At 46.5% G+C, this 71,711-nt stretch overlaps 3 protein-coding genes and 1 long non-coding RNA gene across 4 annotated transcripts in view; 1 reads left to right on the plus strand and 3 right to left on the minus strand.

The window, feature by feature from the left end:
* Window positions 1–1,179, plus strand: part of LOC144587295 (uncharacterized) — a 42,448-nt gene extending 41,269 nt beyond the window's left edge. Inside the window, exon 6 of the mRNA XM_078387369.1 lies at window positions 1–1,179. This exon is cut by the window's left edge and continues 683 nt beyond it. The gene's annotated coding sequence lies outside the window, so the exon portion shown is untranslated.
* Window positions 1,180–4,682: 3,503 nt separating this feature from the next.
* On the minus strand, window positions 4,683–53,347 carry LOC140703802 (uncharacterized). Its single transcript, XM_078386951.1, is given in 6 exon segments — window positions 4,683–25,171; window positions 25,174–27,431; window positions 34,540–34,640; window positions 43,501–43,589; window positions 51,933–52,053; window positions 53,268–53,347. Coding segments are annotated over 2 exon segments (2,295 nt in total). The 5' UTR covers window positions 27,350–27,431; window positions 34,540–34,640; window positions 43,501–43,589; window positions 51,933–52,053; window positions 53,268–53,347; the 3' UTR covers window positions 4,683–25,052.
* A 472-nt stretch (window positions 53,348–53,819) lies between these two features.
* Window positions 53,820–59,636, minus strand: LOC144587320 (uncharacterized). The gene is made up of 3 exons (XR_013542475.1): window positions 58,070–59,636; window positions 57,825–57,896; window positions 53,820–55,601 (listed from the first exon to the last, which is right to left on the minus strand). It is a non-coding gene; the product is annotated as an uncharacterized LOC144587320 (long non-coding RNA).
* An 8,323-nt stretch (window positions 59,637–67,959) lies between these two features.
* LOC144587075 (uncharacterized) overlaps window positions 67,960–71,711 on the minus strand; it is a 33,243-nt gene continuing 29,491 nt past the window's right edge. Inside the window, 2 exon segments of the mRNA XM_078386423.1 lie at window positions 67,960–69,448; window positions 69,451–69,996. Coding sequence (XP_078242549.1) covers window positions 68,564–69,448; window positions 69,451–69,996 — 1,431 coding nt within the window. The 3' untranslated portion in view covers window positions 67,960–68,563.

A 71,711-nucleotide genomic window follows, 5' to 3' on the forward strand; every position in this document is an offset into this window, starting at 1 on the left:
AAGAAAATATGGAAGGATCCACAAGGGAGAAATGCTTTACATGAATGGAATGTGGAATGATGGTCTACATTCCCATCAAAGGACACTGGGGAGAAAACACATCAATGGATGGAATGTGGGAAGACCTTCAGCTGCTTTGAAATCCAGGGCTTTCTGGTTATGAAATAACAAACATGCTTATTTATTTATATCCATGTGCAGTAAGGCAGGTTATGAGAGTGGGGAGATTCCTTTTGGCCTCCCCGGCGTAACCCACATGGAATAGCCCAGTCGTAGGAGCTGGAGGCTAGGTCACCTCACTGTTTTTGATGGGGGAAAACGAGGTTGGGAAGGGAAGCGGGGATGGGTGGTAGGTAGAGGAGGAAGAGAGAGGGAGGGAATGGGGCAAAGTTGGGGGAGATGATAGAGAAAATCCTGTTTTATAAGGTTCCAGTATGAGTACTTAATATTCTCTTAATATTTTTCACATAAAAAGAATAGAGTATTAATAGTATAATAGTTGTTTACAGCAAAATGTTTCATCATTCAATATAAAGTAGGACCCTCGCATCACCTGGATTGTTATCCACCGTTTTCCTTATCTGCTGCCTGGTATTATTAAAAAGATTTTTTAAAAATCCCTGAAATACCTCTTTCTATGATGCCATGATCAGAACTGGCCACTAAAGGGGATTCCCTCCAAATATAAACCAAGCACTTTATAGAAGTTGTTGATACAAAATATGATTTGTTCTGCCTTTCTCCTTAAAAAGACCCAGGGTAGCTTACATCTTTTTAAGAATGTATTTAAAGCTAAGAACTGTGAGTATCCAAATACCAAAAAAAAAAAAAAAAAAAAAGGATAAAAGGAATACAAGGGTAAAATAATATAACCAACACAAAACACATTGAAACCTGGAGAGGATGAACATTTATTAGCGTTTCAAGAAACCTGATACGAAGAGGGATGATGCCACCATATGACTCCTGGAATAGAATAGAATCGAATCCAATAAATGTGGAAGGATCATACAAGGGGATCCTCGAAGGTCCCATCTCTCCCTGCAGATGACGAGACAAAGCGAGGGGTAGCCAGGCACAGAGATCTGTAGGGGCCCCAGAACAGGCGTCTGAAACCCGAACAGTCCTGGATCCCCCTGATTTCCACACAGGATCCTCCCGAAACCCCCGCTCCCACCCTCTCTCTGCCCGCAGATCATCAGAGAGAAAGCGGGGGAGGGGGTGACGGGTTCTCCCAGCGCCTGGCTCTTGGCCATGGGGGGCGAAAACGGGGGCCTTTCTCCAGCTGAGGGAGGGAGAGGAAGGGGGCTGAGGAGAGGAGGGCACAGCAGTGGGGGGCTGGGAATGTGAGGGGAAGAGGAACTGAGAATCCCCCACATGGGGTCTCCCTCTTCTGCCCCCCCGCCTCCTTGGGATGAATTCTTCCCCCCTCTTTTTTTTGCAGGAAGATAAAAGCCCTCCTTTTGTTTTTTGTTTTTTTGTGTTTTTTTTTTGCAATTTCACACCCCTTCATTCCTTCATAGCTTCGCTGGGGGGAGGAAGGGAAACCATAGCACTAGATGCCACTAGCACTGGAAGGATGTTGCCTCTCCCCTCTCTTTCCCTCCCTCATCCCATCTCTATGGTCGGTGGAGTAACTCCCCCCCTCCGATTTTGTGGGTATTCCACCCTCAGGATCTGGAAGGATGTGGGGGGAGAACGGGGGAGGGGAGTGGAAAGATACAGGGTTGATGAAATGGGGGGAATTTCCAAACCAAGGAAACGCTGTGTGTGTGTGTGTTTTTGGGGCGGGGATGTTTTCTGTGCCCTCAGGTTTGCAAATCCCCCACGCATGTAGCGCTGAGATCCCTCCCCAACCCCCTTGTTGCCCTCCTGTGGATGTTCGGGGTGGATTACCCTTGGCTCTCCTGCGAGGAGACCCCCCCACTCAACTGGGTGTCAGAAGGGAAGGGGGTCCCTGGGCGCCAGGAGGGGCTGCCAAGGGGGTGGGGTGTCAGACATGGGGGCTTCAGGGGGCATCAAAGACTGGAGGGGGTCAGCTGTGGGGGAGGAGGAGGGGTCTGAACCAGGCCACTTCCGTGGGATGCAGGAGCTCTTCTGACACACATACCCCAGAGAGAGAGGTGATGATGATAATTATGATCTTGACTCCCTGGCCTGGGAAAGAGATGATGGAAGGACCTGCAGCGTCCCTGGAGGGGGGGAGAAGAGGGGCTGGTGGGAGGAGGGGTACTAGGCGTGTGTGGGGGGGAGGGAGAGAAGGTCATATCCAGACTGTAAATACACGAGTGGCCATTTTGTAAAGGGAGTCGGCCCCTTCTCATCTCACCCGAAGAAGGAGGTTCCCCTTAGAAGGGACCTCCCTGATCCCAACGGCCCCCCACGCGTTGCTCCCAGGCAGGGTGAGGGGAGGGGGAGGTGCCTATTTTGCTTCCTCCCCCATCCTCCTCCTCTTCCTCCTAGATCTTGATGGTCTCCAGCATTGTCACTGGCCAACCGGCTCAGTGGTGGTGGATTATGAGACCTATGGGGTAAATGTGGAGGAGGGGGCAGATGGGAAGTCTCTGGGAAGGGTCTCGATCCCAAGCAAGACACCCAGGGCCTTTGTCTGTGTGGGTTCGGTGGGAATTCCTCCTTCTTTCCCCACATCCGGGGGGGGGAGTGGCAGAGGGGGAGAGGACGGAGTGTCTCCTGTGCTCTTTCACTCCCCCCAATTACGTTTTCCTCGGTACAACACACCCACCTCACCCTCCTTTTGTCCAAGGCTTTAAGGCCCCCTGACCTGGGGGGTGGTTAGGGGGACTGCAAAAGAGGGACACGGGGGTCCCAGAAATGGGGCTTTGGGGAAAAGAGGGGAGGTCAGCTGGGAGCAATGGAACTCCCCCCCCAATGCCTGGCCTGCCATCCTGAGCCTCTTCTGTATCCCCCTCCCTCCGTAGTGTTTGACAGGGACTCTTAAGAAGCACTTGGTTCAGTGGCTCTGGATCGAGAAGAGGGAGAGGCAGACCAGATCCCACTCCTGACGAGATCCCAGGATGGGGATCCACTACAGGTGAGTGGGTAGATTGGAGGGATTTCCTCCCTCTTTGTGCATGTTGGGGGGGGGGGCTTCCTGGTGGCATTGCGGGAAAAACCTTTGTTTTATTCACAGAGGAAAGCAAGGCAGAAAGAGAAAGAGGCCCAGGAAGGCCACAGGTTTGGGGCAGAGATGGAAAGGAGATCTCTCCCCCCCCAGGAGAGGATCCTCTAGCCAGCTCTCCTGACTGCAAGGAAGAGGCTTCCCAATGGGTGGGGCTCACTCCTGGATGTGCTATTCAGAGCCGTCTGGTTTACAAAAGGCCCCTCCCTCCCAGCTGTTTTCCTTCAACCACTGCTCCATTCTCTGCCCCGCCATATGTAAGAAGGCAGCCCTCCAGAAGGAAAGCCTTTACTCTTCCTTCTTCCCGGGATCTCTCCAGAGGGATCCTTTGGGTTCTTCTCTTCCCTCCCAGTGAGGAGGAGGGGAGACAGAGTCGATCTCTCCTGGTTATTCCTAGGACCAAAAGAGAAGAAATCAGAGGTATTTGTGGGATTCTACTATGTACCACTTGTGATTTTGAAACATGATCAATGCACAATGAAATGTGTTCCACTCCATAGGGCAGGGCTGGCAGTTCTCCAGAGTGACCCACGGACGATGGTCTTTTGTCTCACTGAACAGTTTGAGTGTCCTGCCTTTAAAGAAGAAGAAGAAGAAGACGAAGAAGAAATCTGCACAGTTCTGGAACAGAAAGGGGAAGCTGGTCTACTCTGCATCGTAATTCCTTCCTTCCTTTCTCTTCGTTTAGAGACTTTGGCCTGAAAGGCAACCACAAGGGTTGATTTTCAGGTGGCCTTGACTCCTGCTTCTCTCTTGCAAGGGTCTCTTGCTTTCTGCAGCCGGATGAGCTTCATTTGGTTGCGCTCAAGAGCAAAGGCGCTGCGCCATCCACATGTTCCTTTCTTCCTGTGTGCCCTCCTTGTCTGGCCCAAATGTCTCTCTATTGGTAGAAACCCCTCTTGAAGGCAGCTCCCTCCCTGCACAACTCAGCCCTTTCTGGTTTAATTCCTCAGGAGTAAAAGTTTCCGTGTAAACATAAACGCCCAACTGTACACAGCACCTTTGCTCTCATCTAGGACAAAGAATTCGGAAGCAAGCCATCATCTGTAATTCATTACTTTTGGGTAACAACTAATGTAACTAGTAGTTATGAAGTTACTTCTGGGGGGGAGTGACACATTAAACTTTGTTTGTTTGTTCAGTCGTTTAGTTGTGTCTCTTCGTGACCCCATGGACCAGAGCACACCAGGCCCTCCTATCCTCCACCGCCTCCCGGAGTTGTGTCAAATTCATGTTGGTTGCTTTGGTGACACTGTCCAACCATCTCATCCTCGGTCCTCCCCTTCTCCTCTTGCCTTCACACTTTCCCAACATCAAAGTCTTTTCCAAGGAGTCTTCTCATGAGATGGCCAAAGTACTGGAGCCTCAGCTTCAGGATCTGTCCTTCCAATGAGCACTCAGGGTTGATTTCCTTTAGAATTGATAGGTGTCGCGACTCCCACCTCCTCCTACGTCACCACAAGAGATGACAGGTCACGATCCTTCACACACACACACACTTCGCTGCCACCAACCACACATAAACCTGACACTTCAGACTTAGTATGGATTTAAAAATTAAAATGATGATTTATTGAATACAAACCTAAGATGGAAATCACTGAGTAAACGAATCACTTGTCACACTATATTTCTCAGACCTTAACCCTGCAGTTCTTTGTTATTTAACACTCAATTACTCAATTACCTAACCTATATCTAACCCTCTCACTCTCCAACTCTCTAATTCCCCAACAACAACAACCCTTTTCCCTCTTTGCACACCCCCCTTATATACACAAACTCCACCCCTTTAAGACCCACCTCCTGCCCTGCCATAGGCCAGGAAACTCCAGCCTTAGTCAAGACAGGCAGGTGACGTCATGGCATACGTCACATACCTTCCCCCTTTAATAAGTTGTTTTGTAGGGGAAAGCTAAGGTGCTTTTTCCCCAAAACAACTGCAACCAACATCAAGCATTTCATTTATCAACACAGTTTAATATAACTACAGTATTCAAATATACTTACACTTCTGCCATACAGGTAAATAAAACCATGCAATGCATAACATTTATCATAACACAACACATAACTGTTCAAACATTTTACATTGCTATATACTATATACAGAGTCCATAAGTTCTTTAGATGTCGTCTTCCGGTCTTCTGGATAAGGCGTCAGCCACACAATTTATAGTCCCTCTGACCACCTTAACCTCAAAATCATAGTCCTGCAAAAGAAGCGCCCACCTCATCAGTTTACTGTTCTGTGATTTCATAGTCCGCAACCACGATAGAGGTGAGTGATCAGTGCACAAGGTAAAATGTCGACCCCAGATGTAAGCCTTCAACTTCCGGATCGCGAAGATGATCACCAAACATTCTTTCTCGATGGTAGAAAGATTCTTCTCCCTGGGAAGCAACTTCTTGCTCAGGTACGCCACTGGATGTTGGTCTCCGCTGTCATCCTGTTGGCACAGTACCGCTCCCACACCGGCATTAGACGCATCTGTGTAGATGATGAGCTCTCTGTTGAAGTCAAGAGCATGCAGCACTGGATGGTTGGTTAGAGCATCTTTCAGCCGTCCAAACGCCATCTCACACTCTTCCGACCAGGAAACGCTGTTGCTGCTCTGCTTCTTTGTCAGGTCTGATAAAGGTGCAGCAATCTCACTGAAACCGGGTATAAACTTTCTGTAATACCCTGCCAGACCTAAAAAGGACCTCACTTTCTTTTTAGTGGTAGGTCTGGGCCAATTCAGGATTGCTTCTACCTTGGCCTCTAAAGGTTTGATTAGGCCTCCTCCCACTATGTGACCTAGGTACTTCATCTCTGAGTTACCTAGCTGACACTTACTAGCTTTAACAGTTAAGCCAGCATCTTTCAATCTTTGTAGCACTAATTCTAGATGATGTAGGTGATCTTGCCAGGTGTTGCTAAAGACCCCTATGTCATCGATATAAGCTACTGTGAAGTCACTAAGCCCTTTCAGAGTATGGTCCATGAGCCTTTGAAATGTTGCTGGTGAATTTCACAATCCAAAACTAAGGACTCGAAATTCAAACAGGCCAAATGGACTACAAAATGCAGTCTTCTCTTGGTCCTTAGGATCAATTCTCACCTGCCAAAAACCTTTAGTTAGGTCTAAACTAGATTACCAAGATGGCGACCCGATAGCAGGACGCTGTGTTTTTCCTCCTGCTGGGTCGGCGTTTTTCTTTTTCTTTTTCTCTCTGGTTTCTTTCTCTCCGCTTTTTTGTTTGTTTGTTTGTTTATTTTAGGTTCCATGCCTCCCCTCTCTTGCAGCTGCTTTTTATTTTATCTCTGCTGCAACAATAACAAACGTTACAATTGTTGCTGTTCCACTATCACTGGGAGTAAGAAGAACAACAACAACGCCACCGCGGCTGCAGCCGTTATGGAAACAGGCAGGCAGTCTGGAGTGCAGTGAGTTGCCTGGAAAGAAAAGGATTGTTTTCCAGCACAATAATTGAAGGAATTCATTTTCTTTAATTACATACATTGCAGTGGGAGGTTGCTGGTGCGAGTCGGAAGATCAGGGCCGAGGCAGCCAACCTGTTTGTAGTGAGGTGGAGCTTGGCGTTGTGGGAGCTTCCTTTTCTGCTGCAGGGTTGGAAGAGCTGAAGGGTCCTCTTTGTCTTGGTGGCCTGGCGCTGGGATCTCGGAGACGAGCCCAGTGTGGAGAGGTGCAGAGGACCCCACCTGCCTGGATGGTGAAGCCCTGGAGAGACTGTGGATGCCTGCTGGAGGAGGTGTGGTGAGCTTGGAGTCGGGGACTGAGAGGCTGGCTGAGGACAAGTGAAGCTGGTGCCAGCTTGTGGTGGTGACTCTTTTGCGAACTTTTCTGGGGGGCTGTCTGGAACTGGGAGTCATCAATACCTATGGCCAAGGGAGGTGCCTTTCCAACAGAGGACCCTGGAATGCTTAAGGGGGAATTCTCTGACTGTCCCCCCACTGCCATGTTTCCAGCAGCTCTCCATCAGCTCCCCCTCCTTCAGATTTTATTGCTTGTTTTGCCTCTACTTTTGACTGCTCGGCTTGGGGCCTTCGCCCCCATAAACTCAAAACTATCTCCAACAGCCTCCCTGAGGGAAAGAAGATCTGCGGCCAGTGTGTGGTGGGACAGGTTCAATTGTGTTTGGGAGAAACTTGGGCTTATTTTGTCTATAGCATGTATATATGTATGTATATGTGTATGTATGTGTGTATATATATATATATGTGTGTGTGTGTATATATGTGTACATATATGTATATGTGTATGTGTGTGTATATATGTATATATATGTATATATATATATTTTCCCTTTTTATTATCTCACTGATTATTTAGTTGTATAGTTGATTAATTTTAAATATTGTTAATTATTTGATTTTATGTTAATGTTCACTTAAGTATTACTTGTTTATTTTTTTTACTGTATTTAGTTTATTTCTATTTGACATGGAGAGGAGGGCCTGCCCCCCCAGCGAGGGCTCCAACATCAAAGTGTGATTACGGGGAGAGGGAGATACGGCGCTGGCACAGTGCCTACTCGTGTTAGAAGAACAGTGAACAGATGTTTGAAGGCTGTTCACTGTTCTGACACTGTGACCAACTGCCAGTATCGAGGTAGGCAGTCTAGCTGGCCCTCTACTCTGAGCCTGGTCCTGTTGAATGCCAGGTCTGTATCCAATAAATCCCAGCTTATTCAAGACCTTATTCTGGACGAGGATGCAGACCTGGCGTGCATAACTGAGACCTGGATGGGTGGGGAAGGAGGGGTTCCTCTGACCCTTTCCTGCCCTCCAGGTTATGCAGTCCAGCACCAGGGCAGACTGGAGGGGCGGGGGGGAGGAGTTGCCATTGTTTATAGAAAATCATTAGAGGTTACTAGGCGCTCCTCGGTCCTGAAGCCAGGTCTGGAGGCCCTTCATGTGCGGATTGGGGCTAGGGATGGTATTGGGATCTTGCTGGGTTACCGCGCTCCCCGTGACCCAGCCACCTCCCTACCGGAGCTGGCAGACTTCGTCTCCGCGGCACTGTTGGAGTCCCCGAGACTTCTGGTCCTGGGTGACTTCAACATCCATGCGGAGGCGGAGGTATCCGGTCCAGCTCTTGAGTTCCTGGAAACCATGGCTTCCTTGAACTTATCCCAACATGTCAACGGCCCCACGCACATGGGTGGCCATATGCTCGACTTGGTTTTTTCCACCGAGTGTAATGAGCGTGGTCTGATGGTGACTGACCTTGTGTCAGTCCCCTTGTCATGGTCAGACCATTACCTAATAAAATGTAACCTCACAATGGTGCTCTCCCCTCGGAGGGAGCATGGATCTATTTTGATGGTCCACCCTCGAAGGTTACTGGATCCAATTGGTTTTCAGGATACCATGAGAGGGATTCCAGCAGAACTGTCTGGCGCTCCTGTCGAAGCTCTGGTCGATGGTTGGTTCTCTGCCGCTACTAGGGCTGTTGACACGATCGCACCCAAACGCCCTCTCAGAAGCAGAGCTCGGCCAGGACCCTGGTATAGTCAGGATCTACGAGCGATGAAGCGAATAAGGAGACAGCTAGAGTGCGCTTGGAGAAAGAAACCGACGGACTATAGTAAGATAGCTGTCAGGATCGCAACTAACAGTTACCTAGACAAGGTAAAGGCTTCTAGAAGATCTTACCTCGCTGACCGGATAAGCGAAGCTTCCAACCAGCAGGCGGAACTTTTCCGTATAGTTCGCGATCTATCCGGAATTGGTCAGGGTGAAGGGCCTCCCACTAGCATCTCACCTGACCAATTGGCAGCATTTTTTAAATCCAAAGTGGAGGCCATCCGCCTTGACCTTTCTCCTTTTTTAAATACAATGGATCGAGCAGAGATGTCCAGCGCTCCGTCCTGCCCGGTTATTCTCGACTCCTTTCAGCCTGTAACACCAGATTTGGTAGGCAAGGCGCTTGATCGCTGTCGGGCCACCACCTCTTCTCTCGACCCTTGCCCGGCCTGGCTAATCAAAGCAGCCAGGCCGGTAACAACTGAATGGGCCACTGCAATAATTAATGGGTCTCTCCAGGAGGGCAAGGTTCCCCTCGCCCTCAAGGAGACACTCATTAGGCCCATTAGGAAGAAACCAAATTTGGCGGTGGATGAAATTGGCAATTATAGGCCCGTCGCCAATGTTTCCTTCCTCAGCAAAGTGGTTGAGAGGGTGGTGGCAGATCAGCTCCAGGCGCTCTTGGACGAAACCAATGCTCTGGACCCATTTCAGTCGGGCTTCAGGCCGCGCTATGGTACAGAGACGGCACTGGTCGCACTGTTGGATGACCTGTTGAGGGAGGCCGATGGGGGCAACATGTCCTTGTTGGTCCTCCTCGACATCTCAGCTGCCTTTGATACCGTCGACCACGGTATCCTCCTGGGGAGGCTCTCCGAGTTGGGAGTCGGTGGCCTGGCACTTGCCTGGCTCCGCTCCTTCCTGGAGGACCGCCCCCAGAGAGTACAGCTTGGGGAGAGAGTCTCGGCCCCGTGGAATCTCAATTGTGGGGTTCCACAGGGGTCGATCATCTCCCCAATGCTGTTTAATATCTATATGAGGCCGCTGGGCGGGGTCATCAGGGGGTATGGGGCATCGTGTCATCAGTACGCTGATGACACACAGCTCTACATCTCCTTTACACCAACTTCAGTGGATGCCGTCCTGTCCCTTCAGTGCTGCCTGGACACTGTACTGGAATGGATGCAGTCAAATGGACTGAGGCTGAACCCGGACAAGACAGAGGTCTTGAGGGTGGGTGGCCCTTCCGTCAGCGGCATAGGTGACTCCCTCTCCTTTGGAGGGACGACCCTTGCCGCAAAGAGTGAGGTCCGCAGCTTGGGAATACATCTGGACCCGGCGCTTACCATGGAAACCCAGGTGGCGTCCGTGGTCCGCTCCGCCTATTTTCATCTATGGCAGATTGCCCAGCTGCGACCATATCTTGATCGGGGGGCCCTCACTACTCTAGTCCATGCGCTCGTAATCTCGAGATTAGACCATTGTAATGCACTCTACGTGGGGCTGCCTTTGAGGCTGACGCGGAAACTTCAGATGGTCCAGAATGCAGCAGCCAGGCTCCTTAGTGGGGTGAGAAAACACCAGCATATCTCCCCCACCCTGGCTGCTTTGCACTGGTTACCCATCCGTTTCCGCGTTGACTTCAAAGTGCTAATGATCACTTATAAAGCCCTAAACGGTTTGGGACCTCAATATTTGGCAGACCGTCTTCTCCCACCCAGATCTACCCGAATCACCAGACATAGCCAGCAGGGGCGGCTGAGGGGTCTGACGCCGAGAGAGGCCCGGAAGGAAAAAACAAGAAACCGGGCCTTCTCGGCGGTGGCTCCTCGGCTGTGGAACGCCCTTCCAACAGAAATTCGGCTGGCACCCTCACTGGGTGTTTTTAAAAGCCAGTTTAAAACTTGGTTATTTAAGCAGGCCTTCCCTCCAGTCAATTAAGTCTTTCTCTTTTTCTTTTTCTTTGCTATTCCATCTTGGTAATCCTCTTTAAATTAATTGTTTTAAATTGAAACTGTAGTTGTAATTTTTATGATTTTATATATTTTTATACTGTATTGTTTTATTTTGTAAGCCGCCCCGAGTAGACATGGTCTAGAGGGGCGGGGTAAAAATCAAATAAATAAATAAGCAAGAAATGTACCTACACCCCCCAATGGTTTCTAAGAGGTCATCAAGCCTGGGCATAGGATATGCATCAGGTTTGGTTACTGCGTTTAGCTTTCTGTAATCTACGCAGAACCTCACACTGCCGTCCGGCTTGTCTACTAAAATTACAGGGGCTAACCAAGCGCTAGATGAGTGTACAATAATTTGATCGTTCAGCATGTCGTCTAGCTCTTTGCGAATATTGTCAAAGTAATAACCGGTTACTCTATATGGTGTTACAGACTGAGAAGCATTCCCTGTGTCATTCCTGGGTAGCACTCCCTTGTCAACACCAGGTTTGTTTGAGAACACTTCTTGAGGTTTTGTAACCAGCGTTCTACAACTATTCTGCTGTTCTCTGGATAGAGCAGGGCTGATCTGCACTTCTTGTGGATTGAACTTTTGTGGGCCCCTCCCTTCCCTGAAGGGCAACCCATGTTCCTCCTTATCAGCCACTTCTATTGCAAACTGCATATGGTTGGTCTCTCTGTAATAAGGCTTCAGGGCATTGATGTGAACGACCCCCCTGCCTAACCTTTTCATAAGTTTGGATGTATGAGAGGTTCCTAAATCTGTGATTATCTCAGAAGGAAAACCCATCCTACTCATGTAATTTACTAAGGCTTCTGCTACAGTCTGGGTCTCTATATTACGTAATGGGATCGCTTCTGGATATCTCGTTGCATGGTCTACTATAGTTAAAATAAATCTGTTCCCCCGCTTAGTGGCGTTGGGCAATGGACCTATGATATCCATCCCTAGATGTGTAAAAGGAGTTGAAATCACTGGTAATGGGCATAGCTTTGCTCTAGTTTTATCACAGTTAGAGCCCTGTCTCTGACAAATATGGCATCTTTGACAGAAACTCTTAATATGTTTACCCATATCAGGCCAGTAAAAGTTTTGGGCTATTCTTTGTTTGGTCTTGTTTATCCCCATATGAGCTGAGAAAATGTCTGCATGCCCCTTTTCCAGAATCATAGGGCGATATTTCTCAGGCACCACCAGCTGTCTCTTAACTTCAGGCCCCCCTTTTGAAATATTATTCAGTTTTTCCCTATAAAGTAAACCACCCTTAATAATAAAACGTTCAGGGCACTCAGGTGATAATTCTTTATCAGTCACCTTTCCAAAACAGTCTTTTAAGGTGGGGTCTGCTGTTTGTTCCTTGACAAAGAGGCTTTTCTGAGGTATTTCAACTGAGAATGCCTCAGGTTGTGTTACAAATTTCTCTGGCTCTTGAGAGTCTGTCTCATTACTGGCTTCACTTTGTACTGATTGTAAATGTGTTACCACCAGGGCACCCTTGACATGCTTTGTTAAGTCATTACCAATAAGAAAAGTGGTAGGAATCTCAGGAGACACCCCCACTCTCCACAATCCCTTCCAACCTTGATATTCAATTTTCAAATCAGCTACAGGTAATGAAACTAGTTCTGACCCAATCCCTTTCACAGATAGAGTCTGGTCAGCAATCATACAACTTTGTGGTACTATGTCTGAGTGGCAAATAGAAATTTGAGAACAGGTGTCTCTCAAAGCAGTATAGTCATTTTCAAAAACTTTTATCCTGTCCCCAGCAGATTCCAATATAGCACAATTGGTCTCTATGTAATAACAGTGGACAACTTCAGCGAGAGGTAGCTCCTTCAATGTATCCAATTCAGAGCTCCTAACTGCCTCTGCCTGGGTTTCCATGGTAACAGAACTTTCATTAGAAGAAGCTTGAGGTTTACTCTGAACACAAAATACAGCCTTTGCTTCTTTTACATTAACTTTCTGAGGTGGAATTTCTTTATTTTGCCTTGTATTAAAACATTGTGCAGCAATGTGGCCTTTCTTTTTGCAAATGAAGCAGATTCTCTACCCCCATGCGCTTTTCCCATCAAATCTTTCAAGTTTCTCTTTTCCCTCCAAAACTTGTTTGCTGTGCTGGTCCTGTTCTGAGGGCTTTACACTAAAATGGCCGCCTACTTTAGTCTGTCTCTGTCCATGTTTTCCTCACACCTCTCCCCTCATAACAACTAGGACCCCTTATTTGAGAAATAAAATCAGCTATTTGAGCAGTGTTTCTAACGTCAGTTGGTTTCCGTTCTTGAACTAAAAATTTAAGTTCCCCATGGAGTAAGGAATAAAACTGCTCCAGGCCCACAACATTTTTCAATTCCTGAAAAGTTTTTACATTCTCCTGTTCAAGCCACCGATCTAAACACTTTTCTAAGTTAAAACCAAGTTGGGTATAAGATTCATCTGATTTTTTAGTAAGTTTTCTGAACTTCAGCCTAAGATGTTCTGAATTAATGCCAAATCGATTGTAAACCATTTTTTTGAACTCTGAATAATCTTTACTGATCTCAACTGGCATATCAGCATACACATCAGCCATTTTTCCACTCAGGAGAGACCTCAAAATTATCATTTTCTCTGTTTCCCTCACAGAAAAATCAGCACAACTTCGTTCAAAGATTTTAAGGAAGTTTTCAGGACAATCTCCCTGTTTATATGTAGGAAATTTCTTCAAATCTGATTTTAATAACTGGCTTGGTTCAGTTTAGTTAGGAGGAACTAAGAAACCTTGTAATGAGGGTGAAAGAGGATACTGCAAAAAATGATCTGAAACTCAACATCAAAAAAACTAAGATCATGGCCACTGCCCCATCACCTCCTGGGAAATAGAAGGGGAAGATATGGAGGCAGTGACAGATTTTACTTTCTTGGGCTCCATGATCATTGCAGATGAAGACAGCAGCCACGAAATTAAAAGACGCCTGCTGCATCTTAAAAAGCAGAGACATCACCTTGCCGACAAAGGTGTGGATAGTCAAAGCTATGGTTTTTCCAGTAGTGATGTATGGAAGTGACAGCTGGACCATAAAGAAAGCTGACCACCAAAGAACTGATGCCTTTGAATTGTGGTGCTGGAGGAGGCTCTTGAGAGTCCCCTGGACTGCAAGGAGAACAAACTTATCAATTCTAGAGGATATCAATCCTGTGCGCTCCCTGGAAGGAAAGATCCTGAAGCTGTGGCCATCTCATGAGAAGAGAGGATTCCCTGGAAAACACCCTGATGTCCAGAAAGTGTGAGGGCAAGAGGAGATGGGGACGACAGAGGATGAGATGGTTGGACAGTGTCATCGAAGCAACCATAATGAATCTGACACAACTCCGAGAGGCAATGGAAGAGAGGACGGCCTGGCGTGCTCATGGGGTCACGAACAGTCGGACATGACTAAATGACTAAACGGAAACGTTTTGTTGAAATGCCTGAGACTTCACACATGCATGCAGAGGCACGGGTGCTGATCAATGCCTCGGCGGTCTTGGGCCTGTCCCTACATTCCACCAGGCCCACGCGTGGGGCAGGTCACTGTGCAGACCTGGTGTCCCATGCCGGGCCAGCGAGAGGATGATTTGAAGATTGTGAATCTCGAGTCCCTCCCCTTGTCATGATCAGATCCTCTCCTACTGAAATTTGGATTCTGCAGAATGGTACCCCCTCAGCAGAGAGGAAGGCCGTATTATTAGAGCTGTCCTGAAGACTGATGGCTTCCTATTGGTTTCCAAAATGTCCTAGTGGATAGAAGGTCATCACAAGATCACGCTAAGCAGACCCTCTCCCTGGATCTTGCCCTCACTCAATAAGCCCCCATAAACTCAAAAGAAGGCCTGCCTCCCCTCCAACCCCAGCCATCTCCTGCCTGATTTAGGGGCCCTGCTCTGAAAGGCAGCAAAAGCCAGCCTGCACAAAAGGGGACAGGATGGAATCCAGCTCCTGTCCAGGTGGCCTGAGACTGGCCATCTTGCAGGAAGGTCTCCAAACCTGGACAAAGGGAGAGATGAGTTTTCCCTCAGGGCCTGCTTTGGGATTTCAACTGAGAAGGGGAAGGGGCTGGTGAATTTAGTAGCTGCTCATTTTTAAGAACTCCTCATCGGCCACATTCACAGTTTCCACCCCAAGGCAATTGATGTCACGTGGTGGAAGAAAGGAGGGAGTCTGACCCTGAGGAACGCAACCAATATCTTTGCACAGTGGAGCACAACAGCCTGCTCAGGGATCCTGACCCAGCTGTAGAGAAGCCTGGTAAGTGTGACAAACCCAGACCTACTGGAGGATGCCACACTTTCACTAAGCTGCCACCAACCATTCCCTATAAGAAGTCACACAGACCAGGGATGGATTTTTAACAAATAAAGGAATAAGGTTTATTTAAATAACACACAGGGAAAAATAAAATGATCAAGTGAATAAGATACAGTAACGTGGCTTAGTCTCAATCATACATACACCAGTTTGGTTCACACAGAACACCTTTAAATAAAGCACAGACCCTGAACCTATCAGTTCTGGCTACCCATACAGACACCTGAACCTATCAGGTTGGTACTGACTGACACACAGTAGTACCCTGTCTGACACACAGACTCCCACACCAGCTTCTTCTCTCAGCTCTCCTTCAGCTTCTAAACTTCTCCACACAAGCTCCACATATATATACAGTACAGCCCCTCCTCCTGATGTCCCGCCTTCCACTCCCCATAGGATGGAACTTTCCCTCCAAACCCATGACAGACAGGTAACCTGGACAAAGGGAGAGATGTTTTCCCTCAGGGCCTGCTTTGGGATTTCAACTGAGAAGGGGAAGGGGCTGGCGAATTTAGTAGCTGCTCATTTTTAAGAACTCCTCATCGGCCACATTCACGGTTTCCACCCCAAGGCAATTGATGTCACGTGGTGGAAGAAAGGAGGGAGTCTGACCCTGAGGAACGCAACCAATATCTTTGCACAGTGGAGCACGACAGCCTGCTCAGGGATCCTGACCCAGCTGTAGAGAAGCCTGGTAAGAACCTGGAAGGGACGAGGAGGAAGGCTAGTTGAAGGCCAGTATCTTATTTTATTTATTTATTTATTTAATTTATATGCCGCCCACTCTACCCAAAGGTAGGGGTGTCTCTTGTACACCTGGTTGCAGAACCGGATGTGCCACAAGCCATGCAATGGACACACACCTTCCTGAATGGAGAAAATGATTACCTGTCTGAAGTAAATGGAACAGGATCCTGGGCTAGGACGTTCAGGATGGCTCCGTGGATGGGAATACCGGAAAAGCACTGAAGGTGGATGAGAACGAAGGTCATCTTTCTGGCCCTCGCATTTGGTCCAGGCAGTGATCAGCCAGCAGCCCCAGAGGGAAACCCATCAGAAGGGAGGGCGGGCAGGTGGTCGCACTCCCAGTCCAAAATCCTGTTCCTTAGTGTAGTAAAGTGCACTAGAGGAGGCGCCTTGAATCCCTGAGGAATTCAGTAATTCAGCTCATCCAAAAATTCCTCTGACAAGCCTTCTCTAAATGCCTTCTCTAAATGTAGCAGAGCAAAGCACCGAGAGAAGCTGCCTTTCAATCAGTAGATATGAAGGAGTTGAGTCCCTAAATCCCAGTTAATTCAATGGTCATACTCTATACTAAGCAACTGGGTGGTAGCCTGTGGATCATGTTCCACAACAAGTGGTATTGGTCAGTTTACAACCTAACCGCTCTGAATTTATTTCCTTGCAACCATACAAGCGATCACTGCATCTTGTGGTCAAGTTGTGCCTGTTCTTCCCAGTCCATCTGACTGGAAGGGGGTCTCCAACTGTGTGGGCATCTTGAGAAATCTTTCTGCCCAGCTGTGGCCAACAGAAGGCCTTTGCTGGGTGTGGGGCTGAGGGTGGGGGAGGCAGGCTGGTCCCCTGAAGGGCGCCGTGAGCCCCTCAAGGAGATTCTACAGTTCATCAATGTTGTCACCACTGGAAGACAACTGGCCCACCGGGGTCCTGCCAAAAGCCCTCTCTGAGAAGTTGGTCCATCTCTCCCTTTCGCTCTTCAGCTAGCGTGCCTCTCTCCTCCCTGATCTTTCTCCTCCACTTTCTCACCTCTTTCTCTCCCCAATAGGAGGGTTTCTCCCGTCTTACTTCTGTCTCCTTTTTGCCTCTCATGAGGTATCATCAAATTCTCTCACTCTTTCTTCCAGGGATTCTCCATTCATACCCACTCCCCGCCTTGTGGTAATATCTTCTCCTTTTGCCCTTCTACCTCTCCAGCTTCCGCTGTCTCCCTTCATGATGGTTCCCCAAGATATAGTTCTCTTCCCTCCTCCTCTTATTCCTTTCTTTTTCTCCTGCCCCTCTGCTGCTACCCTAATATTCCTTTACCTAGTGGATCCTTACCTCTGATGGACCTTCTGCTTCCCTCACTGGAACTTCCACCTTAGGCACCCCTGGCTCTTTATTTCCAAACTCTCCCATCCCTTCATTGGCCTAAACCTTTGATTCTACACCCGGAACTATCTCTATCCTCCTGGTTTTCTCTGTGACCCTTCTTATCTCTCTAGCTTTCTGTTCTCCCCAAGGAGGTGTCACTACTCTGACAGGTCATATGTTCTGTCTCTGGGGCTCCATGGGCTTTTCCCTCCTCTTCTCAGGAAAGGACAGCACTCCGGTCAGGATGGGTTCAGCCTGACTTTCTCCCTCACATAGACAACCAGTGACAAGGTGTTTGAAGCTCATCTGGGTATCCCATAGGAAGTCTTTTCATTGTTGCAGTGATTCCAGGCAATTCCAAAACTTGTTAATTGTGTACAAGTTCATTTATTTACATTATTTTAGATTCCATACTTAAATACACTAAATGAAAAAAAAGTAAGCCACTCTTACACGCGTGAGAGAAAAAAACTGTTGGTAGAGATCTTTAAATCCAATCATACAGTTACGCAGAAGCTGTAGGCTTACTTAAAATACATCCTTGCACCATGTAAAAAGATGCAGCAACTTAAATTTGGATAATAGGGAAAAATTAAGGCATCTTTGAATCTAAAATCCAAACACATTAAAGCACTGGTGCTCATAATCCAGAAAGACAGAATATTTATTTATTTATTTATTTATTTATTTTATTTATTTTATTTATATCCCGCTCATCTGGTACATCATCAGAACACTTCAAACTTCCTAAGAATACAATGATAAAAATAAAAAAAACTCTTATTATTTTCAATGAAAGAAATGCAATAATATTAAAATTTTAAAAATAAACATATACAAAGTAAAAAAGCACTATTTGGCTATAAGAAACAGAAAATTTTGTTCTCACTCAGCCGTTTGTAAAATCCATTGGTGGCTGTCATTACCACACTGTTATCTTTCTGCTCTTCCAAGGACTTTCACCCAGCATCATGAAACCAAATATCTATGTTTCTCCATTCATTTCTGTTTGTTTGTTTGTTTGTTTGTTTACAAAAATTAAGTAATACAAACTCATTGGCACCCTCTTTAAAATTCAATTACTATTATTTAGGAGGATAAAGCCTTCTAAAACAAATGACACCTTGTGAAGGAGCTGAAGGCAGTGTGCCGTCCTCTGGTGGGAAAGAAGATGTAGAGGAAGGAGGATGTGTGGAAGGGGTGTTAATAGAGTTAGATCAAACGGAGATACTGACTGAAAAAGCTGAGGAGGTGTGTCTTGTAGAAGAAGGAGGGGAGGAGTTAGATTTAATTATATGGGAGGAGATAAAGGAAGGGGGAAGCGCGTGCGATTTGAGAACTTGGACGGATCTGAACCCAGAGAGACCTAGGCACCGAGGGGTGCAAACGGAACCCATTCTTGGAATAAGCCCAGGGACTGATGCGACACCGGGATTCCCTAACTTGATGACAGGAGGTGGACTGCTCCCAGATCCATTAACCACCAGGGCTAAGGGCAGAGGCATTGAACCTCTCAAATGGAAGGTATCGGTTTTCCCCCTGAATTACCCTGGAGGTGGGCGGCGGGTAATTCGTCCTGGCCCGGAGTTTCAGAAGAAGCCTTTGGAGGGCGATTGGGCCCGCCACCCGTGCTGCGGCACGGTGTGCGCGGTGAGGAGCGCGCCCATAAGGCAGATGACGGACCGTGAGAAGTTTGGGCCGGCTCCCTATTAGGGGATCCAGATGTTCCACCTAGTGTTTGTCCTAAGAAATATAATTTGTTGCCGGATCACCTGTTGCAAGATCCTTTTGATTCACGTGAGTTGCGAACTGTTTGTAATAAAAATGATGTTGATAAAAATCACGAGGAGCCTCCTTGTCTTTTTCCTGCCTTCACCACCTGCGCCCCCCCCGCCGGAGAAGGACTTTCTTACACTGGCGCCCAACGTGGGGCGGGGGCCGCGCAGAAGGCGGGAAACGAGGAATGGCTGAAGCTGCGTGAGTCTATGGACCGGCAAGCAAGGTTGATAGAGAATTTAGTGGAGCAGCAAATGTTAATGGCTAGACAAATAAGGAGGCAAGGGCCAGAGGAAGAGGAAGTAGAGAGACCGGCGGCAGCAGTGAGAGGGGGTTTGATAGCAGGACCAGCCCCCATCCGTATGCAGATGACAAATTCTGATGACCCCGAGGCGTATTTGCATACCTTTGAAAGGGTGGCTGTAGCAGCAGGATGGCTGAAAGAACAATGGACACTTATTCTGATCCCATGCCTTACGGGGTTATTACAAGAAGTAGTAGACACTTTGAGTACCCAAGAAGCCGCGCAATATGAACTGGTAAAAAAGGCAATATTGTGTACTTTGAACCTGACAGAAGAGACTTATCGTAAGAGGTTGAGGGAGCTCAAATGGAAGCCGGGCTCCCACCCGCGCACCATAGCCCAACGAATGAGGGCGAATACGCTAAGGTGGTTGAAGCCCAGCGGAGAAGACAGCGAGAGAATAGTAGACCTGGTCGTCCTGGAGCAGTTGGTTCAAACACTAGGAACCGGCGCGAAAAGCTGGCTCCAACGCAACAACCCTAAGACATTGGAAAAAGCGATTTCCCTATTGGAGGATTTCTGCTTGACAGACGAGGCTGCAAAGGAAGGAAACACCCTGTGGGCGGAGAAAACTAAACCGCGTGGCGGGGAGGCTTCGCTTTCGGTTCCAAACTTTATTGCGCGGTCGGCTGCAGAGCAGAGCGGAATGCAGAAATCCAAAGGAAAAATATTCAAGCCATTTGGACCTAAATCCGTGCGCCCGGTAACAGTAGACCAACGGATCTATGCTCCCGGGACAGGATGGAGAGAGGGCAAGGATGGGCGCCCTATTTACACTCCGGGAGCTGGGGTACGCGAGAGCAAAGAAGGACGCCCCATCTGTTTCGCCTGTGGGGTTCCTGGCCACGTAAAAAAAAATTGTCCGGGGGCTGATTGTTCATGGGTGGGACTATCGGACAGACCCCCTCCCCCTAAAACGGAATCTTCAGAAAGGTGGGAGGTGGAAGCGTGGGTGAATGGGGAGCGCAAAAAAGCCTTAATAGACACGGGATGTGCTAAAACGCTGGTACGGGACTTACCCGGAGAGAAAAAACAGGAGGGATTGACTGTTCGCTGCATCCATGGGGATGTAAAGAAATATCAGACTTTATGGGCCACGGTGAAAGTAGGAAAGGACGAAAGAAGGATGAATATTGGAGTGGTACCTGGGTTATCAAGGGAAATGCTATTGGGGAGAGATTGGGTTGGGTCCCGAGATGTGGGGAAGATCAAAGAGGGCTTGCAAGGTGAACTTGAGAAAGCTGAAGATCAGTCCGATTTTTTGCAGGGTACGTCACGGGAACAAATGAGGCTGATGCAGCAGGACGACGCATCACTTCGGGAGCCGTTGTTGGCAGCGCAACCGGTGGGAACCATGTTAAAGGGGCAAACGGGATGGGAGCTGGACCGGGGTCTGTTGTATAGAGTGGAAAAAGAGGGAGAAAAGAAGCTGGTGGTACCCCTGAAGTGGCGCAGAAAAGTATTGGAGTTAGCCCATGACATACCCCTGGCTGGGCATTTGGCAGAGGAGAAAATGGGGGCGCGAATAAAACAAAGGTTTTGGTGGCCAGAGATAGATAAAGAGGTCAGGGAGTATTGTGCCACCTGTCCCCAATGTCAAAAGACCCAAAAACGACCCTCTAAAGGAGCAGAATTGATACCGATGCCCCTTATGGATCACCCCTTTCAACGAATTGGCCTTGATACAGTAGGGCCGCTGGTAAAGTCAGCCGGGGGACATACCCACATATTAGTACTGGTAGATTATGCGACCCGGTACCCAGAGGCTATACCTCTGAGGTCCACAACAGCCAAAGTAATTGTGCGAGAACTAATGCTGATATTTTCACGGCTCGGTTTTCCTAAAGAAGTCATAACTGACCAAGGAACCAATTTTATGAGCACCACTTTAAGGGAGATGTGGCGCCTCCTAGAGGTCAAACCAATCCATACCGCCGTCTATCACCCGCAAACCAATGGCTTACTAGAGCGTTTTAATAAAACACTCAAGGGTATGTTGAGAAAGTTGGTTATGGAAAAACCTAAGAGGTGGCATGTGTTAGTAGCACCACTTATGTTTGCCATTAGGGAGGTGCCACAAGCGTCTACGGGTTTCTCTCCTTTTGAGTTAATGTATGGTTGGAATCCTCGAGGCATTCTGGATTTGGTGAAAGACAAATGGGAAGAAGGGGAGGATGATGCCCATATTACAGTGCAACATGTGATGGAGATGAGAGAACATTTGAGAACCGTCTTGGGCATTGCAAAAGATCAGTTGAGAACTGCCCAAGAAGGACAGAAAAGGAGATATGACCAGAAAGTGAAAGTTAGGGAATTTCAACCAGGCTAAAAGGTCTTGCTCCTAATGCATGCCGAACAAGCTAAGCTGTTTGCTACGTGGCAAGGCCCATATGAGGTAGTGAGGAAAGTGGGCCCTGTAGATTATGAAATATATATGCCAGACAAGACGAAGAAGAATGGGATCTTCCACGTTAACTTATTGAAAGAGTGGAAAGAAAGGGAGGCCCTTTGGGGAGAAGTAGGAGAGGAATTTGGACCGGAGGCACGCATGTGCCTAAATAAAGATTTGTGCTTGGAGGTGGATGAGATGTTAGAGGAGTATCAACAACGAGATTTGAGAAAGTTGGAAAAGGAGTTCGAAGAGGTATTCTCGGGCATACCAGGTGAGACCAATTTGATTCAACACGAGATACATACACCCCCGGGCATGGTGGCCAGAATGGGAGACCGCACATGGCCATATCACCTTAGAGACACCATCAACGCGGAGGTAGAAGAGATGGAGAAACTAGGTGTAATAGAGCCCTCCCGTAGCCCGTGGCGAAGCTACCCTGTTTTAGTGCCCAAGCCAGATGGGCAGGTAAGAGCGTGCATCGATTTTAGACGGCTTAATGAGATGTCTAAATTCGATGCTTATCCGATGCCCAGGGTGGATGATCTATTAGAAAGGTTGGGAGGGTCCGTCTACCTGACCTCACTAGACCTCACTAAAGGTTACTGGCAAATTCCGTTACGTGAAGAAGATAGGGTGAAAACAGCATTTGTCACCCCAAAGGGGCTGTTCCATTTTTAAAAAATGCCCTTTGGGTTGCATGCAGCAGCCGCTACCTTTCAGAGGTTAATGGATCAGGTATTGGAACCGGTGAAAGATTTCTCAGGAGCATATATCGATGACATATTGGTATACAGTAAAACTTGGGAGGAACATATGGACCACCTTAGAAGGGTGTTAACAGAGATAGGGAAAGCGGGGTTGAAGATCAATCCCTCTAAATGCAAAGTAGCTAGGAAAGGAGTTAAATTTCTAGTATTCCGCGTAGAAGGAGGGAAGATTCAACCAGTTTCGGATAAGGTGGACAAAGTGGTGTCTTGGACTGTCCCGCGTGATAAAAAGGAGGTACAACAATTTCTAGGGCTAGCAGGGTATTATAGACAGTTTGTGCCTCATTTTGCAGAAGTGGCATCACCTCTTACTGATCTAACTTGGAAAAGAAAAAAAGGGCATCTAGAATGGGGCCCAATGGAACAGAGAGCTTTCGAAGAGTTAAAAGGGGTGTTGACATCCTTACCTAGCCGCTTTGCCCCTGATTTTTCTATTCCATTTATTTTACAGACAGACGCTTCAGACAGAGGTTTGGGGGCGGTACTGTCCCAAAGGAAGGGAGCGATAGAATATCCTATAATGTATTTAAGTAAGAAATTGAGCGATCGGGAAAGGAAATATGCCACCATTGAGAAGGAGGCTTTGGCGGTTAAGTGGGCCATACATGCTTTACGGTATTATTTATTCAGAGCCCCCTTTCTTCTAGTAACAGATCATGCTCCCTTACAGTGGCTCAACCGCATGAAAGATACTAATCCGAGGCTCACGAGGTGGTATCTAAGCTTACAACCTTATTCTTTCCAGGTGCAATACAAGAAGGGTGCGGCCCATTCTAACGCGGACTATTTTTCTCGACAGGACAGTGGGGAACCTGATGCGGAGAAGAGGACGGCCCACTCGGAAGGGGGGGCGTGTGAAGGAGCTGAAGGCAGTGTGCCGTCCTCTGGTGGGAAAGAAGACGTAGAGGAAGGAGGATGTGTGGAAGGGGTGTTAATAGAGTTAGATCAAATGGAGATACTGACTGAAAAAGCTGAGGAGGTGTGTCTTGTAGAAGAAGGAGGGGAGGAGTTAGATTTAATTATATGGGAGGAGATAAAGGAAGGGGGAAGCGCGTGCGATTTGAGAACTTGGACGGATCTGAACCCAGAGAGACCTAGGCACCGAGGGGTGCAAACGGAACCCATTCTTGGAATAAGCCCAGGGACTGATGCGACACCGGGATTCCCTAACTTGATGACAGGAGGTGGACTGATCCCAGATCCATTAACCACCAGGGCTAAGGGCAGAGGCATTGAACCTCTCGAATGGAAGGTATCGGTTTTCCCCCTGAATTACCCTGGAGGTGGGCGGCGGGTAATTCGTCCTGGCCCGGAGTTTCAGAAGAAGCCTTTGGAGGGCAATTGGGCCCGCCACCCGTGCTGCGGCACGGTGTGCGCGGTGAGGAGCGCGCCCATAAGGCAGATGATGGACCGCGAGAAGTTTGGGCCGGCTCCCTATTAGGGGATCCAGATGTTCCACCTAGTGTTTGTCCTAAGAAATATAATTTGTTGCCGGATCACCTGTTGCAAGATCCTTTTGATTCACGCGAGTTGCGAACTGTTTGTAATAAAAATGATGTTGATAAAAATCACGAGGAGCCTCCTTGTCTTTTTCCCGCCTTCACCACCTGCGCCCCCCCCCCGCCGGAGAAGGACTTTCTTACACACCTTCTCTCTCTTCGCTACTTGCTTTGATCAGTTAGCCTTAGAATATCCATCCTTTTCTCTTTTTACACTAATTTTGTAAAAGCTTCCATAGAACAATATATGCTTATTCTCATTTTTATAAGCAAAAAGTTCCACGTCTATTTTGTGCTATCTATCTGTTAAATAAGGATAGAAGTAAAAAACATCACAAGTGGCACTTCAAAATGCACTCCATTTTTTCTCATTGAATCAGCTTTTGGTTGCTTAATCTTTCCACTGGAAACCAGCACAAAACTGAATGAGCTTCTTATGTCTTATTTAATTATCAGGAGCTCCTAATAAAGTTCTTTCCACATTCCATGCATTTCTATGGTTTCTCCTGAGTGTGAAACCTTTGATGTAATCTAAGGGCATCACAATGACTAAAGCCCTTTCCACATTCAATGTATTTATGTGGTTTCCCCCCCAGTGTGAGTTCTTTCAGGTGACCTAAGGACACTGGGACGTGGTGACGCTGCGAGTTAAACCGCAGAAGCTTCTGTGCTGTAAAGTCTGTAGATCTTCAGCTGTAAGATAGAATCCATGTGACGGACTGAGCGCCCGTCGCTGGTCCCAGCTCCAGCCAACCTAGCGGTTCGAAAGCATGCAAATATGAGCAGATAAATAGGGACCACCTCGTTGGGAAGGTAACAGCGGTCCCTGTCTAAGTCCCACTAGACATGTGGCCATGGAAGATTGTCTTCAGACAAATACTGGCTTTATGGCTGGGAAACAAGGATGAGCACCGCCCTCTAGAGTCGAACACGACTGGACAAAAATTGTCAAGGGGAACCTTTACCGGAGGACACAACTGTTACTAAAGCTCTTTCAACATTCCATACATTTATGTGGTTGTTCCCCAGTGGGAGTTCTTTGAAGTAATTTAAAGTGACCACTCTGACTGAAGCTCTTTCCACATTCCATGCATTTATGTGGTTTCTCCCCAGTAGGAGTCCTTTGATGTAACCTAAGGGCGCTACTGTGACAAAAGGTTTTTCCACATTTCATGCATTTATGTGGTTTCTCCCCCTTGCCTTTGATGTAACCTAAGGGCACTACTGCCACTAAAGCTCTTTCCATATTCCATTCATTTATGTGGCTTCTCCCCAGTGTGAGTCCTTTGATATGACCTAAGGGAACTACTGTCACTAAAGCTCTTTCCACATCTCATGCATTTATATGGTTTCTCTCCAGTGTGAGTCCTTGATGTAACCTAAGGGCACCACTGTAAATAAAGCTCTTTCCACATTCCATGAATTTATATGGTTTCTCCCCAGTGTGAGTCCTTTGATGTAAGCTAAGGTGACCACTCTGACTGAAGCTCTTTCCACATTCCATGCATTTATGTGGTTTCTCCCCAGTGTGAGTCCTTTGATGTATCCTAAGGGCGCTACCGTCACTAAAGCACTTTCCACATTCCATGCATTTATATGGTTTCTCCCCAGTGTGGGTCCTTTGATGTGACCTAAGGGCACTACTGTCACTAAAGCTCTTTCCACATTCCATGCATTTATGTGGTTTCTCCCCAGTGTGAGTCCTTTGATGTATCCTAAGGTGACTACTCCGACTGAAGCTCTTTCCACATTCCATGCATTTATGTGGTTTCTCCCCAGTGTGGGTCCTTTGATGTGACCTAAGGGTGCTACTGTCACTAAAGCTTTTTCCACATTTCATGCATTTATGTGGTTTCTCCCCAGTGTGAGTCCTTTGATGTATCCTAAGGTGACCACTCTGACTGAAGCTCTTTCCACATTCCATGCATTTATGTGTTTTCTCCCCAGTGTGTGTGATTCCATGTGACCTAAGGGCACTACTATAACTAAAGCTCTTTCCACATTCCATGCATTTATATGGTTTCTCCCCAGTGTGGGTCCTTTGATGTGACCTAAGGGCACTACTGTCACTAAAGCTCTTTCCACATTTCATGCATTTATGTGGTTTCTCCCCAGTGTGAGTCCTTTGATGTATCCTAAGGTGACCACTCCGACTGAAGCTCTTTCCACATTCCATGCATTTATGTGGTTTCTCCCCAGTGTGAGTCCTTTGATGTAAGCTAAGGTGACCACTCTGACTGAAGCTCTTTCCACATTCCATGCATTTATGTGATTTCTCCCCAGTGTGAGTCCTTTGATGTATCCCAAGGGCGCTACCGTCAATAAAGCTCTTTCCACATTCCATGCATTTATATGGTTTCTCCCCAGTGTGGGTCCTTTGATGTGACCTAAGGGCACTACTGTCAATAAAGCTCTTTCCACATTTCATGCATTTATGTGTTTTCTCCCCAGTGTGTGTGATTCCATGTGACCTAAGGGCACTACTATAACTAAAGCTCTTTCCACATTCCATGCATTTATATGGTTTCTCCCCAGTGTGGGTCCTTTGATGTGACCTAAGGGCACTACTGTCACTAAAGCTCTTCCCACATTTCATGCATTTATGTGGTTTCTCCCCAGTGTGAATCCTTTGATGTATCCTAAGGTGACCACTCTGACTGAAGCTCTTTCCACATTCCATGCATTTATGTGGTTTCTCCCCAGTGTGAGTCCTTTGATGTGACCTAAGGGAGCTACTGTCACTAAAGCTCTTTCCACATTCCATGCATTTATATGGTTTCTCCCCAGTGTGGGTCCTTTGATGTGACCTAAGGGCACTACTGTCACTAAAGCTCTTTCCACATTCCATGCATTTATGTGGTTTCTCCCCAGTGTGAGTCCTTTGATGTAACGTAAGGGCACCACTGTAAATAAAGCTCTTTCCACATTCCATGCATTTATATGGTTTCTCCCCAGTGTGAGTCCTTTGATGTATCCTAAGTGCGCTACCGTCACTAAAGCTCTTTCCACATTCCATGCATTTATATGGTTTCTCCCCAGTGTGAGTCCTTTGATGTATCCTAAGGGTGCTACTGTCCCTAAAGCTCTTTCCACATTCCATGCATTTATTTGGTTTCTCCCCAGTGTGAGTCCTTTGATGTGACCTAAGGTGATTTCTCCGACTGAAGCTCTTTCCACATTCCATGCATTTATGTGGTTTCTCCCCAGTGTGTGTGATTCCATGTGACCTAAGGTTACCACTCTGACTGAAGCTCTTTCCACATTCCATGCATTTATATGGTTTCTCCCCAGTGTGAATCCTTTGATGTATCCTAAGGACGCTACCATCACTAAAGCTCTTTCCACAATCCATGCATTTATGTGGTTTCTCCCCAGTGTGACTCCTTTGATGTGACCTAAGGTGACAACTCTGACTAAAGGTCTTTCCACATTCCATACATGGATACATTTTCTCCCCTTTATGTGTTCTTTGATGTATACTGAGGTGACCTGCATTTACGTGGTTTCTCTCCTGCATCAGTCCTTTCATGTAAAGTCCATGCCTGCCCATGCCTATTTTCAATTCTCTGTTTTCTTGCTTGCTTGCGAGTTCCTGCCCAGGTTTTTCTGGATGTTGCTTGGCAGTTTTCCTCCTGTTCATCATCAACTTTTAGATCAGAAAAAGAAGAGAAACAATCACTTCCAAAATCTGCAGGAATAAGGAATAATGTGTTCAGGCTGCGCCTGAGTCACAGAGTAGGAAGGAAAGCCGAAAAGGTGAGGGAAGAGAACCAGGGGAGGGGATGATGCCAGACTGGAAGTTATTCCTTTGGGCTTGAGGTTGGATGGGCTCTTCCGTGAGGGACCATATGGAGGGAGGAGTCATGAAGGGAGGATCATTTCCACACCCACGTAAGTACATCGGATTCAAAATAAGTTATATTAACTTTTTTCCTTCTCAAATTCTCCCCAATTATTGTACTTAAGTTTCCAGAAAATTAGAAAGGAATTTCTCAAAGTTGATTAAAGATGAAACAGATAACTGAATTAAAGGATTTTTTTAAAGCAAAAAAGAATAACAATGGCGGAAAGGACAGTGTTTGAAATATTACAAATTCTAAATGCTGCATAGTACAGTAATACCTCGATTTATGAAATCGATGTGTCCTCCAGGACATTACATCATGCAAAAAATACATAAACCGGAATGTAGGTTGCCATAGCGATGGTGGTGGTGCTACAAACCTCCAGGCACAGGGAAACGTCCTTCACAAAGGAAAGAAACGGGGGGGGGGGGAGACATTAAAACCGAGGCATTATTTGGAACTGATTTCTGTTTGTAAACCAGAAATTATGTAAACCAAGGGGTACCTAAAAGGAGATACTACTCTACCTCAAATATCTTGTTCTTGGAAGTGTTACCTATTAAACGCACAGAGCCAGCTATTTATTTATTTACTTATTAAATTTATACCCCACCCATCTAGACCAAAGTCTGCTCTGGCAGCTAATATTAAAAAAGAAATAAAAAGAATATAAAATAAAAAACAACAATAGTAATATAGTTCAAGATGGAGGAAAAAAATTCAAGTGATGACAGGAGGGAAAGCCTGCCTAAAGAGCCAGGTCTTACATTTGCTCTTAAAAACACCCAGCGAGGGAGCCAGAACTCAAAAGGGAGAGTGTTCCAAAGGCAAGGGGCCACTGCTGAGAAGGCTCTGTTTCTTGTTCTTTCCCTCTGGGCCTCCCTCTGCGTTAGGCCCCTCAGTCTCCATTCCTGGCTAGAATGAGTGATTCAGGTAGATATAGCTGGGAGGAGACATTCTGCTAGATATCGAGGTCCTGAACCATTTAGGGCTTTATGTCATCATTAACGCTTTGAAAACGATGCGGAAATGAACAGGCAGCCAATGCAAGGCAACCAGAGTGGGGGAAATATGCTGACAATTTCTCGTTCCACTAAGAAATCTGGCCGCCGCATTATGCACCATTTGAAGCTTCCACATCAATCTCAAAGGTAGCCCCATGTAGATCGCATTGCAGTAGTCTAATCTCGAGATTACAAGCACATGGACCAGAGTAGTTAGGGCCCCAACATCAAGATAAGGAAGTAGCTGGGCAATCTGCCACAGATGGAAATAGGCAGAGCGGACCACAGACGCTACCTGGGTTTCCATGGTGAGCGCCGGATCCAGATGGACCCCCAAGCTGCGAACCTCACTCTTTGCGATGAGAGTCACTCCCCCAAAAGAGAGGGAGTTTCCCAAATCACCAGTGGAGGGGCAACCCACTCTCAGGACCTCCGTCTTGTCTGGGTTTAGCCTCAGTCCATTCTCCTGCATCCATTGCAGGACGAATATTGTTAAGTCCCTTGAGGAATTTTTTGAGTTGGATGAGAAAACAACTTGGAAGAAGGAGAGCCGTCCGGTTGAGCCATAATGGCTGACAGGTAAACCTTCAGTGTGGACTGGACAGACTGAAACTGAAGAGATGAAGGAGGTAAGAGAGTAAGGTCTTTAAGGAGATGGGTACTGCAGATAAAGTCATTGTCATGAGTATATTTAAAGAAAGATCTCCATTTGTTTTCATATAGGGGAGTGGTGAAAGGTTTGCGAGCCCGAAGGAGAACCTGCATCAGGTCGGGAGTATCCTCCAGGCTGCAAGGCTGAGAGAGGCAACGATGGGGTGAAAGATGAGGTCGTGGTTGAGCGAGAGGACATCTGGGTGGAGAGGAAGGCGGATTATGTCCGACGACATCGAGACCAGGTGAGTGAACCATGGCTGGCAGGGCCAGTACGAGGCTATCAGGATCGCGGTTGTGACCTGTATTGAAGGTCGCAGAGGGGAGAAAGACCTGTGTGGGCAAGTCCACCAGTCGAACTGGGAGGCCAGCTCTGGCAGCAGAGAAGACGGGGGGGTCTGTGACTGGGTTGAACAGAGAGAGAAACCAGGCCTGCAGAGACCTTATTTTGAGCCTGGAGTGTTGGATGACGGCCGTCGTCAATGCCATGAGACCTAGGAGGTGCTGGGCGTGGTGCGCCGACACAGAGTGATGAGTCTGGAAAGGGCAGACAGTCTTTCAAATTTTTCTGATTCTCTCTGAGGGCAGAAATGCAGTTGCGCAACGAGAGTCTATCTCTGTGCTGATGAACTTTGCTGTTTGTTTTGGGGTCAAGTGAGACTTTTCCAAGTTGATCTTGAGACCGAGGCTTTGAAGGGTGTGGAGTGTTGTGTCTCATGCCCGTATGACATTGTGGTATGATGCCGCCACTATCAGCCAGTCAGCGATGTAGGGATGGATGTTTATGCCCTGTAGGTGGAGGAAGGCGGTTACCGCACTTGGTAAAAGTCCGAGGGGTGGTTGAGAGCTCGAACGAGAGGGCACAAAATTGGAAGGCAGTGCCATTGAAATGAAATCTGAGGAATTTTTGGTGGTCCGGGTGAATGGAGACATGGAAATAGGCGTCCTGCAGGTCAATAATTATGAACCAGTCTCCTTGCGAAAACAAAGGGAGAATAGAGTCCAATGTGAGCATTCGAAACTGTCGAGGGGATATGAAACGGTTGAGATGAGTGAGGTCGAGGATGGGGCGGAGGCCTCCATCTTTCTTAGGAACAGTAAAGTATTTTGAGTAGAAACCGTTGAGGGAGTCCGAAATAGGGACTGGTGAGATGGACTGTTTTTGGAGAAGTTTAGTAACCTCGTCTTGCAGAGCAGAGGAGTAGGGGGTGTACCGAATAACCCGAGAGGAGGCAAGTTGAAGAATTCTATAAGGTAGCCAGATGCTATTATAGATAGAACCCATTTGTCTGATGTAATGGCTTGCCAACGATGGAAAAATGGGGCCAATCTGACACAGTTCAGTGGCTGAAGAGAGGTTTTGGAAAAGGGAGGCAAAAGTGGTTGTCAATATTGCTTACCCTTTCGCTGTCCTTTATAAAAGGATTGGCGTTGACGAGGGAGACTCTGAGGCCGGTACGATGTCATCAGAGGTTGAGGAGCAGGCAGGGCCCTGTCAGTTTGCTGGGGGCGGTACTGCCTGTAAGGCTGGAACCTTTGGTTCTGGTATTGCTTGGGGTTGTACTGACCTGAGCGGTAGAAGGGTCTTTGGTAAGAGGTAGACGGTTGATTGGAATAAGAACGTGCAGTCTTACGCTTCTTGTGAAAGTCTTCCATGGTGTCATTGGTTGTTTGATTGAACAGGCCAACACCGTCGAAGAGCAAGCCCTTGATCCTGGTCTTGGTGTCATCAGAGATCAAGGAGGACTTGAGCCAAGCATGGTGTCAAAGGGAAATGGAGGCGACTAAAGTTTGGCATTGAAGGGAAATGCACCGCAATTCTTTGGTATTTGGCCAAGGAGATGGCCTGAGAATGGATGTTGATGAGATCAGATCCCATAGGTTCAGGAGCTGTATCGATGAGGGAAAGGACCTGGTTCTATAAGTGACGCTGAAAGGCGCCCATGGTTGCCTGGTAGCTTATACTTCTAAGCAAAAAGGACTGCAAGAGTAAACTCTTTTCACCAGTGTGTTGACTTTTCTGCTGTCCTTATTGGCAAGAGTGGGTTTAGATCTGGCGTGGGCTCAAATCTGGCTGGACTCGATGATAATGGAGTTAGACACAGGGTATTTGTTGAGGAACTCGGCATCGACACCATGGGTCCTGTAGAGACCATCGGATCTGCATGGTAGAAGGAGGTTTTCCCCAAGTGTCCTTGATAAGCTGGAGAATGTACAGTGGTACCTCGCTTAACGATTGCCTCGTTTAGCGATGTTTTCGCTTAAAAATGTTTTTTTTTAAAGAATTCTATGGATTGTTTAACGATGTTTCCTATGGGCGATTTTCACTTAGCGATTTTGGGACCATGCTTCGCATAGCGAATGCATTTTTAGGTCCCCTGTTTCGCTTAACGATGTCGGTTTTTTCAATTTTAAAAGTGTCTTAAAATGTTCAAAAATGTTTTAAATGCTGTGCAAACTTAATTTGGCTTTGATCTGACTTTTCGTTAATTTTTTGTGAATTTTCTCTCCCCCATAGGAAACAATGGAGCCCAACTTTTGACAGCTCCATTGTTTCCTATGGGGGAGAAAAGAAATCACAAAAAATTAACGAAAAGTCAGCAACTATTTTAAATGCTTGGATTCGTTAGAGCACCTTCTAAATCGTGTGCAGACTTAGTTTGGCTTTGTTCCGAGTCTTTGTTAATTTTTTGTGATTTTTTTCTCCCCCATAGGAAACAATGGAGCTGTCAAATTTTGACAGCTGTCAAAAGTTGGTGGGGGGAAAAATTCAGCAAAAATTAACAAAAAGTCAGATCAAAGCCAAATTAAGTTTGCACCCGTTTTAGAAGGCGCACTAATGATTCCAAGCATTTAAAACAGTTTTTGAACCTTTTAAGACACACTTAAATTTGCAAAAATTGACATCGCAAAACCATTGAAATGCATTGAATAGGCTTCAATGCATTCCAATGGAGGAAACATTGTATCGTTTAACGTTGTTTCCTATGGGTTTTTTCCGTGCCTATTGGAATGGATTAACCGGTTTTCAGTGCATCTCTATGGGAAAACGCGTTTCGCTTAATGATATTTTCCCATAGCGATGTTTTTTTTTTAACCAATTAACATTGTTAAGCGAGGCACCACTGTATTTATTAAAGGGAAGACTCAAAGGAGTGGGACGCTCCTGGTTGATGTCATCGAACACCGGGTCGGCATCAGCAGACAAGGGCTGTTCAATGTTAAGCTGCAGGGCTTGTGCCATCTGATAGATAAGGGTAGAGTAGGAAGAGAAGTCGTCTGAAGAAGATGAAGCATGGCTGTCCCTCATACCTGGAAGTGGAGGGGGAAGCTCAGGTTCATGAGAGGATTCGGAGTGCTGTGCTTCCGAAGATGCAGGGGAGCCTGGAGATGAAGGACAGTCTGACTGAATAAAACCCTCTGTCAAGGGGGCTTGGTGTTGCTGAGTCGGAAAGACCTCAAAGGGATCATGGGGTGGGATCGGAGGTGCGGGACACGGGGGTAAGGCTTTACAAGCCTTGTCTTGCTTTTGAAGTAGCAGAGCTGACTTAGCCAGGACCGAATGGCGTGCAGAAGAGGCCGAGACTGCCAGGGCAGAGGTGGACGTCCACAAAGGGAGCGGCTTGGGAGAGTTCCGGTGTCGTTTGAGGCCGTTTAGCCTGTTCGGGGCAAAAATCGCTTTGCGATGTCATAGACCTTGGTGGAGAAAGGTGCTTTCATTTCTCCCCTCTCTTCCGTGGAGAAGGGGGGACCTCCAGATTGGATGCCGAGCTTTCAGCTGCCCGCCCTGAATCAGGGTTGAAAAGGGCCGAGGCCGGGCTGGACTGTGGCGCAGCCCCAATGAGGCCAATGCTTGGTGTTGGAAGCGGCATCGTGGGGGGGCCACAACATCATGGGCTTCATCGCTATCCGAGGCTAACTCAGGGGCTTCTCTGGATGACTCCTCGAGGACAGGGAAGGGCAGAGAAGGCTGAGGGGGCTCCACGCGGGGCAGCCTGTCCTTTCGAAGCTTTTTAGAGGCGCTCTTGGACTTTTTCTTCAAGGCTGGATCGTGCACTCGAGATTTTTCAGAGGAGGGCAAGTTGTGCTTACCAGATGGCTTTGTTTTCTCTACAGTGTCCTTAATTGGTAGCACTGGTGTAGAGTCAGAGGTGGACTAACCCACTGGAAGTCTATCCGCTGAAAGGGCGGGAGATCTATCAGCCTTCGAAGATGCAGTTGGAGGATTCGTGGCCGTTTGCCAAAAGTAAGACAGAAGTCTTTGGAGCCTCTGTTTAAGTGCCGGCTTGGTTAGATTTTTACAAGCAGCGCACAAATGGGTCGGGTGTTCCTCACCCAGGGAAAAAAGGCACTGGCTATGGCCGTCTGAAAGTGCAATTATATTCGCAAACATTGTACAACGTTTCAAAGGAGATGACGAGGCCATAAGCAAAGAACTAGTTGGGGGAGGGAAGGGAAGGGGAAAGGGGAAGGGAATAAAAACTGTGGAAGCCAATTAGGCAAACAAAAAGATGTGGATGATCATTAACTAGGTAATTAAAGTAAAGATAAGCAAACAAAAGCTCAAAAGAGCCTAGAAAAATAGCCAGAAGGCAAATAGTGAAGCGCTCAATCTTTCCTGAGAACGTTAAGCTCAGTGGAAAAAAAGGAACTGGGGAAGATAGTGGGTGGGAGGAGCATATACCTCATGGAGGATCACACCATAAAATTGTTACTTTCAGCTCTAGAATCTTCCGAGAGAGTTAGCACAGGCACAGACAATACCCATATGTGTGCATTCACAGAGGCCACGAAAAAGAACCCTTGATTTCTAAAGTGTGGACCTCCCTCAGACGAGGAAGCAAGTAAGAAAGAAGTTGAAAGGGAAGTTTACAAAAAAAAAAAAATCTCAAGAGTGCATAGTCTTTTTAAAACAACATTACTAGGGCCGAGTGGAAGTGTATACTGCAAAAAAAGGGGGGGGCTCAACTAAGTCCAAGAAAGTGCCGGAATAGTTAACAAGCAAAGTTACAGATTCCTTAATGAGAAAACGGGGGTCTTTCCATAAATGGAATTTTTTCCCAGATGAGGAAAATAAAAAGGAACATAAATCCTGGCAAAAAAAATGTAAGAAGAAAATAAAAAAGGCAAAGAAAGACTTTCTGGAACATATGACCAGCAATATAAGGGGGAATAATAAAAGCTTCTTTAAATATTTTAGAAGTAGGAAACTTGCCAGAGAAGCATGTTACTCTACTCACGCCACACGTGTCACCGGGGGGTCTTCTCTGGAGGCCTGGAAATGGCCAACAGGGACTCAAATGGGAAGAAGCCTTTTTCCAGCAGCAGAGGTGGCAGAAACCTATAAAGAGATTCACACCTTGGTAGAATTTGTATATAAGACTTCACGAGCCTTAGATCTCTTGGAGGATGTCACTATGGAAATACAAGCAAAATTAAAGGCTAAAGTAGTTTCCCCGAAGAATATGGTTTTGCAAAAGAGGTTAGCCACTCGTAGGATGCTCCTGCATCATGGCGGCCTGCGTGCGTATATAAATCAAATACCTTGTATGTACCATGATGCCTCAAAAGGACTAGTATGGGATCATAATGTGTTAGCAGGTTCTAAAGTCTGCGATTAAGGGACAAGTGTTAGGACCTTCAGATTTCCATCACAAAGTCCAGCAAACCACGTGATGAAAATAATTCCACTGGAAATTAGGACAAACTCTTTCAGCCCAAATGTGCTGCAATCCCTCAAAACAAAGAACTTCGGTTTGATCCTGATTATAGTGAAAGTACAAATCCACCACTTATTTATTTATTTATTTATTTATTTATTTATTTATTTATTTATTTATTTATTTATTTATTTATTTATTTATTTATTTATTTATTTATTTATTTATTTATTTATTTATTTATTTATTTATTTATTTATTTGCTTTATAACCCACCTATCTGGTGTAGGGAATACAGGAAGACTGACTATGCCCAAGATTGGCACATATAGCTGTCACTAAAAACTCAATTAAGGAATTGTGTAAAAGAAAAAAGGCAAACATTTATCTGGGAACAATGCAGCAAGTTCCAAAAGGAAGTGACCCAGAAAAACAATGAACCATTTGGAGCCATCGTGGCCGGCTCCTCCAGGCTGGAAGTACAAGAACCTGCCATAATATCGCCACAAAAATGAGCCCAATATTTTTCAGACCTTTTTTTTTACAAAGATAGAGGTGTTAGACTGTTTATGGATTGTTGCTTTATCACAGTGAAGGGGCTTGAGTAATTTAGAGAAGCTATGGGCTATGCCGTGCAGGGACACCCAAGACGGACAGGTCGTAGTGTAGAGTTCTGATCCACCTGGAGCAGGAACTGGCAAGCCACTCCAGTGTCTTTGCCAAGAAAACTCCATGGACAGAAACAAAAGGCTACAAGATATGATGCTGAAAGATGAGCCACTCAGTTTGGAAGGCATCCAACAGGCTACTGAGGAAGAGCGAGGGACAAGTAGCTCCAGAGCTAATGAAGTGGTTGGCCAAAGCCGAAAGGATGCTCAGCTGTGGACACGTGTGGAAGTGAAAGGAAAAGCCAATGCTGCAAAGAAAAATACTGCATAGGAACCTGGAATGTAAGATCTATGGACCTTGGTAAGCCGGATGTAGTCAAACAGGAGATGACAAGAGTATACATTGACATCCTGCGCATTAGTGAACTAAAGTAGACAGGAATGGGCGAATTCAATTCAAATGATTATCATATCTACTCTTGTGGGCAAGAATCCCGTAGAAGGAATGGAGTAGGCCTATAGTCCACAAAAGAGTGGAAAAAGCTGTACTGGGATAAAATCTCAAAAATGATGGAATGATTTCAATATGAATCCAAGGCAGATCGTTCAGCATCACAGTAATCCAGATTTATGCACCAACCACCCATGCTGAAGAGGCTGAACTTGACCAATTTTATGAAGACTTACAACACCTTCTAGAACTGACAACAAAGAAAGTTGTTCTTCTCATTTTGGCCTTCGGCGTTGAAAATGAAGCAGGGCAAAGACTAATAGAGTTTTGTCTAGAGAACAAGCTGGTCACCACAAACACTCTTTTCCAACAACACAAGAGGTGACTCTATACATGGAAACCACCAGGTGGGCAATACCGAAACCAGACTGATTATGTTCTCTGCAGCTCTATACAGTCAGCAAAAACAAGACCTGGAGCTGATTGTGGCTCTGATCATCAGCTTCTCATACCAAAACTCAAGCTTAAACTGAAGATTGCAGGGAAAACCACTGGTCTAGTCAGATATAGTAAAGGTAAAGGTTCCGCTGGACCATTTTTTGTCCAGTCGTGTTCGACTCTAGGGGGTGGTGCTCATCCCCGTTTCCAAGCCATAGAGCCAGCATTTTGTCCGAAGACAATCTTCCGTGGTCACATGGCCAGTGCAACATAGACACGGAACCCTGTTACCTTCCCACCGAGGTGGTACCTATTTATCTACTTGCCTTTGCAAGGTTGGCAGGAGCTGGGACAAGCGACAGGCACTCACTCCGTCGCGTGGATTCGATCTTACAACTGCTGGTCTTCTGACCCTGCAGCACAGGCTTCTGCGGTTTAGCCCGCCGTGCCACCACGTCCCTGCTAGTCAGATATCATCTAAACCAAATCCCTTATGAATACACAGTGGAAGTGAAGAATAGATTTAAGGAACTAGATTTGGTATACAGAGTGCCTGAAGAACTGTGGACAGAGACTTGTAACATTGTACAGGACACAGCAACTAAAACCATCCCAAAGAATAGGAAATACAGGAAAGCAAAGTGGCTGTCCAACGAGGCTTTACAAATAGCAGAGAAGGGAAGGGAAACAAAATGCAAGGGAGATAGGGAAAGTTATAGAAAATTGAATGCTGATTTCAAAAGAATAGCAAGGAGAGACAAGAGGGCCTTCTTAAATGAACAATGCAAAGAAATAGAGGAAAATAATAGAAAAAGAAAAACCAGAGATCTGTTCAAGAAATTGGAGATATTAAAGGAATATTTTGTGCAAAGATGGACATGATAAAGAAGTGGGCCTTAGAAAGCCTGGCTAACAACAAGGCCAGTGGAGGTGATGGCATTCCAGTTGAACTATTTAAAATCTTGAAAGATGATGCTGTTAAGGTGCTACATTCAATATGCCAGCAAGTTTGGAAAACTCAACAGTGGCCAGAGGATTGGAAAAGATCAGTCTACATCCCAATCCCAAAGAAAGGCAGTGCCAAAGAATGCTCCAACTACCGTACAATTGCACTCATTTCGCACGCTAGCAAGGTTATGCTCAAAACCCTACAAGGTAGGCTTCAGCAGTATGTGGACCGAGAACTCCCAGAAGTACAAGCTGGATTCCGAAGAGGCAGAGGAACTCGAGACCAAATTGCTAACTTGCGCTGGATTATGGAGAAAGCCAGAGAGTTCCAGAAAAATATCTACTTCTGCTTCATTGACTATGCGAAAGCCTTTGACTGTGTGGACCACAGCAAACTATGGCAAGTTCTTAAAGAAATGGGAGTGCCTGACCACTTTATCTGTCTCCTGAGAAACCTATATGTGGGACAGGAAGCAACAGTTAGAACTGGTCATGGAACAACGGATTGGTTCAAAATTGGGAAAGGAGTACGGCAAGGCTGTATATTGTCCCCCAGCTTATTTAACTTATATGCAGAATACATCATGCGGAAGGCTGGACTGGAAGAAACCCAAGCCGGAATTAAGATTGCCGGAAGAAATATCAACAACCTCCGATATGCAGATGATACCACTCTGATGGCAGAAAGTGAGGAGGAATTAAAGAACCTTGTAATGAGAGTGAAAGAGGAGAGTGCAAAAAACGGTCTGAAACTCAACATCAAAAAAACTAAGATCATGGCCACTGGTCCCATCACCTCCTGGGAAATAGAAGGGGAAGATATGGAGGCAGTGTCAAATTTTATCTTCCTGGGCTCCATGATCACTGCAGATGGAGACAGCAGCCCTGAAATTAAAAGGCGCCTTCTTCTTGGGAGGAAAGCGATGACAAATCTTGACAGCATCTTGAAAAGCAGAGACATCACCTTGCCAACAAAAGTCCGAATAGTCAAAGCTATGGTTTTTCCTGTCGTGATGTATGGAAGTGAGAGCTGCACCATAAAGAAAGCAGACCGCCGAAGAATTGATGCCTTTGAATTGTGGTGCTGGAGGAGGCTCTTGAGAATCCCCTGGACTGCAAGAACAAACCTATCAGTTCTAAAGGAAATCAACCCTGAGTGCTCACTGGAAGGACAGATCCTGAAGCTGAGGCTCCAGTACTTTGGCCATCTCATGAGAAGAAAAGAGTCCTTGGAAAAAACCTTGATGTTAGGAAGGTGTGACGGCAAGAGGAGAAGGGGACAACCGAGGATGAGATGGCTGGACAGTGTCTGCGAAGCAACCAACATGAACCTGACACAACTCCGGGAGGCAGTAGAAGACAGGAGGGCCTGGCGTGCTCTGGTCCATGGGGTCACGAAGAGTCGGACACGACTAAACGACTAAACACACACACACACACACACACACACACACACACAACAGAAGCAGAGGAACTAGAGACCAAATTGCTAACATGCGCTGGATTATGGAGAAAGCCAGAGAGATCCAGAAAAACATCTACTTCTGCTTCATTGGCTACCTCCTGAGAAACAGATACGTGGGACAGAAAGCAACAGAACGGGATATGGAACAACTGATTGGTTCAGAATTGGGAAACGAGTACTACAAGGCTGTACAGTAGTGCCTCGCAAGACTATAGTTTCGGATGACGACGAATTTGCTTTACGATGAGGTTTTCGGAGTGATCTTGCGTTTCATTTAACAATGTTTCCTATGGGTGATTTTCGCTTTACGTTGTTAGGGACCTTGCCTCACAAGACGGTTAAATTTTAGGTCCCTGTTTTTCACTTTACAATCTTTTTCACAGCTTGGTCTTGTTTCGCTATACGAGTCTTTTAATGATCTCTGTTTCGTTAGACGGCTGTCTTCGCTTGTGAACCGCGTTTTGCTTAACAATGTTTCCTATGGCAATTTTCTCTTTACTATGACAATCTGTTCCCATTGGAATGGATTATCAGGTTTTCAATGCATTTCAATGGAAAAACGTGTTTCACAAGATGATGTTTTTGCTTAACAGCGATTTTCAGGAATGAATTAACATAGACTTGTGAGGCACCACTGTATATTGTCCCCCTGCTTTTTTTAACTTATATGCAGAATACATCATGCGAAAGTCCAGAATGGAGGAATCTCAAGCTGGAATTAACATTGCCGGAAGAAATATCAACACCACCGATATGCAGATGATACTACTCCGATGGCAGAAAGTGAGGAGGAATTAAAGGAACCTTGTAATGAGGGTGAAAGAGCAAAGTTAACATCAACATCAAAAAACTAAGATCATGGCCACTGTTCCCATCAGCTTGTGGCAAATAGAAGGGGAAGATATGGAGGCAGTGACAGATTTCACATTCTTGGGCTCCGTGATCACTGCAGATAGTGACAGCAGCCACGAAATTAAAAGACACCTGCTTCTTGGGAGGAAAGCGATAACAAACCTTGACAGCATCTTAAAAAGCAGAGACATCACCTTGCCAACAAAAGTCAGAATAGTCAAAGCTATGATTTTTCCTGTAGTGATGTATGGAAATGAGAGCTGGGCCATAAAGAAAGCTGACCGCCAAAGAATTGATGCTTTTGAATTGTGGTGCTGGAGGAGACTCTTGAGAGTCCCCTGGACTGCAAGAAGAACAAACCAATCCATTCTGAAGGAAATCAGCCCTGAGTGCTCACTGGAAGGACAGATCACGAAGCGGAGGCTTCAATACTTTGGCCATCTCACGAGAAGAGAAGAGTCTCTGGAAAAGACCCTGATGCTCGTAAAGAGTGAAGGCAAGAGGAGAAGGATGAGATGGTTGGACAGTGTCATTGAAGCTACCAATGTGAATTTGACTGAACTCCAGGGGGCAGTGAAAGACAGGAGGGCCTGGTGTGCTCTCCTCTATGGAGTCACAAAGAGTCGGAGTTCCTGTACACTGTATTTTTGGGGTATTCTCTGCCTTTAAGAGAAGTCCCAGATGACTTTGCATTGGAAAGAAGAGAGGAGATGTCAATGTGCAATTTTCACCATGGAGGGATGGGAAAAGAGCAGTGTGTCCCAGGGATCGGTCCTGGCACCAGTGCTTTTCAACCGGTTCATCAATGACCTGGAGACAGGGATAAGCAGTGAGGTGACCAAGTTTGCAGATGACACAAAACTTTTCCAGGTGGTGAAGACCAGAAGGGAATGTGAAGAACTCCTGAAGCATCTCTCCAAACTGGGAGAATGGGCAGCAAAATGGCAAATATGGTTCAGTATGAAAAAAATGTAAAGTACTGCAAATTGGGACATCAAATCTTTTTTTATATCAGCTAATGGGTTCTGAGCTGTATGATCAGGAAAAAGAGCTTGATGTGCTGGCAGACAGCTCGATGAAAGGGTCAACCCAGTGTGCGGTGGCACTGAAAAACGCCAATTCCATGCTTGGGTTAATTAACAAGGGGACTGAAAATAAAGCAGCCAACATTATACAAAAGGCTGGTAAGGCCACACCTGCAGTAATGCAGATAGGAAAGGCTACAGTGTTTGGGGCTCCTGAGTCTAGAGAAAAAGTGCCTGGGGGGGGGACGTGACTGAGATCTATAAAATTATGCAGGGAATGGAGCAAGTGGATGGAGGAAAGCTCTTTCCCTCTCACACAAGATGAGAACCCTCAGGGGACATCAACTCCAATGGAGAGTAAAAAAAGAGGAAAGAAAATATTTCTTTACCCAGTATGTTGCTAGTCTGTGGAACTCCATGCCACAGAATGTGCTGGTGACATCTAGCCTAGATGCATTGAAAAGGGGGATTGGGGGGATTTCTGGAAGAAAAGTTTATCACAGGTGACAAGCCATGATGGGGATGTATAGTTCCCAGGCTTCAAAGGAAGGGACCTCAAAAGGCCAGATGCAGGGAAGGGGGATCAGGAGACAGGTCTCTCGTCATCTTGTGTGGTCCCACAGGCATCTAGTAGAGATATAGGAGGCTGGACTAGATGGGCCTTTGGCTTGATCCATAAGGACTCTTCTCTTAATTACGTTATATTTTAGCTCCAGAGACAACAACCTGCTAGCTTCCCCTCCACCCTGAGCTTCCCCTCTACCCTGAGATGATATGACTTAGGCCTCTGATGGCACCACGAAGCCTGTGGAGGAAAAGACAGAGAAGAGCTGAATGAAGCCGTTTCTCAGGCTTTGACATCCATCACCATCGAACATAAGGAAGGGAGAAGACACAGATGAGTGACACCTTTTCTGAAGAAAGACGTATTTTAACACATCTGGGTGCCATAGCCCTAAAAGCAAAAGAAAAAAATTGCTCCATTCTTTGTGAAGTCTGCTGATGGGCCACTTATTCACTTTCCTTCTTTGCTTCACTTTCCAGAGGATTAGCAGCGTGTTTTTAAATTTGTGTTGTTTTTACATCAAAAGGTACAAATGCCCAACAGCCCCTTTCAAGACGATCAGAGGGAGTTTCTTCCCGGAAAGTCGATTTAGGATTGCAACCTAAAGATGGGGTCCCTCCCTAGTCATGCTTAAAACAGATCGGACAAGAATGAAGGGAGTGTGTTTCTTCATTTTGTTTATTTCAATGGGTCTGATCAAAGCCCTGCTAACTTAATAAAACAACAGCAGCAACAGGAGGAGAAGGAGAGGAAGAAAGCAGAATACTGGCCCAGGTCAAAGTGAAGGAGTATTTTTAACTCCCCATCTATTTCTTACATGATTTTTAATTCCTTAATTTCGAATCACTCCCTTGCTCTTTCTAAATGGAGGAGACCCACCAGCCAGCCTGTGGGAGTTTGTCAAGGCAACCCCAAGGTCAATGCATGGATTAAAGAGCCCTGCACTTGTTAAGATTAATAATCCGATCTTTCATTTGCTTTTCCCTTTTCAAAGTTCCCCAAAGCAGAAGCAGCTTCTTTAGTTCAATCTTCAAGATCCCAAAAGGGGAAAGAAGAGACTCACAAGAGCCCCATGAGAGAAAGGGGTCAGAAGGGTCCAACCTTTTGCACAAAGAAAGTGGAGGGAGTTTAAGTCAGCAAAGAGAGGCAGAGGATGAAGGGGAAGGAAACATTGCTCAGCCAGGAAACCTTTCTACTGGGGCAATCGGGAGAGTACAGGATGGAGCCGAAAGTTAAGGGAAGGGTGGACACAAATAGCAAATGGAGAAAAGAGAGAATGCAAAGCGGAAGAACCGTCACTCACGCAGAAGTGTGGAATCACCTTCCCAGAGGAGATGACCGGAAGGGGAGAGCGGTGGACTGAGGAGATGCTGCCCCTCTTGTATTGGCTGGTGTCAGCCTCAAGGGAAGTCCCACAGAAAGAGGATTACAGTAGTCTATTCTTGAAACTATCCTGAGCGTGGACCAATCCGGGGAGTGATAATTACATCCAGGCAGGGGCCCAGCTGCACAATCCGTCTAAGAGGGAAGTAGGCGGATCAGACCATGGGCGCCACGTGCTTCTCCACTGACAGCGATGGCTCCAGGAGAATGCCCAGCGTGCACTGGAAACCACCCAAATCACAGACAACAGGAGCATGCAGATGGAGGACCCCCATATTTTTTGGGTTCAGCCTCAGCCTATGGTCCCTTTTATCCTCCCATTGAAGGAGAAGGTGGGAACAGAAATGATGTTGCCTGTTAATCAGTTATCATAAGAGTCCAAAGTACAGGTGAAGAGTGCAAAGCAAAATTCCCCAGTCTGGCTTGTCTGTCAAGGGGAGGACAAGAAGGGAGGCTTGAAGGGGAACCCCACACACACACACACACCCCAAATCAGGACAACCAAGGTTTGCCTCTTGTCAACAGGACCGGCCCTTGGTGAGCATGGGGTTGGGGTGAGCAGGATTGAGGTATTTTTTTCAAAAAAAGAACTAAATAAGATGCAATGTAAACCATACCCCAAAACACCACCGCTGTGCACATGTTCAAAGAAGAAGTGTGGTGTCGTGGATGGAGTACCAGACTGGAAACCAGGAGGCCTGGATTCAAATCTTTGCTGGGCCAGGGAAACTGAGAGGAGAGAGAGTGTGTGTGTGTGGCGAGGGGGGGGGGAGGCTACTTCCGCCACCTCTTGAAATCTCACTTACCTTGCAAACGTTGGGAGGGATGTGGGATTTCGGTTCTTCCTTTTTGGTCACAAAAAGGCAAAGAGAATTCCGCTCAGTCTCGCCCCTTCCTAAGAGAAAAGAAAAATAGAAAAGATCACCCTGGAGGCTTCGTGGATAAAAGCAAATCAAAGACATTTCCTTACGGGATGTGCCTTCGTTATATTTCAATTGAACGGGGCTCCATCCCCATCTCTCTCTCTCTCTCTTCTTCAGGCAACAGAACAAGAGGAACACAAAAGCAGGCGGGCAGGCAGGCGTATCTTCCCTCTGACACATACAATGAAAGAAAGCAGCAGCATACAAGATGGGACGTCTTTCATTGTTTATTTAAAATATTTTTAATCTTACCTTCCTCATTAAAAAAGACCCAAGATAGCTTACGTGAATCAGAAAAAGGCAATATTTAAAACTGAAAAACTCCAAGACTACAAGCGCTAGAATGAATCAAACCAAAGCTACACTAAAATAGTACTGTAAACAGAATCAACATCTAGAAAACACCAGAGCCCGTGTGATGTAGAGGATTGAGGGTTGGACTGGACCCTCTGTTGTCACAGGACCATTTGTAATTCAAATTATGGTTCTTATTATTTGGGGGTTATTTGTATGTGCTATACCTAGACCTTTGCCTCTGTGTATTGCTATTTGTTCAACTCCAAGCCCAGGAACAGCTAAACAAAGAGGAGGACATTTAGATTCATCATTGTTTCTATTGTCATAATTTTAAAAGGGGGGAGTGATGCCTGGATATGGCCAAAATTAGTTTTTTTCCTGGTCTTGGGATAGAAAATATTATTCTACTTATTTTTTCCAATATTTCTTCTCCCTTGAGCTTTGAATTAAGTCAAAGGCCTATATTTCACACCTTCCAGTCCCTCACCTTTCAACTAGCAGATGGCCCAGTTAGGAATGCTGCCCAGAGGCCAAACACGGATAGAACCATAGAATCACGGAAAAGTGAAGTTGGAAGGGGCCTACAAGGCCATCAAGTCCAACCCCCTGCTCAATGCTGGAATACAGTCAAGGCAGATCTGCTAGCTGATGATCCAAACTAGTCAAAATATAAAACACAGCAGGGACCGAGAGGCTGAAGGCCATAAATCTGGGTCCTGATTGGACTTTGGTTCAGCTGGTTGCGTCTTGTCTGACCTCTTGCTGGAGCTAAAATATTGGGTAGCAGGCTTGGTCCGTAACAAAATGGTCACAGTGCCAGAGGACTGGAGGACGACACATCTCACGCCAATCTTTAAAAAGGGAAGGAGGGGGGACCCAGGAAACCACAGGCCGGTTAGCCTAATGTCTGTTCCAGGGAAGACAGTGGAAAGCCTGATCCAAGATAAAATCTTTAAATACACAGAACAACAACCTTTGCTGAGGGAGAACCAGCATGGCTTCTTTAAGGGCAGGTCTTGCTTCACAAACTTTTTAGAACTCTTTGAAAAGCTCAACAGGCATGTAGATATGGGCAAATTGGTGGATACTGTCTATCTGGATTTCCAGAAGGCATTTGACACGATCACTCACCAAAGGTTGCTGAGAAAAACGTCACAGTCAGGGGATAAGAGGGCAGGTCCTCTTGTAGACTGAGAATTGGTTGAGAACCAGGAAACAGAGAATGGCCAGCGGCCAATTTTCAAAATGAAGAGAGGGAAACAGCGGTGTGCCCCAGGGATCTGTCCTGGGATCGATGCTTTTCAACCTGTTGATCAATGACCTGGAGAAAGGGATAAGCAGTGAGGTGGCCAAGTTTGCAGATGACACGAAGCTTTTCTGGGTAGTGAAGACCAGAAGGGATTGTGAAGAGCTCCAGAAGGATCTCTCCAAACTGGGAAATGGGTGGCAAAATGGCAAATGCTTTTCAATATAAGAAAATTTAAGAGAATGTAAAGTAATCAAATCTTTTTTTATGAGCTAATGGGTTCTGAATGATCTGTGATGGATCAGGAAAGAGATCTTGGGGTCCTGGTGGACAGCTCGATGAAAGTGTCCACCCAGTGTGTGGCAGCAGGGAATAAGACCAATTTGATGGCTCTAAGGATCACTAAGAATCGTATTTCCTCATCAAGCGTGTTGTTAGTCTGTAGAACTGTTTGGCACAGGATGTGGTGAAGACATCTGGCCTAGAGGCCTTGAAAAGGGGATTGGACCGATTTCTGAAAGAAAATTCCATCACACGTTACCAGCCATGATGGGGATGTATAATCTCAAGGTTTAAATAAAAAGTACCTTAAAAGGCCAGATGCAGGGAAGGGGTATCAGGAGACAGTCTCTTTCGTTGTCTTGTGTGGTCCCAAGGGCATCTGGTAGAGCCAATATGAGATATAGGAAGTTGGATTAGATGGGTCCTTGGCCTGATCCAGCAGGGCTCTTCTGTTAAGTACGCTATATCATATCTCCAGAGCCAACAGCCACTGAACGGGAAAAGCTGCCAGCTTCCCCTCCATCCCAAAGAAGAGACGATATGGGTAAGGGCTCTGACTTCTAGTAAAATAGATTTAAGATTCCAACCTAAAGATCGGGTCTTTCCCTAGTCGTGCTAAAACGAGATTGGACAAGAACAAATACAGTGGGGTCTCTACTTAAGAACATCTCTACTTAAGAACAATCCAACTTAAGAACAGCTCCATTTGCTAAATTTTGCTTCTACCTGAGAACAGAAATCCAAGATAAGAACAGGGAAAAAAAAACTTTCCTGCTCTTTTTTTAACCTTAGGTCATCTTAGGTTAAAAAAAATTCTCCCTCTAGTGGTAGAGTACGTATTAACCAGCTTTGCATTAGTTCCTATGGGAACTAATGCTTCAATGTACGAACGCACCTCTACATAACAAAAAAACAGCCAGAACGGATTAATTGGTTTTCAGTCTATTCCTATGGGAAATTTTGCTTCATCTTAAGAACATTTCAACTTAAGAACACCATTCCAAAACGGATTAAGTTCTTAAGTCGAGGTTCCACTGTAGTTTCTATGGACGGAAAAGAGCAGATACGGATTAAATGGTTTTCAATGCATTCCTATGGGAAATGCAGATTCAACATAAGAACTTTTCAACTTGAGAACCACCTTCCAATACGGATTAAGTTCTTAAGTAGAGACCCCACTGTAAAGTGAGTTTCTTCATTTTGTTTATTTCAACGGGTCTGATCAAAGTCCTGCTCACCAAATGAAGCAGCAGCAGCAACAGAAGGAAAAGAAGAAACCAGAACACCAGCCCAGGTCAAAATGAAGGAGGATTTTTAACTCTCCAGCTATTTCTTGGATCATCTGTTAGGGGGAGGCACCAAGGTGTGCTTAACAACGATGTTCACAAGTGCTAAATATCCTGGATGCTCAAACCCAACAAGAAACGTTAAGTTGTGTTTCATTTTTCCCTCTTCCCATAATTGTCTTCACCTTCCCAAGGGCATCAGGGAACTCCCAGGCATAGCCCTGCCCCCCCCTTCCCATCAGCTTGTGAAAGTTTCAGGCTTGTGAAAGAAGTCTTGAGGAATCCAGGCTGAAATGTTCCCCTCCCTTTCTTACATCCTTTTTAATTCCTTAATTTGGAATCACTCCCTGGCTCATCCCACATGGAGGAGACCCACCAGCCAGCCTGTGGGAGGTTTTCAAGGCAACTTCGAGGTCAATTCACAGATTAAAGAGCCCTGCACTGGAGGAGATTAATAATCAGATCGTTAATTTGCTTTTCCCTTTCCAAAGTGCCCCAAGGCAGAAACAGCTTTTATTTATTTATTTTATTAACAACTAGGAATAAAGTAAGGAGCACAGAAGGTAGAGGGGGATATGGGGGGAAAGAGGGGGAGGGGAACACAAAATGTACTGTCATCCAATCTGTTCAAGTTGCAATATCTAATTGACTTTCCGCTTTTCTGCAATTTGGATGCCCTTCAGTTTTCAACTTAGTTACATCTTAATTTAAGGTTTCGATTTACCATCCCCAAGCAAATGGGCAAGAGGAAAGGTTTAATCGGATATTGAACGGAATGTCTTTACACCTGTGGAGGAACTGGGGGGAACCACCAAGGAAAAATCCTTAATTTGAAAAAAAATTCTTGCCATTTCTGGCTCACTTCCTTCCTGGTTTCGTGAAACAATCGCTCCTCCTCCGCCACAGGACGGGCAATGCCTGCCCCCTGCGGCAGCTGGGGCTGCCCCCACAGCCTGGGATTGGGTCCCCAGTGTTCCGGGTGTGAAGCTCTGCCTCCCTCCCTCGGCTGTGGTTTTCTTCCTTCCTACCAGATCCCTCCCTTGCTTGCTTGCGGGGTCGAGGAGACCCAGGTACCCCATCTATGTCAGATGCAGGGGAAGAGGGGTCTCCGGAGAAAGGGGTCTGATGGTCTTGGGGGCTCCCACAGGGAGAGACTAGAAGGGGGACTAAGAGGGGCCCCTGGGCCTGATCCACCACAGGGCTCTCCTTAGGCTCTTCTGTCCCTTCCTCTAAGAGAAAGGCAAGAGGGGAAAAGGCCCTCTCCCACCTCTCCCTCTCCAAAAGAACCCCCCATGCAGGACCGGCTCCTTCCGTTCACCCTCCTGGATCCCAAAAGTAGGAAGGAGGAATTCGGGAAAGCGCCCCGACAAGCTGTGTCTCACCCGCAGCAGTTAACGCAGGGTGGAGCTCAGCCGGACTAGGAGCTAAAACAATAATAAAACTCTGGACATGTTCAGAGAGGCAGCGTGGTTGGTAATCAAACGGGGATTCCTGCAACCTGGGTTTGGAGTTTGATTTCCCCCCCCCCCATGGGCCGCCTCCTGCTGGACGTCACTTCACAGGCTATGAAATGAAGCAGAAAGGACAGCAGAACCAAAGGGACGGGACGAAGCAGACGGAGATGTCACCCCCGCCCAGTCCTCTGAGAAGGGCGGAGAAGAAGGACCGGTCAGGTCAAGTCCATCTCTGTGGCCTCTCTGCCCCTCGAGAGCGGCTACAGGAGACCTGGGGGTGGTGACCCCCCTCCCCAAAAGGCTCCTGGGGCTGCCGGTGATGGGGCTCAAATCCTCTGACGTCCTTATACAAGCGGCACAAGAAAGGGCCTTCTGCTAACGGGAGAGTAGCTGGCTGGAGAACTCTGGGGTTTCGGATCGGTGCCTGTGGAGCCGGAGGTTGGGAATTTGATTCCTCCCCCCCCCCCGCAATTGGGCTGCCTCCCGCTAGAAGAGCCAGCCGGAGTGACCTTGGGCTAGCTCCACCGTCCCAGGACAAGAATGATGATGACTGTTATAATAGGATGGTGGTGCCTCAGATGGCAATAAAAAACTCACCTGCCTTCCAAAGGTCAGAGGGATCTGGCGTTTGATCTTGTCTCTTTCGGTCCTGTACTCTGGACAAGATTTACAGGGCATTTTCTTTTAACAACGTAAGATTTTAAAATGAATAGTTAGATAGAAGATAGCCCATAGTTTCCAATCACACCTGCTTCCCAGGCAGAGATACACCACCTGTCGAAACTCTGAAAAACAAGTACTACAAAATCCATCTCCTCACATAGACCAATCAGCCTAACATCAATCCAAGAGAAAATTCCGGAACACATTATTAAGCAGACATTACGCAAGCACCTAGAAAACACTGCATTAAAAAAAAAGAAGCTCATATGGATCTGTGAAGAACAAATCCTTCTAGACTAACTTGATCTCATGTTTAACCTTTCTGACAGAAAGAGGGAATACTGTAGACATAGTACAGTGGTGCCTTGCATAACGGGCACCCCGTTTAAACGATGAATTCGCATAGCAATGAAGAATTTGCGATCGCATAACAATGTTTCCTATGGGGGAAATCGCTTTGTGATGATTGATAAGCTGTTTCGCTTACCGATTTTTGCATAGCAATGGTTTTTCCCCAGCTGCTCGGCGGTTCCAAAATGGCCACCAGGTAAAACAGGGACGGATTCCTCGCTTACCGGGCAGCTAAAAGGGCCGCCGTATGCAGGATATTCTCTTAAAAGGTAAGTTTTAAGCCCATAGGAACACATTAAACGGCTTTTAATGCATTCCTATGGGCTTTCTAATTTCGCATAGAGACGAATCCGTATAGCGAAGATTTTTGCTGCACAGATTATCATCGCTATGCGGGGCAACACTGTATAGCTTGACTTTAGCAAAGCTTTTGACCAAGTGCCACATGATGTTCTGATTAGCAAGCTAACTACATATGGGCTGGATAGAATAACTGTCATGAGGATACAGAGTTGGCTATAGAATCGTACTAAAGGACAAAAATGGTAGGGACCTAACAGAAGCAGAAGATATCGAAAAGAAGTGGCAAGAATACACAGAGGAATTATACCAGAAAGATCTCGATGTCCCAGACAACCCAGATAGTGTGGTTGTTTATCTTAAGCCAGACATCCTGGAGAGTGAAGTCAAGTGGCCCTTAGAAAGCCTGGCTAACAACAAGGCCAGTGGAGGTGATGGCATTCCAGTTGAACTATTTAAAATCTTAAAAAATGACTGTGTTAAGGTGCTACACTCAATATGCCAGCAAGTTTGGAAAACTCAGCAGTGGCCAGAGGATTGGAAAAGATCAGTCTACATCCCAATCCCAAAGAAGGGCAGTGCCAAAGAATGCTTCAACTACCATATAATTGCACTCATTTCACAAGCTAGCAAGGTTCTGCTCAAAATCCTACAAGGTAGGCTTCAGCAGTATGTGGACTGAGAACTCCCAGAATTACAAATCAAATCAAATAAATTTATTGTCATTGTAAGTATATACATAGCATACCCATACGACGGAATTCACACAGACATCCAGAGACCAGACCCACATGCGCACACATAAAAAGCTGGATTTCAAAGGGGCAGAGGAACTAGAAACCCAATTGCTAAAATGCTCTGGATTATGGAGAAAGCCAGAGAGTTCCAGAAAAGCATCTACTTCTGCTTCATTAACTACACAAGAGCCTTTCACTGTGTGGACCACAGCAAACTATGGCAGGTTCTTAAAGAAATGGGAGTGGCTGACCACTTTCTCTACCTCCTGAGAAATCTATACGTGGGACAGGAAGCAACAGTTTGAAATGGATATGGAACAACTGACTGGTTCAAAATTGGGAAAGGAGTACGACAAGGCTGTATATTGTCTCCCTGCTAATTTAACATATGCAGAATACATCATGTGAAAAATTGAACTGAAGGAATCCCAAACCGGAATTAAGATTGCTGGAAGAAATATCAACAACTACCGATATGCTGATGACATCACTCTGATGGCAGAAAGTGAGGAGGAATTAAAGAACCTCTTAATGAGGATGAAAGATTAGAGCCCAAAAATGGTCTGAAGCTCAACATACAAAAAAACTAAGATCATGGCCACTGGCAAATAGAAGGGGAAGATCTGGAGGCTGTGACAGATTTTACTTTCTTGGGCTCCATGACCACTGCAGATGATGACAGCGGCTACGCAAGATCCTGAAACTGTGGCTCCAATATTTTGGCCATCTAATGAGAAGAGAAGACTCCCTGGAAAAGACCCTGATGTTGGGAAAATGTGAAGGCAAGATAGGAAGGGGGTGACAGAGGACAAGATGGTTGGACAGTGTCGCTGAAGCCACCAACATGAACTTGACCAAACTCCGGGAGGCAGTGGAAGACAGGAGGGCCTGGCATTTTCTGGCCCATGGGGTCACGAAGAGTAGGACATGACTTAACGACTAAACAACAAACAATAACCCATTACAGTGGTGCCTCGCTAAATGATGTTAATCCATTCTGTCAAAATCACTGTCTTGTGAAAACATCATTTAGCGAAGCGCAGTTGCCTACTGGAATGCACTGAAATCCTCAATCCGCTGTTAAAATCATCTGTTAGCGACGCATCAGTCCCGAAAAAACTCATTTTACGAAGCGCGGACCATGCTATCAAAATCGTCGTCTAGTGAGGCATCGGTCCTGGGGGAAAAAATGTCTTCTGAAGCGCGGAACGAAAGTTCGTCCAGTGAAAATCGTTCATAGGGATAGCCGGTTTGCAAAGTGCTATAGCGCTTGCAAAAACCCATTATCTAGCTAATTTGTCACCCTGCAAGGCAATCGTCTAGCAGAGCACCACTGTATATTACTAACCGGACACAGTGAAAGGCGGAAGATGGCAGTACAGGAAAAAAATTTTAAAAAAGCTTCAGGTTGCCAAAGGAATTAAATCTACAAACCCACCTAGTTAATGTTATTTATTGAGGAAGGAGAATCTTTCATAGATATTGATGAGTAGCTAAGCTAATATCAGACTCTGAGGCTCTTACATTTGGAGGGGATTGTGAGCCAGGTTGAAATGAGAACATTTTAAGAGCATGTTTCAAAGCTCTTATATCCCACGTCTGCAACGGGACAGAGAGTGAGGTGGGAGGAGGGAGTAAGTAATGAGAATTACTATTGCATTGTATATGTTCAAGACATTTGTTAAAAAAAGAAAGTTACCTGGAGAGACGTTGATGCCAGAAATCTCCAGCAGGAGGTCCTTGCGCAGAGATCTCAAGCCTTGATCCAGAAGATCCCATACTCTATTGGGGTCAATACGAGGTCACCTCCTCAAAGGCCACTGGAAGCGGGAAGGAGAAAAGAGTCTTACCTTTTCTCGGTAAGGCTTTGGCACTGTGTTGCGTCAGGAGATCCTCATAAGAAAGTACCAGACCAACCCTGACACACCCACCCACACCTATGGCGAGGAGGACATGGAGTGGGTAGTCAGGAGAAGTGAAAAAGAGGTGGAGCAAAAGAGAGACACCCCACCAACCCCAAGGCTCCTCCTACTGATGGGTGGGGCATCTCCTCCTCCTCCTCCTGGATCCCCCCCCAAAGAATATCCAAAATTCCCCACAGCCAAGTGTGGGCGAAGGAAGGCCTGGGAGGGGTTACCCAGAGGTTAAACCCCTGTACTGCAGCCAAAAGTGTACTTGCGGCCTGGGGTTCAAATCCCAGGTAGCGGCTCAAGGTTGACTCAGCCTTCCATCCTTCCGAGGTCGGTAAAATGAGTAGCCACCTTAATGGGGGGGCAATGTGTAGCCTGTATAATTAAAAATTGTAAACCGTACGGAGAGTGTTTGAAGTGCTATGGGGCGATATAGAAACAGAACGCTTTTTTTTTTTGGCTTTTGCCTCTCTTTCCCTTTGGAAACCCTCCCAAATATAGGAAGGGAAGCAAAAACAGAAAAGGGAGGTCTCGATGCTAAACGCACCTAAAAATAACAGAAGGAAAGCCCTCCTAAATCAGACCATGGCTCTCTCTCCCTGGTCCGGCCAGATGCTTCTAGGAAGCATGTGATGGAGGTGGGGGGAGGAAAGGGGGGGAATCCCAAAAAACACGGAGAAGCCTTGGAGGAGGAGAAGGTGGTGTGTGTGTGTGTGTGTGTGTAAGTGAGTGAGTGAGTGAGTGAGAGAGAGAGAGAGAGAGAGAGAGAGAGAGATCCAGGGCCCCAGAGATCCCCCTCTCCCCTTTGAATCCCCCCCTCCGCCTCCCTCTGGGGGCCTTCGCTTCCACTGGAAAACAGGCCTTTCTCTACAGCTTTAAACCAGGCGCTGAGCCAGGGAGGGAGCCTCAGAAGTCCCTGCCCCGGGTGGCTTCCTCAACGGGGGGGGGGGGAGTGGATTCCCCTCCTCCTCCTCCCCCCCCCTCCGGCCGAGGCTCTACCTTTAAGCCTCCCCCTCCTCCTAGAAAGACGCCTCGCCCGCGATCCCTCAAACCTGTTGGGGAAAACTCAGCCCCCCCACCCCCACCCCCACTCTCCCGGGGACCGTGGGGGGGGCCCTACTGACCAGAAGAGGCTCCTAAAACTCCCCCAACCGCCTTCCTGAGGCGAGCCGTCCGGCCACCTGCTCAACTACGCATGCGCCACAGCCCCACCCGCTGGTTAGCCCCCCCCTTACCGTGGGACAGAGGAGCGCATGCGGGAGAGCGAGCCCGAGCACACAGTGAGCCGTGGGTGGGGCTTGGAGGGTAGCCTGTCAGTCACTCGACGGGGAAGAAAGGGGGTGGCGGAATCGGCCGTTCTTGCCCCAACCAGCCTTCCAGAGGGATGGGCTTCTGCCCAGAGACAGGTGACGTGAAAGGAGCAGGATGAGGAGCGAGCTCTCATTGGGGCTCCATTGTCTTCTGGGAGGAAAAATACCTCTCCCCTGTGCGTCGCCCGGTTGCCAGGCATAATACGGCAGGGGGACGCTCAAGTCAAGGGGACCAGCCCTGGAGGGCTTCCGCCCAGCAACGAGTGACGCGCGAGAGGAGAAAGTTCTCATTGGGTCTCCATTGTTCTTCCCTGGGCGCAGCCAGAGCCTGCAGATGGACTCAGAGTCCGTCCCTTCAGCCTTGTCCTCTTGAGACCCCAGAAGTCCGGGCGTGGGGGGGGGGAACTCTGCGTCCTTCCGCCGATGTGGAGGAAGAGGAGGAGGATGGCGGCCAGGGCGACCCCTCAGAAATGGAAGCGAGGAGGAAAGAAAAGGAAGCAAGGAGGAGGACCGCCACCCCCACCACCATTAAAGAGGGTGAAGGGCTGGATGGAGAGTGACGGGGGGGGATAGATGGCAAGCGGAGCCTCCCCCCCCCCCTTTATGCCCTGCGTGGACGCCAAGGCAGGGAGGGGGTTGGGCTCCCTGGGGAGAAAAAGTGGGGCTGAGGACCAAGGGGGTCCCTTGAAAGGCTTAAGGGGGGAAGACACCCCCAGCGTAACCTCCCCTTTCTGTGAAAATTGGCCTGAAATCACAAGGAAACCGAGGCCATCCACTTCGGGGCACCACAGGGCTCCTGGTCAGTTTCTCCTAGAGGGACTTCCACAGGATGCGGCATTCGCGGCCCCCAACACACCCCCATGGAAATGAAAATCTCCCCCTTGAAGAAACTTCCCTCTTTCTCCACACTCAACCAGGACTACCCATTGGGGTCAAACCATGCAACCCAACTGGGAGAGACTGGAGCAGGTCATGGTGGTTGCCCAGACTCAATTGGGAGGTGACCTTGCCCCCCCTGATTTCTCTTTTGCCCCCCTCCTTCCTACCGAGAGACCCCCGCCATCCCACTCTTGATCCCCTTTTTGGTAATTTTTTTTTTGGGGGGGAGGGGACTTTCTTCCTCTGTCCTGATCCAGCTTGTTCCCACTTTCGTCCCTTTCCTGCAGGATGGGGCCCGTGCTGGCTGAGAAGGAACACCGGGTTCATTCATCTGTGCGGATGGGCTGAGAGGCTGCGCTCCGACCACCCTGCCGTGTAGCGCAGTCAGGTTTCCCCTCTCAGGTGGAGAGAGTCTGAGGGAGGGAGTCTGTTCTCCAGAGCTGTCTTAGCCTTCTGCTCCTCGCAAGACCCGTGTCGCAAGTCGCGCATCTCGGCCCTTCCTGCAGGCGTCTCAGTGTGACCCCGATCCCTGCCCCCACCTCTGCTGTCCAGCCTCTTCTGCTTAACCTGCAGGGTTTTCTCCTCACCCTCAGGATAGAATTCCAGTTGTTTTAGCTAAAAAAAGAGAAAAGACATCCAGGCTCCCAGAGTTAGGTCAATACCCTTGTGGGCAATGCCCTTGTGAGTGGAGTTATACCAGTTGTGATGATATTGGGTGGAAGACGGTCTGTTACCCCTCCTCCTCCTCCTCTCAGCCAGCAGAATCGAGGTAGCCCTATCGGCCGACCTTCTGATCTGCACGTGGGACTGTTAAAAGCCGGGTGGGTCCAATTAGACCCTTTTTTTTTCAGTTTCATTTTTTTTAATGTATTTATTTCCAAAGAATGAAAAGACAATCAACCATTTTACAAATATTAAATACAAAACTATTCCCCACATTTCTCCAATCCACATATATACCTTTCCCCATCACCTTTTAAAGAAAAATTGACCAACAATCTAAGTTTCTTTTCAAACCACATGTCTCTATTTTATCGGCATATTTTAATAATGGCTTCCAATTTTCCGTGAATTTACTATGGCTTATTTCTCCTCTATGTACTCTAACTTTATTCGTCATTTTTTTCATCAGCAATGTATGCCATATTTTACTTGTGAATGCTTGCAGTGAGAGATCTTGGGCTTTTTTCCAATTTTTAGCTATTTCGGATCGTGCGGTGCCTATGAGATTTGCAACTAATTCTTTATATTGTAGTTTCTCATTTCCCTCTGTGAATAATGAAAATAACAATAATGTTTCATTAATCTCTATTTTTTGATTAGTCAGTGTTTCTATCCATTTAATTACCTCCAGCCAAAAAGTTTCTATTTTGGGGCAAGAAATCCACATATGTTCCAGAGTTCCCTTTTGTCCGCAGTTCCTCCAACATTTATCAGATATATCTTTATTAATTCTGTGTAGTTTTGTAGGGCATAGATGCCATCGATGCACAACCTTTAGAACCGTTTCTTTTGCACTTGCTGAAATAGATTTATATGGATATTTTGGCCAGATTCCTGTCCAAATTTCTTCAGGTATATTAATATTTAAATTTGTTTCCCAGACTGTTTTAGATCCTCCATCTTTTCCATATTCTTTTTCAATAATGCTTTTATATATTAGTGAGGTCACTCCTCTCTTTTTATTTTTATCTTTTTGTATACAATATTGTTCGAATTCAGTTAATGTTCTTAGAAGGCCAGTTTTTTGTTGTAAGTGAGTAGCGAAACTTCTTATTTGTTTTATTTGTAGCCAATTGCTTTTTTATTTGCTTTGTTTTCTCTTCCATTTGCCTGATAGTACAGTAAGTGGTTCCCCTGAGTCGAATAAGTCATTAATTCTATATATTCCAGTTTGCTTCCATTCCTTAAATTGTGCATATTTCTCTTTAGACTATGTTTTCTCCATATCCTTAATGTTTCAGAAATGAATGGGTTCTGTATTTGTTCTCCTTTTCCAATTTTTTTGTAGTATAGATATACTTGTTTACTATGTCCGTTTTCATTTCACTTTCCATTTTGACCCAATCGGAATTTTTACAAGATTTATTTGCAAGGCTTCATAATATTTTTGGAGCTGTGGTATCCCTAATCCCCTCTTTTGACCCTGTCTATATTTGACACTATTTATAAATCTTATCTTCTTTCCCCTTCCTGCAATAAAATTTTCTAGCTTTCCTTGCCATAGAAGTCTTTCCCTCTGGTCAGCTGCCTTTCTCCTTCTTCCATCCAGTGGGGCAGAGAAAGGAGCAGGGGGTGAAGGAAAAAAGCTGGGAGGGTAGGAGGGGCCTTTTGTAAACGGGACGGCTCTGAATGGCCCATTCAGGAGAAAGGCAAGCCTCTTCCTTGAAACCAGGAGAGGATCCTCTCCTTGGGGGGAGGGAGATCTCCTTTCTGCCTCTGCCCCAAACCTGTGGCCTTCCTGGGCTTGTTTTTTTTTTGCCCTGCTTTCCTTTCTGGATAAAACAAAGGCTTTTCCTGTAATGCCACCAGGGAGCCCCCCCCAAAAAACACACACACAAACACAAACACACACCAGGAATGCATGAAAGAAATCCCTCCACCCACCTCCCTTCCTGTAGTGGATCCCCAGCCTGGGATCTGGTCGGGAGGGGGATCTGGTCTGCCCGTCTTCTCGATCCAGAACCACTGAACCAAGTGCTTCTTAAAAGTCCCCTTCAAACACCACAGAGGGAGGGGGATCCAGAAGAGGCTCAGGAGGGCAGGGCAGGCATCTGGGGGAAGGGAGCACTGTTGCCCCAAGCTGAGACCCCCGAAGACCCATTTCTGGGACCCCTATTGTCCCCGTTTTGCAGCACCCTCCCTCCATCCCTCCCTGCTCCCCCCCAAGACAGGGGGCCTTTTCCAAGTAACTTTTCCAAGTCTGGACAAAAGGGAGGGTGAGGCCAAGGGGGTTGTATGGAGGAAGGAGCAACTGGGGAGGGAGAGCACTGGGGGATGCTCCCTCCTCACCCCCTCTGCCACCACCACCCCAAAAAAGGGCGCTTGCAGGATCTGGGGAAAGGGGGTCTCCTCGCAGGAAAGCCAAGGAGGAGCCACCGACACACACGTGGTATGAAAATATTCACACCAGGATAGTAGTAAGCGGTTTTATTTTCATGCCCGCAGGCATGGAGAGCGAGCACACTTCGGCAAGTATGGTCTCTGCCCTTACAAGGAACAAACAACACCTGTCAATACCCAAGGCATATTTTCCCTCTCTGTCCCTCTGACCAATCCGGTCACGGCAGAGGGCTCACATTCTGCCTCTCACTCGACGAAACTGCCTATCCTCCATTTTGTAAAGTCATCCTTTATAACTATTACTGTATTGTGAACTTAGTAGTAGTTTTATATTACACACAGACAAAGGCCCCCCCCCCGGGTGTCTTCCTCGGGCGGGATGGAGACCCCTCCCAGAGAATTCCCATCTGCCCCCTCCTCCACATTTACCTCATAGGTCTCATCATCCACCACCACTGAGCGGGTTGGCCAGTGATGATGGGCGCTGGAGACCATCATGATCTAGGAGGAAGAGGAGGAGGAGGATCGGGAGGAAAACAAAATAGGCGCCTTCCCTTTGCAAGGCCTTCGCGGGAGGAGGGGCTCTTTTTTATTTTGTTTCTTAAACAAAACCCCCTAGAACCCCCCCCCCGTCTTTCCTAGTCTTGCACCTTGCACCCCCCGCCATTGCTCACCTCCTTGTAGGTCCTCTGGCGGGGAAACTCACGAGGAAGCCACCGTCCCCCTTGCAAAGTGGCCTTTCCCCGGGGGGGGTGTCCTAGAGGTATGGGGCAGGAGGAGGAGGCCGGACTCCCAGCCTTTGGAGAGGCTCCTCTTCTCCCCCCCCCCTTTGAGAGTTCTCGGTTTTCCCGTTTTCCACAATGGGAAGAGGGGGGAGGGGCGGAGCCTCAAGGTTGGGGACCACTGTATATAAAACAACGTGAGACGGATTCCTAGAGAGGAACTCTCTTCGATTAGACATTCTGGTTGCTTGAACAACCGAGACAAGAAAGAGATCACAGAGACATGGATTCCTAGAGGGAAAGCACGCCAGACAAGGGAGACGGATTCCTAGAGAGGAACTCTCTTAGACATTCTGGTTGCTTGAACAGAGAGAGAAGACTCCTAGAGAGTGAGCGTCCGAGACAAAAGAGATCACAGAGGATTCCTAGAGGGAAAGCACGCCAAACAAGAGAGATGGATTCCTAGAGGCGACTGGAAAGGTGAGCAGGAGGACTGTGGCTTTCAGAGCAAATATCCCCCCCCCCACGACGTGCTTAATCCTGTCTTGTGGATCACTTCTATGATTATTTGTGCTGCTAGAAGGCATCGAGAAGTGGTTGTTTGATTTAGAGGAGTCTTGTATCATTTCCCTTCTGCTGGTGTGTGTGTGTGTGTGTGTTATGCTGGATTTTCTTAAAGATAGCCTTCCCTGTTTTCCCCATAGCTATGCAGTGCTCCCCCATTAATCTCAATAGCTGGAGATCTATCAACCCCTTATCCACCAGGGTCCATGAATCTTTACCCTCCTCTGAGGTTTCTAACCCTTCACCAGCTTGAATAGATACAGTTTGTTTCATAGCTGGTCCTGCCATTTTCAAGTCAGTGAGGGGGGGGGAGGTTTTCAATAACTGAGACTTTTCCCATTAGATTCCTGGGAGTCTGTAGCCAAAGCAGAGAATTTATTTTCAGTGGTGTTCATAGCTGACTCACTTACCGTTTCCGTCACAAAGAGGTCCCGCTGATCTAGCTGCGGTTGTTTAGCAACCTTGGGAGTAGAGTTAGAAGCAGTCTGCTGTCGTTTCCTTCTTCCCCATTTTGCCGATTCTTTGAGCTCCAATAATCCACAGTAATCCAGATGTTTGAAAGACCATTTAGGCCAACACTGTGGTCTCTAGATGCCCTCAGGACACCCCAATAGGATGATGAGAAAATAGAAATGCCTGAGCATAAGGTTAAAATAAAAAGGTTTTTAAAAAGGAGCGAGCCATAGGACAGTTGTCATAATTGAGTGGCCATCTTGAATCAACCCCCAAGTTGAAACATAACAACAAGCCTTCCTACTGGCAGAAGACGTAGCCATATTGGTCTGTGCAAGTGACACACACATGCACGCACGAACACACAAACGCACGCACAAGTGCTTCCCTCCCGCTCTGCCTGCGAGGAAGGCTAAACAGACCAGGAAATTCCTCTCAAAGCAAAAAGGAGCAAATCTGGAAAATGGGCAAAAAGGCCCCCCTCGTCACACACACAGAGACACACACAAACACTATTCGTAGGGGGCAAAAGAGATCCCCAAGGGACCTCACAGGTCAAAGGCCAGCGTGTCCAACTGGAGACCCCCCACCCCTCAGCATCACCCGCTGGGTTCTCCCCTCCCCAAGTCCCATCCTGGAGAAAAAGACACAGAAGGACACCGTGGATGATGGTATCAAAAGCTCAGGAGAGGCCCAACAGAACCAAAAGGGGACACACACACTCCCCTTGTCCAGATCCCATCCGAGGTCGTCCCACAAAAGGACCAAAGCCATTGTCTCAGTCCTCTAACCAGGCCTGAAATTGCCAGATTGAAAGGGATCCATGTAATCCGTCACCTCCAGGAACCGCTGGAGCTGAGAAATCAGCAAACACTACAGGACCTTGCCCAGGAGTTGGAATCTGTGAGACTGGCCCCTCATTGTCCAGTAGATTAGGATCCCGGTGTGACAAACCCAGACCTACTAGGATATGCCACACGTTAACTAAGCTGCCACCAACCATTCCCTATAAGAAGTCACACAGACCAGGGATGGATTTTTAACAAATAAAAGAACAAGGTTTATTTACATAACACACAGGGAAAATAAAATGATCAGGTGAATAAGATACAGTAACGTGGCTTAGTCTCAATCATACATACACACAGTTTGGTTCACACAGAACACTTAAAGTAAAGCACAGACCCTGAACCTATCAGTTCTGGCTAACCATACAGACACCTGAACCTATCAGGTTGGTACTGACTGACACACAGTAGTACCCTGTCTGACACACAGACTCCCACTCAAGCTTCTTCTCTCAGCTCTTCTCCAGCTCTCTCCTAACTTCTCCACACACGCTCAACATATATATACAGTACAGCCCCTCCTCCTGATGTCCCGCCTTCCACTCCCCATAGGATGGAACTTTCCCTCCAAACCCATGACAGACAGGTAACATCAGTGCTGTATGTAACACCTCCCCTCTTTATAAGTTGTTTTGTAGGGGGAAAGCTAAGGTGCTTTTCACCAAAAAACAACCTGGACCCAAAACATACAAAAACAGTCATATAATAACATACAATACCATACTTACTTATACTTACACTCTATTAGGCATTTAAACATTTACCACTAACAATACATCAAGTTACCTTTATTCATACAAACCAACATGTTTAATAAACAGACACATTTGACTTTTTGTCATCAAAATATATACATAGTCCATGTTTCTTTCGCCGTCTTCATTCTTCAGGTCTTCTTGACAAGGCGTCAGCAACACAGTTCACTGACCCTCTGACCACCTTCACTTCAAAGTCATAGTCTTGCAGGTTTAAAGCCCACCTCATAAGTTTACTATTGTGGGTTTTCATTGTCTTTAACCATTGCAGTGGTGAATGGTCAGTACACAGAATAAAATGTCTCCCCCAGATGTAAGGCTTGGCCTTCTGGATCGCGTAGACTATGGCCAGGCACTCCTTCTCCATGGTTGCCAAATGTCTCTCACCTTTCTGGAGTTTCCTACTCAGGTAGGACACTGGATGCTGGTCACCATTTTCATCCTCCTGGCAAAGAACTGCTCCTACCCCGCTGTTAGACGCATCGGTGTAGATGATGAACTCCCGGTCGAAGTCTGGAGCACGCAGCACTGGATAGTTGATGAGCGCCTGCTTCAACCTCTGGAACGCCTCCTCACAGTCGCTGGTCCACGGGATGCGGTCATCAGTCTTCTTCCTCGTCAGATCGGTCAGCGGAGCCGCAATCTCGCTAAACCTCGGGATGAACTTTCTGTAGTAGCCCACCAACCCAAGAAATGATTTGACTTTTTTCTTGGTGTTGGGTCTGGGCCAATCACGAACTGCTTCTATCTTGGCCTCGAGGGGTTTTATCACTCCTCCCCCTACCATGTGACCCAAGTATTTTATTTCTGGGCTACCCAGCTGCAGTTTGTTCTCTTTGCAGGGCCTAGGCCATAGCACTTCCTCCCCTGGGTCAAAGTGCCTCTCCCTGGCTCTCTGGTCATCCCAAGCTTTCTTTCTGACCTTTTGAGCTTGCAGGGTCTCTGCTGCTAGCTCTAGGTTTCTCTTTAGGTCATTCCTCAAAGAGTCTATGTATGTCACAACGTCCTGTGGGTCATCCTGGGTGATCTGCTCCCAATTTTGTTTGATCAAATCAAGGGGCCCTTTCACCCTTCTCCCAAATAAAAGTTCAAACGGACTGAACCCGGTACTGGCTTGTGGCACTGATCGATAAGCAAACAAAAGGGATTGCAGCTTCTGATCCCAATTGTTTGGATTCTCTGCCAAGTAAGCCCTAATCATGCGCATTAGAGTCCCATTGAACTTCTCAGTTAACCCATTACTTTCAGGGTGATAGGCAGTGGTTTCCTTGTGCTTAATTCCACAGATTTGCCATAACCGTTTCATGAGCTTCGATGTGAACGATGCGCCCAAATCTGTGATTATTTCTGAGGCAAATCCCATCCTGGACATATACCCCACCAAGGCATCTGCCACTGTGTTAGTTTCAATGTTAGTCAAGGGTATGGCTTCAGGGTACCTCGTGGCATGGTCCACAATTGTGAGAATGAACCTGTTCCCCCTCTTTGTGGCCTTGGGCAAAGGTCCCACAATATCCACCCCTATGCATTTGAACGGAGTGTCAATCACAGGCAAAGGGCACAACTTTGCTTTGGTCCTGTCGCGGCTATTCCCCTGCCTTTGACACACATCACATTGTTTACAGAACTCCCTGATCTGCTTCCCTATGTCAGGCCAGTAAAAATTCTGTGTGATTCTCTGCTGTGTTTTGTTCACCCCTAAGTGCGCAGCAAACATGTCAGAGTGCCCCCTTTGTAAGATCATGGGGCAATACTTTTCAGGTACCACTAGCTGACTTCGGATCCCATCTCCCTCTTTTGAGATATTCCTCAGGGTCTCTCTATACAAAATCCCCTTTTTCTCTAGAAATCTCACTGGGGTTTCAGGTGTTAGCTGGGCGTCAGTCACCTGTTCAAAACACTTTTGGAGAGTGGCGTCTGCCTTTTGCTCTTGGCCAAATCGGCTGTCTGTGGTTAAGGTTTCCACCACAGCTTCTGAACTCCCCTCTGCTTCCGTCTCTGGCTCATCAGTACCCCCCTGAACTGTCCCCGTGGTGGCTTGTGAACGTGTAATCACTAGCACCCGTTTCACATGTTCAGCCAGGTCATTTCCCACGAGCACGGCTGCTGGCAGAGTCGATGAAATCGCTAGCCGCCAAACTCCCCTCCAGCCTTGAAAGTTCACAGGTACCTCCGCTACTGGCAGCGAGATCACCTGTCCCTCAATCCCTGCCACCTTCATGCTCTCATTTGGGATTATATATTCCCTAGGAATAATATCTGGATGGCACAGGGTCACCTGGGAACAAGTGTCCCTCAGCCCCCGATACTGATGGTCAAGTATTCCTACGTCCACCCCTGCTGTCTCAAACAACTGTGAATCTGTTCTCACGAGCAAGCAGCGCTTGACCTCCACAAGAGGACCATTTTCCTCAGCCTGATCAGCAGATGTAACTGTTCCAGATTGAGTAGCCATGGCAACAGGCTCCCTCAGTGACAAGGAGCTTTGCTCTTTCTGGACACAGAACACAGCTTTTGGCTTGGTTCCACTCGAATCCTGAGGCACAATTCCTTTTAGCTGCTTTAATTTCTCACACTCTGAGATTAGATGGCCCTTTCCCTGACAGAAATAACATTTTATGCTATATTTTGAGTCTTTCTCATCTTGTTTTGGTTTTCCCTCCAAAATCTGAGGTCTTGGTTTCATGTCTGAGGGCTTCCCTTCACCATGGGCCCCTCCCCCTTGCTGGCTTTTCCCTGGTCCCTGAGAGTACTTGCTGTAGGTTTCTTTGGGTTTACCTACAGATTTCCCCTCACCTAAGGGCTTTCTTATTTGGGAAATAAAATCTGCGATCTCGGCTGCTTCTGCCACAGATTTCGGTTTCTTTTCTAGCTCCTTTTGCTTAGCCTCAAACTCAGCCCTGATCTGTAAAATTTCTTCCTCAGCCCTAGCTTTTATCTCTTTTACTTTTTCTTCAGTCTTATCTCTGATTTCTTTTAATTTAATGTCTTTTTGCTGATTATATTTTTCAAGATCTTGCTCACTTTGTCTGACCTGAGCCTCATACTTTTCTTTCTTTGACATTTCTTCCCCTGATAAATTGTTAATAAACTTATTTAGGAAATCCAATTCTAATTGTACCATTCTAATTTGATGTTTCAGTTCCATCACTTTCATCCTCATGGCTATTTCCCTTTTCCTGGCATCTGCCTCTGCCTGTTTGATTTCATCTCTTTCTTTTCTTCTGATTTCCATTTCCCTCACCCTCAGCTCATGCTGTTGGGCTAGGAGCAATTTTCTGAGTTCTGGGTTCTGTTCTCCCGTGCTGTCATCCTGCACTGAGCCAAATTCATCCTCAGAACCTTGGTCAACCTGGGGGTCTTTCACTTCACCCATTTCTGCCATTTGGCTTCGAGTCAAGGGCATAATCCCCCCCCCAGCACAGGCTGCTTTCAAAAGTCAAGCCTCAAAATAAAGCGACCACTTTTTTTTTCTTTTGCCTCAGAACCAGCCTTCTCTAGTTTGCTGCTGTTCTTCAGCACTAACTTGCAACTGTAGCCAGCCAGAGTCCACCCCCCTCTGCTAGGCCTCTCAGCAGACAAGCTAGATCACTTCTACTTTACAGTTTTGCCTCAGCTTTTTTCCCGCCAAAACAGGCTGCCTCAGAGCTCCCTAATCTAGTCCCCAATCTGAGGTTACACGTTCTTCTACTAGCGCACCTCCCCGTGAGGCACACCTAGAAGATTACCTACGCGCTCTCAGATTGTCCCTAACTAGACCCCCCTTGCTCTGGGCACACTTGCCAAGGCTTTGCTGGACCACTGGACAACTGGACCAGTCGTATCCCACACGCTGGACACCAATCAATGTGACAAACCCAGACCTACTAGGATATGCCACACGTTAACTAAGCTGCCACCAACCATTCCCTATAAGAAGTCACACAGACCAGGGATGGATTTTTAACAAATAAAAGAACAAGGTTTATTTACATAACACACAGGGAAAATAAAATGATCAGGTGAATAAGATACAGTAACGTGGCTTAGTCTCAATCATACATACACACAGTTTGGTTCACACAGAACACTTAAAGTAAAGCACAGACCCTGAACCTATCAGTTCTGGCTAACCATACAGACACCTGAACCTATCAGGTTGGTACTGACTGACACACAGTAGTACCCTGTCTGACACACAGACTCCCACTCAAGCTTCTTCTCTCAGCTCTTCTCCAGCTCTCTCCTAACTTCTCCACACACGCTCAACATATATATACAGTACAGCCCCTCCTCCTGATGTCCCGCCTTCCACTCCCCATAGGATGGAACTTTCCCTCCAAACCCATGACAGACAGGTAACATCAGTGCTGTATGTAACACCCGGGAGGACTTCTTTCATCACAGTCTTCTTCCTGCCTCCTCGAAAGCAAGCGGGGATCCTGCCCCCTCTGCAAGGAGGCCTTCGCCACTCCTTGTACCCACTCAGCCATCTCTCCCTCGGGCTGCTTTTCTGAGCCAGGAAGGGCCAGGATCCAGCATGCATCGGGAGGGGGGCACATTCTGCTCTCCAGGAATCTTGGGCACACCATCCAGCTGCCCCACCTGAAAAGTAGCCATGAAAATGGGACAAGCAAGGGCCAGGATGGCATCCACCAGAACTGCCTCAGTTCCAGCAAGGTCTACCTGACAGGGGTTAATTTGCAATGCCTGGAAAAGACCTCTGGGTGGCAGGTTGGGTGGCAGGAAGCCTCTCACCCTTTTCTGGGTCTTCTCCCTCCCGCCAGAAACTTTGTTTTTTATTCCCACCTTGTGGGGAGAGGGCAGTCCCCCCTGCAAGGCCCCAGAGGGGAAGCAGGTGGAGGCCCCCGCCTTGTTCTTCCGGTTTCCATGCAGAGGCAGCCATGGGTCCCTTCATGAAGGGGAGGCCAAGAGGTGCCCTTTCGTGCTCCTTTGTTTCTATGGGGACCCCTCCCCATCCCACACCGCCCTCAGGTGGAAAGCCCCACCTTGGGATCCTGCAAGGGATGATTGGGAGGGGCTTTTCCTGTCCTTCACCCCCTAATCTTCCTCCCTGAATTCCCCCCCACCAGTGTTATCCCTCTTCTCTCCTTCTGCCCCTTCTGACTCCAAAAAAGGAAAGGGAGGCTCCCAAACCCCGGGATTTTCATCTTGTCTAGGTTCAGCTTCAGTCTATTGTCCTTCATCCAACCCAGCACAGCATCCAAGCAGCGCTCAAGGAATGGGACAGCATCCACCACAGAAGGGTGGGAAGGAGAGATAGAGCTTGGTGTCATCTGCATATTGATGGAACGAAGCTCCAAAACACCCGAAGACCTTTCCCAGCGGCCTCATATAGATATTAAATAGCATTGGGGAGATGCTTGGCCCCTGTGGTACTCGGAATGGACAACATCTCCCCAAGCTGCACTCTCTGGGGACATTTCTTCAGGAAGGACCAGAGCCAGGCCAAGGCCTGACCTCCGATCCCTATCCCGGAGAGCTTCTCCAGGAGGATACCATGGTCGATTGTATCAGAGGCCGCTGATAGATCAAGGAGGACCAGCAAGGACATGTTGCCCCGTCGGTCTCCCTCAAAAGGTCATCTTGCATGCTGTCTCTGTGCCATGATATGGCCTAAACCTGGACTAGAATACATCAAAGGCATTGGACTCCTCCAGAAGCAAGCTGATTGGCCACTGCTCTCTTCACCAACATGTTCATAAAAGGAACATTGGCGACAGGTCTATAGTTTGTGTCATCCGCAGCTAAGTTGGGCTTTTCATGGACTGATCTAATGAGTGTGTCCTTGAGGGCAAGGGGCACCTTGCCCTCAAGAGACTTGTTGATGATGGCGGTAGCACATTCTGTTGTTACAGGTCTGGCCACTTTCAGCAGCCAGGCTGGGAAAGGATCTAGGGAGGAGGAGGTGGCTCTACAGTGTTCAAGCACCCTATCAACTTCAAGTGACATCAGCACCTGAAATTGTGTCAGATTCTCCAGGCAAAGTACAACAGTGGACGTCTCGGCTTGATATACTGATAAAGAGGAGGACTCCAGGTCCCAGCGGATGGTCTCCACATTATTTTTTAAATATGCCGCCAATTGGTCACAAGAGATAATACGGGGAGGCCTATCCTTGTGACCAATCCCAGATAAATTGCACACAACATGAAAAAGTTCAGCTCAATGGTCATGAGCTTCGCTTATCCAGGATGAGAAGATCGTCTTGTTGCCTTTACTTTAGCTGAATAGATGTTAGATTTATTTATTTATTTATTTATTTATTTATTTATTTATTTATTTATTTAATATCCCGCCTATCTGGTTGTGTGAGGACCACTCTAGATGCGATTTTAGCAGCTATTAAATTAGCTTCCATCGGGTCACATCTCCAAAAACTCTCTAGCCTCCTATTTTGCTTCCTCACACATAGCTGCCAGTTATACCAGGCAGCTGGGCGTGTTCGGCAATGAAGGAGGTGTTTAGGTGTGATCGCGTCAGCTATCCTGGTGGCAGCGGTATACCAACCGTCTGCCAGAGCAACAGGAGCGCCAACCAGCTCAGCTGGTAATCCTCACATTGCATCTTGGAAACCAACAAGATCCAATAGCCTGCAGGGGTGGACCATTTTCATGCTGAGTAGTGATAGTACTAGAGAATATTGTCCCTTTAAGTAAAGTTATGACATAATACACATGTGCAGTGGATCTCTGCTGAGTCGCTGTACATTTGATGTAATCCAGGTAGCAAGATGGATATAAGAGTAACCAAGTTGGTACCATGTTTCTGTGGGTGGAGTACTTTTTCTCGTTTGTGCATTTTTAGATGGTAATGAAGCCTAGGATTTTAACAGAAGCTCCTTCTACATATCAAGCATTTCTACAGCTTCTACCCTAGGTGAGTTCTATGATGTAAACTGAGGCTAGCACCATGACTGAAGCTCTGTCCATATTCCATATATTTACAGTCAACCCTCGACTTACAAACTTAATCTGTTCTGGAAGGATGTTCGTAAGTCAAAGTTCGTAACTCGAATCAGCATTTCCCATAGGAATGCATTGAAAACCCATTAATCCGTTCCAGCTGTTTTTGTTTCTTAGGTCGAGGGGTGGTTTGTAAGTCGAAGCATTAGTTCCCATAGGAACTAATGCAAAGCCGGTTGATCCATTCCTACCGCTAGTGGCAGAAGCTTTTTTCTAAACCTAAGATGGTGGAGGTTAAAAAAAGGCAGGACACCACGGAGGGGACAAACGAACACTGTTAAAAAATAACACTTTTTAAATCAAGCAACTTTTACACCAAAACAGGCACCTTTTCAACCAAGCACATTTTAAATCAAAACAAGAAGGTTTTAAAGCAACCAAGCACGGTTTTACCCAAGCAGGTTTTAACTCAAACCGAGCTCCCTTTTACCCAAGCACCGTTTAACCCAAACAAAGCACCTTTTAAACTAAATTTTACATTTAAAAATGACAATACCAGGCAGTCCCAGTCTCTCTTCACACTCCCTAACCGCTTGGATGAGCGAGGAAGCAGACAAGCAGCCTTTTCACTAACTGAAAGTTCAAATTTCCTGCTTTCCCTGCCTTCTCCACACTTTTTTTCTATTGTAACTCGAATCCAAGTTCGCAAGTCCGTATTTTCCTATCAGAGCAGTTCAGAAGTCAAAATGTTCATAACAGGGCCATTTGTAAGTCAAGGGTTGACTGTATATAATTTATCTCGTGTGATATCTTCCATGTGAACATAGGTTACTGCTGTGACTGAAGTTCCTTCCACATTCCAATTATTTCTAGGGTTTTCCCCATGTGTGATATCTTTGATGTTCATAAAGGTTACTGTGGTCACTGAAGCTCTTTCAAGCATTTATAGGATTTCTCCCCCGTGTGAGATCTTTGATGTCTGTGAAGGATACTATGGTCACTGAACTTCTTGCCACATGCCATACATTCATGAGGTTTCTCCCCTGTGTGAGTTTTATGATGCGAATGTAGACTACTGGATTGACTGAAGCTCTTTCCACATTCCATGCATTTATAGGGTTTCTCCCCTGTGTGAGTTATTTCATGTGCTCGAAAGCTAGTTAAGCGACCAAAGCTCAATTCACATTCCATGCATTTATATGGCTTCTCCAGTGTGTGAATTCTTTGATGTATCTTAAGTGTACTGTTAACACTGAAGCTCTTTCCACATTCCATGCATTCGTAGGGTCTCTCCCCTGTGTGAGATCTTTGATGTTTACGAAGGCTACTGTGGTCACTGAAGCTCTTTCTGCATTCTAAGCATTTATAGGGTTTCTCCCCTGTGTGAGATCTTTGATGTTTTTGAAGGCTACTATGGTGACTGAACCTCTTGCCACATGACAAACATTCATGTGGTTTCTGCCCTGTGTGAATTCTTTGATGTTTACTAAGGTTACCTCTCTGACTGAAGTTCTTTCTACATTCCATGCATTTATAGGGTTTCTCACCTGTGTGAGCTCTTTGATGGGAACTCAGGTATCTGCTCTGACTAAAGCTCTTTCCACATTTCATGCATTTATAAGGCTTCTCCTGTGTGTGAATTGTTTGATGTGTCCTGAGTGAACTGGTGACACTGAAGCTCTTTCCACATTCTAGGCATTTATATGGCTTCTCCAGTGTGTGAACTGTTTGATGTCTCCTGAGTGAACTGGTGACACTGAAGCTCTTTCCACATTCCATGCATTTATACGGTTTCTCCCCAGTGTGAATTTTATTTCATGTCTACGAAGGCTACTGTGGTCACTGAAGCTCTTTCCGCATTCCAAGCATTTATGTGGTTTCTCCCCTGTGTGAATTCTTTGATGTGAGTATAGGTGAGTACTCTGACTAAAGCTCTTTCCACATTCCATGCATTTATGTGGTTTCTCCCCAGTGTGAGTTCGTTGATGTGCCTTAAGGGTACCACTCTGACTAAAGCTCTTTCCACATTTCATGCATTCATATGGTTTCTCCCCTGTATGTGTTCTTTTATGTGAGCTTAGGTGACTACTCTGACTAAAGCTCTTTCCACATTCCATGCATTTATGTGGTTTCTCCCCAGTGTGAGTTCGTTGATGTGCCTTAAGGTTACCACTCTGGCTGAAGCTCTTTCCACATTCCATGCATTCATATGGTTTCTCCTCTGTATGAATTTTTTGATGACTGCTGAAGTGAATGCTTCGGCTAAAGCTCTTTCCACATTCCATGCATTTATACTCTTTCTCCCCTCTCAAGGGTGTTTTCCATGGAATACAATTATTATACATGGTGCTGCTCTGTTACTTGATTTTGTTTCTCTTCTGAGTGGACTCTACCTGATGGAGAAAAAGAGAGATGAAGGAGTACTGCAACATAGAAGGGACAACAGAAGGAAATTCTGCTGAAGTATTTTCTTGGTCTTTGACTGACATGAGAAAGGGAAAAACACGAAAGGAACACCAAGGCCAGCAGAAGAAAAGGGAAAAGATCCTTATGGCTTAATTCCCATTTGTCTGCAGAGTTTGATGAAAAGCAGAATCCAGAACATTTTGTTTGTGGAAATCATAACATTGCTTCTTCTTTTTCTTTTCTCAGTGAAACACAAGGGGCAGAAAACCTTAGGATCTCTTTACTTTTCAGAAGCAGGCTGACATAGCTAGGAAAGCAAAAAATTAGCAGGGTAAACTCTCAAGCCTTCACATTATGCCTGAAAGAGGAAAATGAATAGGTGATCCATGTTAGCACCATTCGTGTGGTTAGGGAAACCAACATATGAGAAATGTCCAAAAGATATTTGAATTGTCAAACCTTTTGGATCCTCTGTTTACTTGAATTACAAATATTTTAATTGGTGACATATTTTAAAAATTGAAAATAATATTCTCTGAGCCGGTGAGAAAGCCTCCTTTATTGGGAAAAACGGAAGAAAGAGACAAAAAAAAAAAAAAAAAAAGGAAGGTTTTGCTCGAGAAGCTAGTAAATAGAGAAACAAGACCATGTCAAAATTCCTCCGAGACCAATTATGGGAAGAACCAGGTGCCTCTCTGGGTTCGCAGTGATCCTGGGCTGTTAAATATGGGAATTCAACCTGGGCTGGATCTTTCACCAATAAAGCAATGTTTGGATGCTGAGGTTACTTCTATTCGAGTGGTGTTACTGTTGCTAATTTGGTTGAGCCGGAGGAGACTGTAATGAACAGAATTGAATGGAACCCGAAAAGTGAAGTTTTGAACCTGTCCTTTATTAAAGGGGGAGATACGCTGCTATGAGATGAAAAGAACAAATTGTTAACTGTCTTGATTGAGCCTATGTCTGATGTTGTGTGGGGAAAGGATGGAGAATTATTCCCTGAACCTCATGGTAGCTAACAACCTGACTTGGTTGTTATATCAGACAAGGATTTGAAAACTGATAGATTGCCCTTAAGACATAAGACATAAGACATAAGAAATTTATTTGTCATTGCGCTCACAAGTGGGTGCAACGAAATGAGGTGCTCTTCCCCAAGGTAAAACTGGACAACACTACAAAAAAAAAGTTAAAATATACACAACTTTCACCATCCAAATATAGATACCCCGTTTTCTCTCAGCAATTAAAAAGTCCACCAAAAACTTATGGCCCCGCATTTAAACTCAATACTGCACTTGGGTAAAAACTGTTCTTGAATCTGCTTGTCCTTGCTTTCAATACCCTGAATCTCCTTCCTGATGGTAATAGTTTAAAGAACTGATATCCCGGATGAGAGGAGTCTTTCAGTATGTTAGATATCTTCCTCTTACATCTGTTCTTATACAATTCTTCCAAAGAGGGGAGTGAACAGCCAATGATGTTTTGGGCCGTCTTGATCACCCCTTGAATTGCCTTTTTCTCTGCCACTGTGCAGCTCGTGAACCATACACAGAGACAGTAGGATAATATACTCTCAATTGAACTCCGATAGAAGGTGATTAACAAACTCTCAGTCAATTGTTGCTTTCTAAGAATCCTTAGAAAATACAACCGTTGTTGT

This window comes from Pogona vitticeps, chromosome 2 (genome assembly GCF_051106095.1).
Source record: "Pogona vitticeps strain Pit_001003342236 chromosome 2, PviZW2.1, whole genome shotgun sequence".
NCBI classification, from domain to species: Eukaryota; Metazoa; Chordata; class Lepidosauria; order Squamata; family Agamidae; genus Pogona; species Pogona vitticeps.